Below are 72,089 nucleotides of genomic sequence, written 5' to 3' on the forward strand. Positions count from 1 at the left end.
ACTTTTGTCTTCTTTTCCTAGGTTGAACTCACTCTTGAAAAAAATTAATCTTGGTAAAGAGCATGTTCGTGCTAAGCCAAGTTCTATCTTCTGGAGCTAACAAAGATCATCATGGTGTAGTTCTTCTACCAATGGAAAGGGCCGTGCAGATATCATTAATGTTTAATGTTCTATTTCTTCTATAAATTTTTCTAATAAAAAATATGATATTTAGGAAAAATGGAAAACTTTTTTTTTTTTTTGGTAGAAAAATGGAAAACAATTTAATGTCACAGCAACTCTCTATATCTATTTTCTGATCCAAAAAAAAAAAAAAAAACTCTCTATATCTATCAAGTTGCTATTATAAGGCTAGCTATGATTTTTCGCATCATTTAAAAACGATGCCCGGAACGAACGTACAAGTTGACCCTTCAAAGTCCAAAGTAGTAAGAAAACCACGGATTTCTTGATCAGACGAGGGGTTCTTACTGAGTCGCTGACAACAAAAAGATATCTCTATTAGGAGTTGAGATTCTTTACCTGGCCGGGCAGAAGAAGATTCTATTCCCTTCATACCCTCCACCAAACCAAACCAAACCAAACCAAACCAAACCAAACCTTCAAAGGGATCTCCTAAACATGTAATATGTAGTGGAGGCGTATATGAGAGAGACACAATTCTCCACCTGTCCTGATGGGAGATACAGTGATTCAACACATTACGTCTTTACACCAAAAGAAAAGAAAAAAATGAAACATCAGTACCCATTCAACATTCAACATCCAACCACAACAGACATCTTTTCTCCAAAAATATATAACACAAACAAGGCATCTAAATGACACCAGGGGTGACCTGTTCCTCTTAAATGTCTAGTTATTCAAACCCAAATGATTGATGTAAGCCTCAAACCTCAGGTTGAAGGCAGATTGGACACGTTAAAGACTCTGCTCTTCGAAACTGAGTTGGATCCAAGATTAAGTGAACCCACAAGACCACATCTCCTATCCTAATCTTGACTTTCACCAAGTGTAGCATCAAATGCCACCATCCTTCCCCAAGTAAAAACCCTATCTATCAGAGACAATCCTTCAATCATCCAACAATAAAAATTGTCAGTCGATCTTATGTATTCTTCAAAATAAACTCCAGAACAGAACAAACTGAAAATGGTGAGGAAGCTGATAACAGACTCACCCAACAATCTGAAGTCAAAACCATCTTTTAAAATCATCTTTCAGCTTGAAAATTTCTCAGATCATCATGTGCAATTGAGAGAAACCAGCTGCCGTTCATCTCTATCAAATGCCCAATGCAATAAATCTAAGTAAAAAATTGCCACTTCTATGCTCTCATACTTAGTAACCATTGATCTGACGCCTTCGCGTAGGCCCTGAATGTAAGTCTCGAGTATCAGTCAACCGAGAAAATGGTGTCTGGTTCCGGCCAGGCTGACTCATCTGGCCAGACAACTGGTCAGCTGCCTTACCATCAGAGATTGACCTAGAGAATGCTTGCGCAAGCTCCAAGGCTGTAGCTGCTTTCCCATAGCGTAAACCTGGAGCATCATCTGGAGCTGGTTTAGCCTGCTCGATAGGTTTGCGCCATGTCTCAGGCTCAGGCGTCGTTCCTGCTGCTTTTCAGTCTCTTTAATATTCCTCCGGTTCTCATTCCGCCAAGAACCCCTCTGCATCTCCGTTTTCTCATTACCTAGTTGGTGGTCCTTCCTCCCAGAATCCCTTCCAATTCTTTGATCAAGCATGAAATTCTCAACCCTGTCACCAGATCTGGCAGTGGGGACTGCAACCTCAGGCTTTGTTTCACTCTTGTTAAGTTCATGTTTAACCCTTCGTGCCAAAATATGAAGTTAGAGAAAAGCCAACTAAATATAGGGTCAATCTCTAGGATCAGTTAAATATTACGGGCATGAACATTTTGTCCGATACGCATGTTCAGAAAAAATCAACAACGCAAGAGACCACTACTACCTCGAAGGTTGTTGAGTAGTGTCAAAATTGCTAACAGCTACATCATCAATACCACGCTCCTTAAGAACCTAATACAGATGATACAAACATGAGATATGGGGGGAAAAAACCTAGCTTACAAAGAGAACATCACCAATAAAGTTAGCTAATAGATGGGGTAAATCATAGAATTCAGTTAATTCACACCACCCAAAAAAACGAAACCTTGAATAACAACCAAGATGCAGAATTTCATTTGAGAAAAACTAAAATAATTGTGTAGACTTGTATCCTTGACCATCTAATTATATGAGGTTAAAACAGCTTACAAATTCTCGCGGGCGAGCACCACCAAACAATGCCTTCCTGCATCAACAAAAAAGATGTATCAAGAAAGTAACCAATTGCACCCGTAGCTCACAGTTTTGACACTAACAAATAATAGTAAACCTATTCGAGGAGCTTGAGGTTTAAATTGCAACACATACAAATATGCATATTTATCAGGGTAGCCAGGTGACCAAAGCAACGGAGTGCCCATGTGACAAGGCATACACCAAGGCATAACACTCCCGTGTGTTATTTCCATTTAACATTATTTTGTTAGTTACAGCACCTTACTCAAAATCAAAATTAAGGCACATCAAGTCATTAAAAATCAACATACAACTAGAGAGCAGCTGAACTGAAGAAACAAGCTATTGCAAGTTGAAACAATCAAAACATACAGTGGATTCTTTTGGGTAGATTCATAATGTTCTCTGAATTGGTCACTGTCATGGTATACCTAGTCTCATATTTGGTTTCACCTGTCCTTAGAAGACATGATCATATACCTGAAATGAATTAAACTGCTCTTGATTTCGAGAAAGTACATGTTCACTACAAAGTTTGATAGCTTATATGATCTTATTCTCAGATGAGACTATTTGTATTAGGTAGAGAACACAAACAGGTCTCCAAGAAATCCAAAGCTGCTTAAATATGATTCCTATTGAAGGAGTTATGCTCCAGTCAAACCCTATCCAATGTGCTCAAATGCTGTAAGAATCTCTATGGAATGAAAATATTTTGTATCAGATATCAAAATAAATGAATAATTTACTATACTTCAGGAGTTTAGGGATGTATTTAGTGTTGAGAGAAAACCCAAAGCATGAAAGTTGAAAATTTCACCTACTGCCAAAAACGTAGTTTTTGTTGTTGAATTGGAAGGTTCACTTTCTGTCCTTTTCGAGTCCTACTTTTCAACTATTGTTATTGATTTCAAACACGGGGGTATTTTCTTATTATGAATAATAACTTAGGTAAATGGATTCATTTACTTCAAATACTTGAGGCAACCGACGACAAATTTGACAACTACGATAATACGACAATCATAGTTATCAAGGAGATGCCTATGAAGTAAGTCTTGGTGACCAACTGCTCTTTTTGGAAAGGAACTATGGTTGCGTAGGCAAGGCCTTGATGCCTTGTTATGTTTATGACCCGAATTCTTGTATCTGACTTCGACGATGGACCCGCACCGACGTATTTTGCTGGGCAACCCGAATGACCTATTTTTGGAGATTTGTGATAAAAGCGGAGGGCTTGGGCACAGAGCTGATCACTGATCTTGGTCTATGGAGGGGGCATGGGGGTGTAGCCCCGTGGTACGGTACAATCTGACCCGATGGATCAACCGGTTTACGCAACTGGAGTCTATATATGTACCTTCTATTATGAGATTATTGAGAGATTTTGATTTTTCAATTTCGGGTTTGGGAGAGAGTTCCTATAACGCCATTTTTGGCAACTAGTTGTGAAATCTCCATTGTTTCTTTCTACTACATAGTTCGCTCATGGACATAGCACACCGCATTGGGGTATAAACCACGTTAAATCTTTGAGTGTTTTCAGTTTATTTCTGTTTCAAATCGTGATTTTGTGGTGTTCATTTAACAAATTGGTATCAAAGCTCTTGGTTGTTTTCGATCTATACATCCAAGGTTTCTATATCAACGAAATACGGTATTGAACATCAATTTCAATTTATGGCAAGTTCAAATATTGGCGGTTCTTACTCAACAATAAAGGAGGCCATACTTGGGAAGACGAAGAAACCTCCAGCTATGTCTGAAGACGATTAGAATGATATGGATGATTGAGCCCTCACCACTATTTAGTTATGTCTATTGAATGAAGTCCTGCAAGAAGTTCTCTCAAAGAACACAACGGCAAAATTGTGGTCGACACTAGTAAGTTTGTCCCGCACAAAGTCCCTCACTAACAGCTTGAGGTTAAAGCAGCAGTTATGTACTTTGCATATGGGTGAAGGCACTTCTCTCAAATCTCATATTGCTACTTTTAACTCTATCGTTCTTGATCTCGCAAAAGATAGATGTTAAAATTTAAGATGAAGATTTAGCCCTATTATTGTTATGTTCATCGCCTCCGTCAAACAAACACTTTAGATACACTGTGATCAACAATAGAGAGACCATCTCAGTTGCGGATGTCAAAACGAATCTTCTGAGTAAACAGAAAATTGATGATGAATTGACAACAACCAAATATGAGGGTGTTGGTTAAATGGTTAGGGGCAAAACTATTGAGAGGAATTTAGACAATGACAAGAAGAAATCAAAATCAAAGAAAAAAAAGTTGACCTGTAATTACTACAAGAAAAACAGGGCATATCAAATCAAAGTGCTACAAGATTTAGAACAAGCAGAAAGTAAGTGGTTGTGCCAACCAACAAAAGAAGAAGAAAAAAAGCTCTGCAGAGGCCAGTGTTGTTGAAGATGGGAGTGATTCTAAGATGTAGTTGGTGTTTGATGACAGAATCAAATCACAAGATGAACAGATCCTTGATTTAGAGCTCAATTCCAAAATGACCAACAATTAAATTTAGGTATGGCTTTGTAGAATAAATTGTGATATAAAAAATAAAATCAAGAAAAAAATATTATGTACAAAATATTAAAAAAGCAGCTGCTTTAGCGTCTAAGTAGCAATAAGGCGACAAAGCGGTAGTGCCTGGGCAAAAAATAATAGCACGTCAATTAAGCGGTTCAAAACAAGGTGGTTGAAAAACCGCCTTGCCGCCTAGGCCGACACTTTGACAACCATGCCCTACCCTAAAGCTATGGCGGCTGCAGCTGGAGTTGCTATGTGTGAGCGACTTTCAATGATCCTGACATGCTACCACCTAACATTAGAGAAGTAGGACTAGAAGGAGGCCTAGGACGGAGTTGGAGACCCATTAGCTTTGATGGTCTATGATCAGCTAGCATGCGGCCTTACTAATAATTTCCTTGCTTGGTTTTTTGCTTGCTTTGCAATACGAGCCTCATACAAAGCCGTGCCCCTTTAATATAATGAGAAGAGGAGGGGCCGCCCTCTTTTCTGCTTATGCGATTGGGGACAAAGGACGAAAAGCTTGTGCCAATTCAAGTTGATGGAGTAGACTGGGTAGGTTGGCTAAATACCTATTGGGTTAGCTGAATGCTATTTCATGGAAAAAAGCAGCAGTTATTCCAGTGGCTTCCTTCAAAAAGGTTTCAAATAATCATTTGAAGGATTATATCGTCACATCATAAAGCAAAATAGCCCCAAAAATTATTGCACCTTTACCATGGTTGAATCCCACAAACAAACCAAAGGGTCTATATTCTCTGTTGGTGCACCACAAAACTCATAATCAATTAGCACCTATGGATCATCCAAAATATATTTGTTATCCTCTCTTCATTATCCAACTGTATAGAATACGTAAAAGTTGGGTTGAGCCTTGTATGTTCTTCAAAATAAAGTAACAGACTTCCAGCTTTGCCTTGAGCTAAATCACACTAACAGTTGGTTTGAAAATAACATTGAAGATCTTTTTTGGTGTATCTAAGGTTTTCTCTACCAATGGCCTGCATACTGAACAAATTAAATGCTAACTTGCTCCAATTCCAAACATCTCAAGCCAAATCAATTTCGGTAGCTTAGTTACCAGAAATTGAACATTGAGACCGCATCAAATGTACAATGTTTCTGTGTGAATAAGATGGCTGTGATGTTCAACGAAAGCACAAAATTCATAATGTCTCTACCAATAGCCTGCATACCCAACAAATTAAACGCTAACTTGCTCCAATCCCAAACATCTCAGCCAAATCAATTTCAGTAGCTTAGCTACCAGAAACCAGAAATTGAACACCAAGACCGCATCAAATGTACAGTGTCTTCTGTGTGCATAAGATGGTTGTGATCAACAAAAGCACGACATTCATACTGTCCGTCACCCAATTTGATATGTTTATTCTTGTTTGATAGCCAATTCTAGTATCTAAACAATGTTCCATTACCACCTTAACTTTTTTATCCAACCGAAATCCTTCTTTATTACATACAAATCGCCTCTACACGATGATACTCTTATCTTCCTTACTCCTATATACAAATGCTTGTCTTGAAAACCAATAGTTTACCCATATAGGTTATAAAATCATGAGTTTTATCATCTGACCTAAATGTCATATTAATTCGGGGCTTATATTTATGTTGATCATCATCCATATCCAACCAACTGTAAGTCTGTAACAACCCACTACAAAGATTCATTTAAAATGCTACACAATTTTTTTTACTATAAAGATGTTTGTATCATTCCTATAGAGTCAAAGAATGTGTTTGTATCATTCCTATAGAGTCAAAGAAGGTGTTTATATCATTTCTATATAGTTAAGAAGGTGCGTGTATCATTTCTTTAGTAGAATCATCAAAAGAACTGGGAATTCCCAATTAAAAACTAATGTACAACTCCAACAAATGCTTTTCTTTTGCAAGAGGAAGCATGGGATGCATATAAGTTACAGCATTTAGTACAATTTTTTCAAGTGCCTAAGTAATCATGTAGTTTGGTACAAATTCTTTATATGTTACAGTATTTTGTATGTTCTTGTTAAATACCAACACAATAACATCTTTGTAGTCTATATAGATGTATTTATCACCTAACACTATACCATTTTCTTTTCAAAAATCTGGAAAAGAAAGAGCAACCATAACGAGGTACTATCACCCAAAAACATACTACTGTCATTTGCAAAGCTAAACCAAACTTTTTCTCTTAAACTGGAAATGAAAAGACAATCGTGAATTGTATTTGTTGCCTAAAATCATTCCAATATCTCTTGTAAAGCTGGAAAGGGAGGGTAGTTACAAATATAGCAACCTATCTACACTATGTAATTCTAAAGCATATAATTAAAAAAGAAAAAAGAAAAAAAAAATCAAATCAAAGAAGCATTAGAACGTAAATAATCACTTAACAATCACCTTCTAGTTGCAAAAAACAAAAAAGAGGTTGATTAAAAGAGAATATGTAAGATGAAAAAGGGAAGAACCTGCAATGTTGAAGAGTTGCAGCAGTTAGGGTGAAGAATCGTGGAGTTGAAGGGATTCTTTACCTAATGGAGTTTCTCACTAAGCAATGCTAGGGTTCACACCAAGCCTTCACGAAGATCCACGAGATAGGGTTCCAGCAGCAAAGCAGCTTTCATTCTCTCCATTATTGTTTTTATTTTTTTTTTTCTCCTTGCCGTCCACAAGTGAACGATCAACTAGTTTCATTTCAAATGAACTTTGGTTGGTTTTGTTCAAGATAAGCCAGTTACAGTTTGGTTTGGATCAAGTTAAGAGGGTTCATTTCACTTAAGATATCTCAATCTACACGTTTCATTTGAGCAGCTGAGATAACTTGGACCCTAATTGGCGCAATCCTAGCCACATGCACCAGGCGCACCCCCACGTAGGACACATCAGCCTAGTAAGATTCAATCATTACCCAAATCAACTGAGATCAGCACTAGCAGAATCCAAGGAACAGGTTCAAGATCAGGTCAAGATATATCAATGAGAGGTTTTAATAGGGTCAGACTGGAGTTTTGGTCAGTATGGCAGTGACCTAAAATTTCAGGGTAAAAAAGGAAAAAGACAGAATATGAGAGGGATGATCAATTTTAAAGGGGTGGTGGCCTTTGCCCAAAACAGAGTTGGAGTTTGGTTTACATCTATTTTTGCAGTACAATAAGAAGAGTGACACTAACAATAAAGAAAAGAGGCACCACAGAGAACCAGACCTAAGAATGCATAACATGAACCAACATGCTTGACCAAGGCTTACACAAAGTACTCTAATAGGCAAACTGTTACATTCTTTATATTTATCACTTGTTTTCAATGGCTATAATATCAATAAGCAAAACCACCAGTTTCTCCTACATAACTGAATATATTAACCAAACCTAACTGGGAAACTAAATATCAGATCTCTTGCGTAAGTCAACTTCCTTGATAAAATTAAATTGCAAGTTTTCAAAATAAACCCATTATCTTGTTAATGCATCAGTTATACTGTGAATGGACTTTGTCTACTCAATCAGAAATATGCGATCCAGACCACAGTTATGAAAAGAATGGTACCCTTGGAACTCAGGTTTCTAAATTCCAAGGTTCCCCATTCAGGCTTCTGGTCTCTCAGTATCCCCTGCAATTCAATCATCCTACTGGTGAACTTCCTTTTCTCCCTCTTTGGATCCATTCATATTTAGATGGTTCAGGGTACAATCTATAGGACAACCTGCCCCACCTCCAAACATTCATGAAGAGAAGACCTTCAATTGCCACCACACCTTGCTATTATGTTAACAAAGTCTAGATACACAGAATAAATACCAATGACGAAAAAGCAATAGATTTTCAATCACACTAGGAACATACAAAGGTCAATGACTTTGAGAATTGGGTTGATGGATTCCAAATTCAGTGAACTCACAGTGTATTGGAGTCTGGGATGATTACAGTAGAACATACCACCACTGTTTTGACCAACCACCCAAAAGCATTATGAAATGCAATCAGAGCCTGAATTAGACCATGCAGGACCCAAAAACTAGAACTTTTAGACAGTTTTGTTTTCCACCCTTGGTTCCAGACTGGCTTTGTGTCAGAAAAATCGGTAAATTACGTCCACCCAACCTAGGTGTAACAGAAATCAGATAATCAAGTGAACAAGAATGGTGGCAGTGGCATTCACTAGCCATGTGGCCATCTGGGTGTGGGAAATGTAAAGCTAATATCAAGGACAACTTAACCCCATCTAAATCCCAAATCAAAAAAAATCAGGATTAAAACAGAATTTGAAGCCTATGTTATGCAAATCCAAGTATCCACATATGCTAGGACAGGATCAAATAGGGCCCCCAGCAGTTAAATTAGTAATTTCAGTGTAATTGGATCGTAATACAGAGAGGCACAACGATAACTTAAGTCAGTTTATGAGCAATAAATTAGGTCCACAGTTAGGGTGCTGTTAAGTTGTTAGGATAGATGCCAGTTAAGCAGTTAAGTGTGCTATTAAAGTCAAATTTGGTAACTAAGAAGTCGTTGGAAGTAGGTAGGATAGTTACACTATAGTTAAGATAATTGTACTCTTTGTAATCAATTAGGCTTCAAGCCTATATGAACCTTGATTGAGGAAAGCATTACACAGTATTAACCAGAATCTGCTGCGCTTTGGATTTTGACTCAGCTTGCTGCTAGAAAGATCAAATCCTGGGAGAAGTTTCAAGGTGCAAAGATGATGACCTGCCTCCTACTCATGGGAGGAGTAACTCTTGAGATATTACCGAGATACAGTGAGATATCTCTCTTTTTCTATTTAGCATGACAAGAAGATGTGTGGGCTGAAAAGATGTGCTTCATACAGAGGGTCCCAAACCTCGACTCTCAAGTTGTAACTTTGATGATTGGGGTGATCATTTGAATTTTGTAACCTGAACTATGAACATGTGCAATATATTAAACTTGTTTAAAATTTGAACTTTGAGCATTAATGTATGAGTATATGACGTGTACAATAGGCCATCTTAAGGTTTCGCTTTCGGTATGGCTGTTTCCCACTTGAGATCCGAAGTGGAAGTCACATTTACACCATTCTTTCATAAACCCGAGGACATCCATGTGTCCAGAAGGGCTGAAATAGGCTTGTCAGAAGGTTTCAACCCCAAGTAACCCGTAATATCCCTCAGGTTGGAACCTCAAGTTGAGGAAAAATTCCGCCAACTTAGCAAGATCTCAAACCAATTCTCTTTTTTGAGTGGGTGAGATAGGCCTCGAGATCAAGATCGAGATCTTGAACCATGCTCCTACTGTGGAATCAGCCTACATTCAGCATCCATTATCCGGGCAACATCCCAGCCCCCTTCTTTCCCCTTAAATATTCCATTTTTTCTGAAACCAGAAACCCACCATTGAGCCCTACATTCAACCAGCCCCCCCCCCCCCCCCCCCAAAAAAAAAAAAAAAAAGCTGAGGAAAACCCTCAAACTTCATACACATTCATATTCCCCTTCCACTAACCTGATCTTCAATCTAAATCACACCTGAATCTGAAAATTAACTCTGATTCTTGAATTTCTGTAAATCAAGAAACAGAATGACTTCTAACAAGCCATTCAATTTAGCGAAAACTGGTTAAGTATTTTCCTTACTATAATCCCTACACTCAGTCCTAGTTGCAGCCATAGAACAAAATTGCTTCCCATTTTGGGAACCTCAAAACAAAAAACTAGGGGACCGAAAAAATTCCCAAGTTTCGATTGAAACTGTCGAAATTTTGTCGAAACTTGTTTCAACTCAGCTAGATCAACTGGTTCATGAGAGAAAAAAAAAAATTCCCAAATTTCGTGGGAAACATGGGAAATTTCATGAAAACTTGGAAAATTTCGTGGAAACCAAAGACTTTTTCCTACATGTTTTGTAGTTTTCCCATATTTTCAATTTTTTTGTTTCTTTCATATTTCCTCAAATACCCCCTCCATTAGGACTTCCCTATCCAAATTGCATATTCCCTCATACTGGTTATCTTAGGCATATTGATGACCAGACTTATAAAGTTACGAGTTGTCGATTACATTGACAACCATAGGTATAAAATGTCATGGGATGTCTATGTTTGTTGGTTGGAAGAGGGGATGTTATAGGCATAGTACTACTCGACTTATAGGATGGATCCACCGACGCACTCCTCTTGGCACTGAGTTGTACTTTCCTTTTATTGTCAGTTACTTTGTATTTAATGTTTTGAAGTTAGAAATTATATATTAAATGTTATGTACTTAAGCAGTTAAGTTTATAGTGTACTTCTCGAACAATTCTACATTGATTTTTTGTACATTAAAATATGGTAGGATCTTGCTGCCATGAAAAACCGAGATCTCAATTGAGATATGCCATTTTTTAGACGTCAACTCGGTAGCCCATCTCGGTGGATTTTAGTGTCCCAGTTGGGCTAAAACTTGGTATTTAAGGCCTTGTTTGAAAACACACTAGTGGCCTTGGATTTGTGAGAAAACAGCCGCAAGTATGATTTCTAAGTCTACCCCCACGATATGAAACCGAAATGCTATAGGATTAGAGAATGCAAGGTTATATAACATGTAATATAAAACCATTAAGGAAAATAAATGAAAATCAAGTGTATCAAATACATCAAATAACTTAAATGTCATCAAGATAACATTCAAATGAGTATTACAATCTTGACTTTCGAGAATAGAATGATAAAAGTATACAACCGTTAGAAGTTCTATATAAGTCATTAACGCATAAGTTCATAAGACAAGTAGAGGATGATTGAGCTTCCTTTGATGTTGTAGACGTGCTAAGAGTAGTTGCAAGTGAAATTCTGGCTAAAATCCGCAAAAAATTGGGCAAAAATTAAGAGTTCCAACAAGATATGGTGAGATTTGGGGCGAGATATGGCGAGATATAGCGAGATATGGCGAGATCTCGGGCGAGATCCCATTTTGCAGATCTTGACCTTGATCTTGTCTCGGTTTATGAAAAAACCGAGATCTCGTCGAGATATCTCACGAGATCTCGGCGAGATATCTCACGAGATCTCGGCGAGATATCTCACGAGATCTCGCCGAGATATCTCACGAGATCTCGGCGAGATATCTCACGAGATCTTGGCGAGATCTCCCACCATGCATTAAATGACATATTTACATTGACTTTTTTAGCAAAATATAGCCAATGTGTTCTTTATACTCTAATTAGCTTAAATGCAGAGTCCCACCCTAAAATACTCCCTAAAACCCGTCGAAACTTCATGTTGAAACTTGCACAAAAAAGTCCCGAATCTCCTCGAAATTTCCCAGCTTCCCACCTAGGTTTTTCCCATTTTCACCTAGTCGAAACTTGAGTTTCCCTCAAATTCTTTTCTATGGTTGCAGCCTAATCTGAAACCTAAAACCTATCCGAACACATCTCAAGAAATCATTCCATATTCCCCCATTCAAAAAGTTTACCCTTCCACCTGAAATCCCAACCCTAAATTTTTTAAAACCCAAACTAAACCTCCCATTTGAGATCACCTAGCTTAATTGCATTAAGCATCCCCTACCATAGTCACAACCATGGTTCAAAATCTCGTATCGGTACATCTTGACCTTGGCGAGACGAAACATGGTCCAAAACAAGAGTCGATCAATTGATTGAATCTTGACAAAATCTCAAGAAATATTCAGAGATTTCAGTGAAATCTCACCAACCTCAGAAATTTCAGCGAGATTTTTAAAAATTTCAAGGGGTTGTATAGTATAAATTTTAATTAGTAATTCTTAAGTTATAATTGAGACTTGACTACTTCTCAACATTTGTTCTTGCATTTATATTAAAGTTTCAATATTTTCTTGTATATATATTCATGTTTAGATTTGTGAAAATACATGATCCAGTTTCGCACACAAGAGGCAAGAGAGCATACCCAAAGCAAAGCTTCAATACATCAATCATTAAAATCTTCACTATTGTGAGCCGTTACCAGCCAATTACATACTTACAGAGTAAATCACAACCAAAATGGAAACTCCAATTACTAAGGCTATCTTTGATATCATTTTTTTTCCTTTTGATTTTACCAATTTTCCAAAAATTAATGGCAATTTTTTTTTTGGGGGGGGGGGAATACGAAATCATTCAGCAACAATTAGAGATGATAAGAGCAAGGAAGAAATTTCGACCGAAACAGGAATTTCGAACTTGCAAAAGGCCGAAATTTCGATGTTTCGGTCGAAATTTCGATCGAAACTGGACACTTTTTATGAAAATTGGAACTTCAATTTCGGGCCTCATATGGACTCAAAATGATTTGGATTCTTGTATACTACCTATTTCAAGCATAATAAACACAATGGAACTAGTATTTTGTAAAAAACAAAACTATTGAAAATTTATCATTCAAGTATACTAACAAATGACCGGTTCTGACAAGTGCAAACTGTATTGCATACATGCATAGAATCAACAACATACATGAATTGTTTGGTAGAATGGTTACATATACAACAAGTCAACAAAATAAAATGACCGACTAGATCAAGTGATGGTGTCTCAAATATATTAAGCTAAAGCCTATATATCATATATACATAAATAAAAATACATAATTTTAGAAAATAATTATTAAAATAAAAAAATGAAAAAATGGTAGCAAATAATAAAAAGATAAATTTAACAAAACACAATTATAGATAATAGTCCTAGGCTAAACATATATTAATTTCAAGGCAATACAAGATCATTTACGGCATGAACAAAACAAAAATTAAAAAAGGGGAAGTTTGGAACTGTTGGGTGTGGCTCATGCTTCACATTCTATTGTTGCTGGAGTTTCCTTTGTAGCTGTTGTGGCTTAGGAGATGTTTGGAGGCAAAAAATGAGCAAAAGTGGTGTTTGAAGGCAAAGGAGTAGTGAAAATTGGGTGAAAAGGGATAGAAATCAACAAAAACTAAGGAAAAACATGTTGGAATGCTGATATGTCGAAATTTTGGTCGAAATGGTTGAAATTTCGGTCGAAATGGTCGAAATCTCCGAAATTTCGGTCGAAATTTGACACTTTTTCGAAATAATTGAAATTTCGTTTCGTTTTTTAAAAATGCAGACATTTCGACAATTTCGGTCGAATTTTCTTCTATGGATAAGAGTATGAAATGTGAAATCATTTGGTAATAACCCTAAGTAATTATTACAATACTTTGACACAATAGGGAAGGTATTCTCCCTTCCCTCATCTTCCGTATTAATTCCTTTGCAAAAGCCTAGCAGAGAAATCTGTTCCAGATCTGGTTCTCAGAATTCAAGCCATCAGAGGTTTCTTGCAGCAATTCCTGCAAAGCTAGTCCTGAAAAGAATCAAACATCTTACCCCCCACCAGGAAAAAAAAGCATCCAGAGTAGCATTCTGATGTTAGAATGGGCAGTCAAGAGTGCCATTTATTTCACCCAATAAATGAGAACTCAAACAGAAGCTGTCTTCTTTTGTTATACGATGATAGTCTAGACAGGGACACCCACCCACGGCCATGTCCACCAGTCAGTTTCTTCACTAAAGTTGAGTGAAATCCTAAACCAAATGATTTCAAAAGTAGAGATTCAGAAGAGGGGAATAGCTTTATGCATGATCCCCGTCCACTCATCAAAGCCACGGATTAAAAACCTCACTTGATTGCTATAAATGGCAATTGCTTGGTGATCCTACACTTGTGCTTATGGTACCATTCCTTTCCCTGAGTTTGACAGAACTCACCATTCCAACCACAACCATGTTCATGGGAAGATGGTAACAAGTGTAATATGGGGGACGAATCAGAAGAGGGTATATAAGAAATTATAAAAGAGTAGACATTTGCCGCTCGATACCCATATTATATCCATTAGAAACATGTGGGTTGTAAACACAGTGCAATAACAAGTAAAAATGATCTTCACCAAAAAATCAAAAGCAGGTTTCAACATATTTTTTATTTTTGCATTTTCTTTTCAGCCTTCTATAAATAGAAATAGGTTCCGTAAACAGTACCAAGTACAACCAAAAACGTTTTTTGGGGTAAAAAGCAAAAACAAGAATCATACTAAAGCCAGCCAGAAAGAGAAACCAGACTTTTGTGAGTTATTTAGCTTATATTCTCAGCAATAACAAAATAAAAGGTTACTAAAATTAAAAATGAGAAACTATTCGACATTATAATTCAGACCACATGCATAATAAAATAGGAACAAAACTTTAGAAACTATGAATAACATGAAATATAGTAACTAAATAAGATCTCATATCTTCTACAAGGCCTTCTCATAATCTGGTCTTGGGCCCCACAAGATCTTGTAGTATCATTAAGACAAAGACCTCTTAATTGAATGGTTTTAGCTGTTGACCCAAAAAAAAAAAAAAAAAAGACAAAGGGCTGTGACAAGAAAAAGACCTCTTCTGGGCCCATCTAGAAGACCCGCTAGACTGGATTGACTTGGTCCAGTTAGTCCATCTGACGCTGGTTCGGTTCACCCAAGTTCCAAATCTTGGGTATGGGAGTGGGTGAGCGGCGGGAAAAGGGAAATTTGTCTAAGGTAGCAAGGGACATACAATGTTAGCTGGCTTTTAACAAAAAGAAAGAAAAGTGTCATGTCCACTCATGTTTGTTGTGCAAAGTTTCCAGTCCAGACACAAAGGAGAACCTCCTTTTACAGAAGGAGAAAGACAAAGAAAACAAATACAAGAGACCCTAAAAAGCAACAAATCATCAACCAAATATCAAATGAGAAGAAGGGCAGAGCAATGGTGGTAATTCCCCAAGGCCCCACTGCTGAGAAGCATCACATGAACAAGAAAACCCAGATTGCAGAGAAGCATCGCATGAACAAGAAGGTAAGAAAGAGAGGTGACTCGACATATCCAAGTAGCAAAAGATGGTAAGAAAATACTTATTGTGAGCACACTGAAGATCAACCAGGTTTCCAATGAATGATAAACCTCAGGGCAATCAATTTTGAGTTTGGATTAATAAAAATAAAAAATAAAAACCTAAAAGAAAAAGACGGTATGATATATGTTTTCATCAGAAAATAATAATGTTGCAATCTCTCTACTCATTTCTCATTACCTCTTTAATGGACTACCATTTTCTTTATTATTGGTAGTAATTGAGACTTGAGAGGAGAGGCGTAGACAGCATGTGGAACCACTAATCCGTTAAGAAGGATGGGCATTTTAGCCATTTACTGAGTACTAATACGATATATACATGCTATACTGACTACAATCTGTTGGTCCAATGTTCAAACCACCGTGCCCTCAACGCAACTTCTAACTCATGAAAAACCTGCCCCAGTGGAATGACATTCATAAAATCCTTTCCCTCTCTTCTCCCTAGTATTTTTAATTGTTCAGCTATTCCACATTCCAGTTGGACTTTATGATGTAACTTATGGATTCTACACAACAACAAGCCTTGTCTGAACAGGAAAAAAATACACAAGCCTTGTCCCAACTAAATGGCATCGGCTATTTATCTCCCTATAATCGAAACGAAAAACAAAAAGTTGGAGTTCAACAAGTATATCAGAACTCATATCATTGACTTATTCATTCAAATGTATATTTCTTCGGATTTTGTATCCAATTTTATCTAAGGGCCTGTTTGGTTACATGAATCTAGAGATTTCAAATCTCTGGATTCATGAATCTGAGAATTATACCTGTTTGGTTGTAAAAATCTCTAGATTCATGAAATCTACAGATTCACGTTTTTAGTGTAAAAAGGTGAATCTGTAGATTTATGGGTAAGGGGTGAAATCCAGAGATTTCAAAAAAGCTATACAATTGTACATTCACAAAAATCATATCGATCAAATAAATTTTTAGGAAGAATTCACAGATTTCATTCCATAACCAAACACTTAATTTTATAAATTATAACTCCATAAATTTGAAGTCTATAGATTTGAAATCTCTAGATATTTGAAATCTCCAGACTCATGTAACCAAACAGGCCCTAAACTCATTTCATTCTAGCAAATAAGAGACTACAAACAGGAAAAATAGACATATATGGACATTTTTTATTGCAAAATTGAATAAAATGGGAAAGAAACTGCACGACAAGTTAACCAACCTCTCTCTTTCAACACTTTCTTCAGCTTGTTCTAGAGGCTGTGACCGGGGTTTTAAATTCAATTTGGGGCGATCAACTGTCTGGTTCCCCATTTCAGCACCAGCTGACCCTGGTTTTGGAGGATATACAGATGATTCATTGACATTTTCCACATGAACAGACTGGTATCCCTAGAATGAATAAATCAGCATGCTTACATTACAGTCATCTCAGAAGAGAATGCAGGAAAGCCTAAATAATTCATCCAAAAATACAAAAAACAAAAAATACCTGCTGCTTAAATTCCACAACTGGGGTTTCTGAACTCTCCAAAGGCTTTGACCTAGGAAGGAGCTTCAGCTTAGGCCTCTCAGACACTTCCAGAGGCACTGATACTTGAGCCGTGGACCCAGCAATTTTACCTTCAGTAGAAGCAGGCCGAACAGCATTGGGATGGATCAACAAACTATCTTTTACTTCTGGAGATATTGGTGACCTCGCCCTGTCTTTTGCCTCCAGATTCAAGGGAGATCTCACCCTCTCATAATCTGGTAATTCCCTCTCACTACCACGAGCACCATCATCAGAAATGCGAGCCCTTTCAGTATAACCTCCACGCGTTGCAAAGCAGTCACCCCTTTCACCGACTGGGGCGACACCGCTATGTGCATTGTAATCTTTCAAGTGAAAACCACCCTCCGCATCAGCGTATCTAATTACTTCAATATCAGGAGAAGGATGGGTCACATGCTTAGTTTGCCATCTTCCCGATGATACCTTCTCAAGGGCACTAGCTTGCGCAATCCTAGAGACAACGCCAGGACCAGACAAGTCAGCAGAAGGTACCGGCTCACACACACCAACAACCTCCTTCCTTGTCGCCCATGCATTTGGATGGGAACTAGCAGACGCCTGACCGTCGGTAACAGAAGCTTGGGTATGTGGGTTCATTCCCACGGAAACTGTTCCAGTTGATCTCCCTTGGAAGGAACTGGGAGCCAAACCTGATGAGTGAGAAACAGAGGTTGAAATATGTCCAGTGAGCTTCCCTACGGAGATAGAATCCAGTTTCTGTTCTGGACGATTAGGCGGAACACGGAGGCTTTCATCACTGACGGACCTACGCGGGACAGACGGGCCATCCAATGGCTTGCGTTCATCCTCATCGAAGTTCCGGCCGATGTGTGGAGGGTGCGACAAGAGAGAAGCTTTCTCGTCAAAAGTACGAGTCGCACCAGAAGATCCTGGTCGCGGACGATAATCGGATCTTCCCATATGATTTCCCCATGAGTTCGGCATCGGACGTTCGTAACCAGGACGATCGGTAGGTCTCAAAGTGCTGGAAAAAGGATATAAATTTAGAAGTAGAATAGCAATAAGAGATCTATCATGTACTGATGAACTAGAACAAAATGAATTTAATTTAAAAACAAGCAATGAAATATGAATCCCCTAAGTCGATACTATAATGCAACTGAAAGGAATTCACCGGAAGGAGAGAACAACAAAAATGATATGCTCTTCGAAACAAAATTTTGTAACAGAAAGAACAAAAGAAATACATTTTTTTTTTCTCCTTTTTTCTCTTTAAACTTTTGATCGATGCTTTTAAAGAAGATAAACAATGAAAGTAATACATTGAAGAACATACACTCCGGGAGCAGAAGGTAGCGGAAGATCAGAGGGAATGGAACCGCCATGAAAGTCTTTCAGCGTCATGGTGGAGCCGCCGAAAGCTTTCTTCTTCGACATCCTTCACTTCCGCCTCGCTCCTCTCGGCCTCTTCCCTCTTCGCTTCTTTCTTTTTTCAAGCGACGATCAGTGATGCCCTGAGTAATGCGTAATGCGCGCGAGAGAGAGAGTGCTCAAGAAGGAAGAGAGAAGATAAAGTACAGATTGGGTTCCCCTGCGTTAAAAGCAACCCGGTTTGGCAAAAAAAGCAATCCGTGAATGGTTCAGAGTTTATTTTAGTAAAAGTTCGAGACGTGCTGGTTTGCCTACTTCCCTGCCCGTGCATCTATTTTTCATTTTTTTTTTTAAATTAATATATGAGGTTCATATATTCTTTTATACATATAATTTAAATATATAATAAAGATTGGAACTCTTAAGTCTAATACTATGAAGCTATTATATTTCTTCTACTTCTAAATTAGCCATTATATTCAGCAAACCCATGGAATTCGACCACGCCTCTTCTGAAGTCACCTCAACTCACATGCAGAACTATGAGATCAGCATGCACTGCACCTCAAGCCCTCGACCATGATTTCATAAAACAAAGCTTATCTCCAGGGTTTCATGTAATGATTTTTCTTTTAAAGAAAGTTCACCAGTTTATTCATAAACTAGAAAGAAAATACAGACACAAACATCAAATAAAATAAAAAATACAAAAGATAAATGCATGAAATCATAAAGTTCGATTCAAACCATGGAGTGGAAATTAGCCAAGCTGGTGTACATGCAATAAACAGGATAATCCAAGCTAAGGGATGGGTCGAGCCCAATAAGCCCTTAGAAAACTGGTTGTAACAACCACAAAACCGGTAAAACACAACGGATATGATAGACATATCCACCACCAACGCTCGCGGAGATACACCACAAAGGCAGATACCGACACAGACACGCTACAAGGGCGGAGATACAACACACCTCATAGGCGGAGACAAAACACACCTCAAGGGCGGAAACTCGTTTGTTGTGGAGAAACATGTCTCAAGGGCGGAAACAAAGCACGCCACAAGGGCGGAAACTCGATTGTTGTAGCAAAGAGCATTGAATCTCGATTATGAGCTGCCATCTCTGAAAGATGCAAACATGGATACCACCAGCAGCAGTAGGCGACTAAAATCTGGCATAAAAACACTAGATCTGCAGAATACACGCATAATACACGACCAAAGCTCTCATCAACCACCATCTTTTTTTTCTTCTTTTTTTCGGAAGCTTCTAGCGATTAGATAGAGATAAAATAAACAGAGAAAAGAAACACAGGAAGTGGAGGAGAGGAAGAAAAAACAGAGAGGGAGAAGATGCGGAAAGCCTCTGGCAAAGAGAGGTAGAAAGAGAAGGAGAGAGGTGGAGAGCCTCTGGTGGAGAAAGGCAGAGAGAGGCGGAGAGCTCTCTGCCTCCTAAAATGGCAGCTAGGGTTTCGGCGACCAAGCTTTCTCGCTAGGGTTTTTTCTCAAGATCAGAGAGAACTTAGTCTACATTTAATTTGCATGTAAGGATTCATTCATGCAGTGTATGTGAAGCTTTTTTTTTGATGAGAGATATCTTTATTATTATTACCAAAAAAACAAACAACTACAACTTTTACCACTAGAATTCGTAGATCCTTTTGCCATGATTCTTGGGTCCCTGGTTTGCACAACAGTGCATCCAATTAAATTTTTGACCATTTATTGCAAAAATTATTTTATTTCTATTTTCTTTTATTATGATGTTGCACACATACTAGAAAATATTGGAATTTCTTATGAAAATTAAAAAAAAAATTCAAAGCACAAAATTATTTTTTGGAGACTATTAAATGGAGGAAAAGAGGTTAAATCCATTATTTCTAAATAGTTGAATGCATATACTAATTATGTCTTTTGTAATACATGTGATGAGAATATATGGCATGTATTTTTTGGTTGTGTTTGGGTTAAATATATTTGGTTTGCAAGTCCCATTGAATTATGTAATGATTTATTTGCAGCAGGCTCAATAAAAAGTGCCCAAATTTATTCCTTCTACAAATGCGATAAATCATTTTTATGCAGGTGATTTAATGCTTTTAAGATCACTTGTTTTATGGTATGGCAATCATATTTTAATCTCATCAAAGCCTCTTTACCTTCTCAAATTTTGAAGTTGGTTGCTTACTAGATTTCTCAGGTTGATAAAGAATCAGGTCTTCAATTTATTTATTTTTTTATTTTTTTGGAATGAGATTCATCTGGGCCAGCTTGTGTGCACTACGACTACATCCTCAAGGCGCTTTTTTATATAATTAATATAGACGGGGCTTCGTCCCTGGCCCCAAGGGGAATCAGGTCTTCAATTTTATAACCCTATGCAGTCAAAGAGCTTTTAACGTTAAACACCCTCATTACCTTATTTTTATTGGACTAAATTTCCTAAACATCTTTAGGGCCTGTTTGGTTACATGAATCTAGAGATTTCAAATCTCAGGATTCATGAATCCGAGAATTATACCTGTTTGGTTGTAAAAATTCTAGATTCATGAAATCTAGAGATTCACCTTTTTACACTAAAAACGTGAATCTGTAGATTTATGGGTAAGGGGTGAAATCCAGAGATTTCAAAAAAGCTATACATTTGCACATTCACAAAAATCACGTCGATCAAATAGTTTTTTAGGATGAATCTACAGATTTCATTCCACAACCAAACGTCTAATTTTATAAATTATAATTCCATAGATTTGAAATCTCTATATATTTAAAATCTCTAGACTCATGTAACCAAACAGGCCCTTAATCATTGCAAGGATACTTGAAGAAGCACGGTGAACAAACAGATGGATTTTTTTTTTTTTTTTTTTTTTTTTTGCCTTATTAATTGGGGAACCTATTGTTCAAGTCATAAGGGTTTGACGAATCGCACCCAACAAATAGACTCCTCACCTTTGCTTTATATCACGGACTACAACTAGTTGAAGCTTTACATCTTACTATTGAACCGTAATATTGGATTTCGTGGATTGGGACCAACTGTTACCAACTCCTATCAAGGCATGGCCATATCCTCACTTCCACTTTTGCTAACTACATCTAAATACTTGACCTAAATCAATTTTTTTTTTTTTGGGTAAATAGATGTTTCATTAGAAAGCAAAAGAACTACCAAGAAAACTACCCAGTTGGCAAAACTACACAACTAGGGATCAAATAATGGCCAAACTTGTCTCACACGGAATGGACAAAACCTTCCTAGCTAAGGAATCTGTCAAACCAAGTGGCATCCGACAAACATGGAAAAAATTACAAGAAACACAAGTGGAGGATAGTTGTAATGAATCCTCCAAAATACCCTCAACCTCGACAAGAAGATTTCCACTCAGAGTACTCAGAAAAAAAGCCACAAATGTTTATCGATAAAGACACAAAGATGACGATAACCTCGATCAATAACATCCTTCAAGCTTGACTTATCGCAAGTGCTTCACCAAAGATCACATCGTGGAATGGTAGAGGTATAGAAATTGCCATAAAGATCTCCTTTGTTGGAGAGATTAGAGCATAACTAATGCCCCCTGTATTACCATCACAAGTTAAGCTTGCATCACAAAACAACAAAAAATCTTGATTCCCAACAAGAGGGGAAAAATTGGACAGCATAGTAGGCAATAAGTGCAAATTAGCCTGAGACACCACATGGGCCTGCAAACGAGAACACGTGCCCTGCCGAATGGAAGATGATGAAATTGTATGCTTCCAAAATCTGAGAATGCTCAGTGACATTAGTAATAACCACTAAAGGAGACATATTTCTATGAGCATGTGCCAAATGACATCGAGCCAACCAGATGATATGGAGAGATTATGATCAGACCGGGTTCATACCTGGTCCGACCCTTGACCCCGGTCGAGACGGAGAGATCCGACTTGCTCCCGAGCGAACCGGATCCGGAAGATGGCTTGCTGAAGAAGAAAGCTTATTCGGCTGCAAGCGTGCCCTAATCCTACTTATGGATTAGGGTAATCACCCTAATGATGGCAGACTCGAATTGACGGCTGCGGATAATCATTATCGAAGGGATAATCATCGCATAACCTAAAGGTTTTCTCAGGAGTTCTCTACTAGCCCAAACTAGTAGAAGTCGATTGCTCAACGGATCTAATTGATAAGATCCAACGACTACCCGAAGAAGGCTCAAGTGCATCAACGAAAGAGATTTGAAGGTACACTCTATATAAACCTCACTACCATACAAGGTGGGGGGATCGAAAAAAAGGATACTATCTGAGACTCAGGTTCAGATACATACTGATAGACCTAAACTATCAGCGATCTGCTATCTAGAGCACCCTTCCCAGTTCTTCATTCCTTAAGCTCTACGCTTCTAGCAGAGTCGTTTGTGATTAAGTTCATCAACTGACTTAGCCTTCGGAGGTGGACAGCGGTCTGGCCACATCTGACGCTTTCGTTTTGCAGGACATCACGAGGAGATCTAAGGGCTGAACAGATTTTGGACGCATCAATTGGCGCCGTCTGTGGGAAACAACTTGAAAAGCCATGGTGACTAGATCAGCAGCCGCTGCACAACGCAATTCCGGTGTTCAGATCCCTGGAGTGAATAATCCAAATATTTCCCAAGAAAGCCAAAATCCTATCGAGGTAGATGGTGGCCGGGGAGGACGTAATCCTCCTCCCGATACAATCCAAGATCAATTGGATCGGGTAAAGATTCAACTCTTGGAGGTGATCCAAGCACTCCACATGCTCACCAGACGAGTGGTTTTACCACAAGAGCACGATCGGCGCGATTCAGGGAGATGTGCATTGCCACGTGACCAGAGATTGGCTGAAGACCGGAATATCGATCAGAATTTCCGTGAAGGAGACCGAGGACTTAGGAGGATCGATGATCAACTGAGGCGAGACGATCGGTTCGACAGACCGCAAGAGAGTACAACTGATTCAAACACAAGGTTGGATACAGGGGTAAGAACTCACTCACCCACCGTCGAAGAACCGTTCGTGATGATCGAGCGATTCGCGACGAGAGGAATGCTCGGGAAGGACGGGCTGTTCGTGATGATAGAGTAGCACGGGATGATCGTGTTAATCGAGGTCGTGATCATATTGCTGAAGATCACCAGACCCAGATTGGTCAGGAATTGGCCAACATCAATGAGAAATTAGGACAGTTGGCTAAGGGAAGAATAACTGAGGATATTTACTCAGTCATTCGGAAGACTCCCTTTGCCGAGCCAATTGCGGGATATCATTTTCCCCGTAACTTCCGTTTGCCTACCTTTTCAACATTCGATGGCTCCGGAGATCCAACAGCTCACATCGGCTATTACCAACAGACCATGGCAATTTCAGGTAATTTTGATGAAATTTTATGCAGGGTTTTTGGTTCATCACTTACTGGAGCAAGACAAAAGTGGTTTTCGAACCTCCCCTCCGGAAGGATAGTAAACTTTGACGAATTGGCGCGCCAATTCATAGGGCAATTTCAGAGTGGAATACAGGTCAAGAAAACGGAAGAAACCTTGTTTATTGTCAAACAAGGAAAGAGCGAATCAATCGAGAGAGTTTCGAAAAGATTCAACAAAGTGACGATGGAGATAGAAAATTTGGATGAACAAGTAGCCAAAACAGCTCTATTCACGGGACTCACTAATCGGAAACTCTTGGAGTTATTACTACGGGATATGCCTGCGACTTATGCTGAGTTGGTACAGAGATGCGAAGTAGGCTGAAGTCATGGAGATTCTAGATGCGCGCCAAGGAGATAATAAAGTCTCCAATAAGGAACAGAAGGCTCCCCGAGCAAAAGCGAAGCCAAAGAAAAATGTTCGTGATCGGGTTGGAAAATCTCAGCCTTGGTGCCAAAGGTCCCCCGGTAAAAGTGAGTACACTCCATTGAATGCTCCTCGGGCTGATATTTTGAATATCCTCAAAAGAAAAAATATTTTAAAGTGGCCGCCTAAAATTCTTTTGAAACCCGGAGAGCAAAGCAGGATCGAGAAAAGTATTGCCGATTCCACAAAGACTATGGTCATTATACTAATGACTGTCATCATCCCAAGGCGGATATTGAGAGATTGATATCTCGGGGACATCTGTCCAGTTTCGTTAGCAGAAGAAGGGAGGAGCCACGTGAGCCACGTGCGACTGCTCCTAAAAGGGATCGTTCGGTTAGTTCGGAACGATCAAGGGAGGCCCCGAAGTCTAAGAAAGGCAAGGAGGTGATTGAAGCTACTTGGTCACCGATCCTTACCATCTTCGGGGGACCAGAGCCCGAATCACTCCGGAGTCCGAAAACAAAATCCAAATTTGTTGGAACCGGAGAGAGGCAGAAGCGGAAGAAGATAGAATGGTGAAGATTCTATCACCTTTAGCGAGGAAGACGAAAGAGATGTTTGTTTACCTCATGATGATGCTATAGTCATCAAGGTAGAGATTGCACGACGGGAAGTGCATAGAGTTTTGATTGATACAGGGTCTGCAAGTGACCTAATTTCCTACGAAGTGTATCAAAAATTGAAGGTGGATCAGGACTTGATGAAACCTTCATCCACACATCTATATGGTTTTGCGGGGTCATCTACAGGTGGTGGAAGGATCGGTCCAGTTGGATTTATCCATTGGAAGTTTTCCTAAGGAAACAACTGTCCGAATCAATTTTTTGGTGGTTCGGGAACTGCCACTTATAATATGATCCTCGGACGACCATCTTTATCCAAGATAGGTGCTATTGTTTCGACAAAGCACCCGAAGATAAAATTCCCGATCGATATGGGAATTGGTCAAGTTTCCTCTCGACCGGAAGATCTCTCGGCAGTGTTATGTTGCCTATTTAAAAGACAAGGAGGGCCCAAGGAAGGTAATCGCCCTCCCCATAGAAGTTCGAGACGATCGGGAAGAGACAGAGATGCAAAGACCCGAACCGGTGGAGAAGCTGGAACAAATCCAGGTGTGTACCGAGGATGAGAAAAAGATTACTTATATCGGGTCCCGAACAGTTGGAAGAATTTAAAGATGAGTTGAAGCTTTTTCTTCAACGGAATAAAGATGTATTTGCATGGTCTCACGAGGACATGCCCGGAATCGATCGGGCCATTACAGAGCACAAACTCTGGATAGACCCTAAGGCGAAACCAAGGATACAGTAAAAGAAGAAATTTCTCCATTGAAAAGTATGAAGCCGTTCGAAGCGAAGTTGAAAAACTTAAGAATTCTGGTTTCATAGAACCAATTGAGTGCCCAACTTGGTTGGCCAACGTGGTAATGGTAAAAAAGGCAAATGGGAAGTGGAGGATGTGTATAGACTACACAGATCTTAACAGAGCTTGCCCAAAAGATTGCTACCCGTTGCCTCGGATTGACCTCTTAATAGATACGATCTGTAGGATATGAAACTTTAAGTTTCATGGATGCCTACTCGTGGTATAATCAGATCCTTATGAATAAGGAGGATGAGAAGTATACGGCTTTCATGACTGATCGTGAGAGCTATTATTACAAGGTCATGCCTTTTGGCCCCGAAGAATGCAGGAGCAACATATCGAGGGCCGTCAACAAGATTTTCAAAGAGCTGATAGGAAAGAATGTTGAAGCTTATGTTGACGACATGCTAGTGAAAAGCTTTACAAAAGCAAATCATATTGCAGATTTGACCGAGGTATTTTGAGTATTGCGGAAATATCAAATGAAGCTAAACCCAGAAAAATGTGCCTTTGGAGTCTCCTCGGGCAAATTTTTGGGCTTCATGGTATCACAGAGGGGAATTGAGGCTAATCCTGCCAAAATACAAGCTCGATTGATATGGAGGCTCCCAAAACCGTTCGGGATGTACAAGTGGTTTAACAGGGAGAGTTGTTGCTTTAAATCGATTTATCTCCAAGTCCGGAGAAAAATGTTTGTCTTTCTTCAAGGCACTTAAAGACCCGAAGGGCAGTAAGGAAGCAAAGTGGACTGAAGAGTGCCGAAAGCTTTCGAGGAATTAAAAGAAGCACTTGGACAACCACCGATCCTGTCCCGCACAGAGAAGGGGGAAATATTACAGCTATATCTAGCGACGTCCCTTTCGGCGGTCGGTCCAAGACTTGTTCGGGAAAAAGATTAAAAACAAGTGGCCGATTTACTATGTAAGCCACGTGTTGCTAGATGCGGAGACAAGATATTCACAGATTGAGAAGCAGGCTCGGCTCTCATGATGGCCGCCGAGAAGCTAAGGCCATATTTTCGAGCTCATCCAATTGAGGTATTTACAACTTTTCCTCTTAGTAAAGTTCTTAACAAACCCGATTTGTCCGGAAGGATGGTGTCCTGGTCGGTTGAACTCAGCGAGTTCCAAGTGAGCTTTAAGCCCCAAAATTGCAATCAAGGCTCGGGCATTAGCCGACTTTGTAGTAGAAACTACCGCATCGGTGGAACCTACCATTGAGGATCCCATTATACCAACCACTTGGGAGGTATATGTGGATGGTTCGAGTAATAAAGATGGAGCAGAGCTGGAGTTCTATTAAAAAGTCCAGCAGGATTTATTATTCGATATGCTTTGAGATTCGCATTTGACGCAAGTAATAACGAAGCGAGAATATGAGGCTCGATAGCGGGACTTCGGTTGTCAAAAGCATTATCTATTGCAGATGTTACTATTTATAGTGACTCTCAACTTATAGTCAACCAAGTCCAGGGGGAGTATGGTATTAAAGAACCACGCTTGCAGAAATATCAAGAGATAGTGCAGGCATTTCAAAACCAATTTCGAATTTGAAGATATCTCGAGATATCGAGGAATGAAAATTCAGTGGCGAGATGAGCTATCCCGACTAGCCAATGCCAAGGAAAAGAATCTAGACCCTTCGGTCTACATTGAAGAGATAACTTTTCCAAGTTATCATGAGAAAGAAATTTCTTATATTGAAGCGAACGTCTGCTGGATGGATCCGATAATCGAGTATCTAAGGGATGACAAATTACCCGAGGATCCAGAGAGGCAAGGTTGATCAAGATTCGATCAGCTAGATTTGTCATTCAGAATGGGAGACTATACAAAAGATCTTATGCTGGACCCCTTATGAGATGTATAGGCCCCGAAGGAGCAAAATCAACTTTGGCTGAGGTTCATGAAGGAATTTGTGGAGCTCACATGGGTGGACGAGCCCTGGCTCACAAAATTTCGAGACTTGGGTTATATTGGCCTAAGATCCAAGAGGCTGCTATGGAGTACGTTCGTCGATGTGGTAACTGTCAAATTCATGCTACGAAGATCGAAGCGCCGGCGGAAACTATGACTTCAATTCTAAATCCCATTCCCTTTGCAATGTGGGGAATTGATATCATGGGCAAATTCACCAAGGAATCAAGCGGACGGGAATATCCGATAGTAGCAATTGATTACTTCACAAAATGGGTAGAAGCACGTGCACCGGCGGCAATTAGCGAGAAAAAAGGGGAGAAATTTGTGCTTGAATCAATCATATATCGCTTTGGGATTCCAAAGATTATTGTCACTGACCATGGTACTCAGTTCGACTGTCCACAATTTGAGCAATTCTGTGGAACATATATGATCGAGCATCGTATGTCCTCAGTGGCATACCCCCAAAGCAATGGACAGGTAGAGGTTACTAACCGAACGCTATTGGAAGGAATAAAGAGAAGACTCGAACCGACAAAGCTTCTTGGGTCGAAGAACTTCATAATGTACTTGTGGGCTTATAGAACTACGGTTCGAACACCCACAGGAGAAACTCCATTCAGGTTGGCATATGGATCCGAAGCATTGGCACCAGTGGAGATAATGGCGGGGACATTACGGGATCGTGAGTTCGAGGAAAAAGCAAATGAACAAGGGCTGCTTGATAGTCTTGATTTGATGGATGAAGTTCGGGCAAAGGCAATAGCACGAACTCAACATTATCAAAGAAGGATAGCGTCTCATTATAATACTTGAGTGAAGAATCGTCGGTACTTAGCCGGAGATTTGGTGTTGAGAAACACCCTAACTTCCGACCCGCGTCACCAAAGAAAATTAGACCCTTCCTGGGAAGGACCTTATATAGTTGTGAAACCGGTCGGTTCAAGAGCTTACAGAGCTAAAGAACATCAACACCCAGAAAGAGTTGGATCGTTCGTGGAATGCTAGGCATCTCAAAAAGTTTTATCCTTGAGGATGATTTCAATTTTGATTTGCGATGTAATCATTTTCAACTCAATCAATGCAATTTTTGGCTTTCAACAAACTATCTTTTGATTGGGGGGCATCATACACCACATTCAAGAACAAGATCCAACTATAAGGCATCGGATGAAAATTCGTGTGGGTCCTTCAACACTTATGGATATTTTTGGACTTTCTTAAGTCGAGGAATCGGATGAAAATCCGAGTGAGTTCCTTTTGCAAGGCGTCGGTTTAAAACCCAAGTGAGTTCCTTCAAGACTTATTGAATTTTTGAATTATCCTTAAGTAAAGGCATCGGTTTAAAACCCGACTGAGTTCCTTCTCAGACTTATTGTATTTCTCCGGAAATACTTAAGTAAAGGCATCGGTTTAAAACCCGAGTGAGTTCCTTCTCAGACTTATTGTATTTCTCCGGAAATCCTTAAGTAAAGGCATCGGTTTAAAACCCGAGTGAGTTCCTTCTCGGACTTATTGTATTTCTCCGGAAATCCTTAAGTAAAGGCATTGTTTCAAACAACTAAGACCTAATGCAACAGGGATTCAAGTGGCTAGCAAGGTTCAAGATAAAGTTAATTTCTTATTTCTTCAAAAGACCCAAAGAGGCCAATATCAAAACAATTACAAGAGCTGGATACAATCTTCGGTCAAAAAAGAAAGTCATCATAGGTGACTGTTGAGAAGTTATACAAGATCAACGCGACTTTGCTAGAACAAACATATGAGTCAACCACTGGTGGGGATTCAAGGAAAAGAAGAGAAGAAATGAGGATTACAAAAATATTTCGGTATGCATAAAATCCTCTGCAATTTCATACTCTTTGTCCAGGAGAAGCATGGTCCTCGACCAAACTCGCATTCAGGACAAGCTCGTCATAATTGACTTCTTCCAAGGGAGAATAAACAGGAGAATCTTCCAGATAATGCATAATATCTGGATCGGAAGGTGGAGGATCAATCTTATCCTTGGTCCAGTCGGGAGGAGGAATACCCGGGTCAGTAAATACTTCAGGATGGCAAACAACACCGTAGGGAGTCGTATCAAAATGAGGATCCTTCCTTAATATTGATTCCCATACTTCGTTCTCACCATCCCGGTACGCCTGCAAGTTATAAGCATTCAGCATATCAACAAAAGGCTTCTTGTGCAAATACTTGAAGACGCAGGCTCTGCGAACATCGGTTGGAAGGGATTCGGGCAAAGGAACGACAGCTTGCCTTTCGGGTAACGTTTCAGATCCTTTGGCTCCGACTTTCCAACTGTTCGCTCCGATCGCCGGATCTTCTCCCCGGCATCATCCAAGTCCGACCTAGACGACCAATCATCGAATTTTTTTTCTCCCGCCACCTCCCAAGCTAGATTACGAAGGCGAGCAATCTCAACATCTTTAGCTTCAGAGATTTCCCGAAGCCTAGAAACTTCATTGCTCAATCTATCGAGCCTAATAGCTGCTTCCACTTGGTTGTGGAAGTTACCAAGCAAGACTCCTGCAAACAACTTCCGAGTTAACGAGGAGCGAGAAAAGTAATTTTTCAGAATCGAGAGGATAATGAAGAAAGACTTACATCACCAAGTGACTTCGTAAAGACTTCATCTGGAAGTTTGGAAAGAACTGCGCTCTCGAAGTCATTCGAGCAGCAGTACATCATTCCAATGCTCTGTCAAACTTGTTTGACACTAATTCAGGCGAAGGATGAGAAGGATGAGCTACACCAAGAGAAGGATGAGCTGCATCACTTGTCACCCGACGGCGCTTCCTAGTGGCAAAATCCTCCAACTCGGAAGGAGAGGAGGAGGATGCCAAACAAGCACTAGAGTTGGAAATAGGAGCAGCACCTGCTGGGACCACACCTTCATCAGACGCCAACATAGTTGCCTCAGATGCCCGAAGAGTCTCTTTCGGGGGTGCACCAACAGTCTCACCAGCAGGGGCGTCGGCAGCACCATCGGCAACGGAGTGATCAAGATCTTCCTGGGAAAGACGAGCGATCACTTCGGGGAAAGGAGGCGCAGGGACGACATCAATAGAAACTATGGGAATCTGACTTGAAGATTCACCGGCAGTAGTCGCCTTATGCTTGGAGGATTCAATAGCTGAAACCACCGCACTGGCCCCAACCACCACCCTAGTTTATATTACTTCCAACAAACCCAAATAACTAAACCCCAAGTATAACTACTGTGCAGTTTACTCAGGGGGGAAGTGGGGAAAGAGATGAGTAATCAAGAAACTCACTTGTTCAAAAGTTGATAGAGCTATTGTTGGAGTACGAGGAATACGGAAGCAGGCCGAAGGACGAAAGGTCGCTTTAACACTTTAGCAAATCTAACTTGCAGAAGACATGATAGATGGAGAGTACCCACGAAGGCTTTAAATAGCCTCAGGTATTAAGACGACGGTTGAAGGCTAAGGACAACCGACAACCTAGATCGAAATGACGCTTCGAAATCCGCAAAAAGCAAGATCAACGGTCGGAGGGATGCCACATGGAAACATGTGGAAGCGAGCACCTGATGCAGAGATACCTCCAATCGTCGCACCGCCATTAAAATAATGGATGTATTTCCGATTCATTGGAAACAGTGAATGGTATACAAAGGCAAGGAAACGTTTGAACTTCGCAGAAGGGAAACGTGCAGACTTTGCAATAAATGAAGTAGTGGAGAAGATTAATGCATCTTCCCGAAACGCATCTTCACAATATTTCTACAAGATTATTATTCGGCGAGGAATGTAAAGTTAAGTGATGAGTTTTATCATTAATACTTTGATATTCAAGGCAAGATTTCGGCAGGAGACGGGGAAATATAAAGGCCAACATGAGAAAGAAATGTCTATTCATTAAGTAGAGGGTAAATCTGTACAAAAAGATAACTCCCTAAGCCTTTCTTCATTGTTGCCCGAGGGACCCTGGTCGGGAGGACTTTTCTCAAGATCATGGGAAGAGCCTTCCTCAAGAATGGCACCGGTTGAGTCCTCTACAGCAGCAACTTGAGACTCGGCTTGTGATTTCTCCTCTGGAAGTGCCGACTCGTCAGCCAGGTATGCCTCATACTGAGGGTCAGCTGGAAAAGGATCATCTTCTTCCTGAGCCCAGTCCAGGAGATCCATACCAACTTTCCCGAAGACCTCTTTGTGGCACACCTCACGAAAAGGAGCAGTGTCGAAGGCAGGGATTGATCCGAGGATTCGCTCCCCAAACGTCGTTCGCCCCCAAGCGATAAGCCTGAAGGTTGTAGATACCTAGCGGTTCGGAGAAAGGTACGCCTGTTCAGGTATTTCCGAACACACTCCTTCCGAAGCTCTGGCTTTATATGCTCGGGCTTGCTAGGGATCGCCAACTTCGGATGTTCTTCGAGCTCCCTACATTTGAATTCAAGCCTGTCACCAAACAACGTGGCAGCTGCTTTTTTCTTCCCGGCCTCGCGCTCGGCAGCAGCGGCACGAATCTTCGACGCTTCGAGGGCCTCCTTGAGGGAGATCACTTCTTCCTCATGCTTTTTCTCGTAGCTCCACGGCAGCTGCAGTCAGCTGGTCTATTTCAGAATTGGCTTTCGCCAAACTTTCTTCACAGGTTTGCAGCAAGGAGCTGGTGCAACCAACCCGGCTCAATGCTTCCATGTGTTGATAAAAGCTCAACACAGCATTCCTGGGAAGGCGGAAAATATCAGAAGAAGTCATAAGGAATTATTAAAAAATAATTAAGCAAGAAGACCGGTACCTTGTAGATTGACTAACAAGGGAGGTGTCATCCAGGGCTTCAAATTCTGGCGATCGAAGGAGCAAGATTGAGGGAGCTCCATTCGCAACTTTCTCGGGATCCCGAGTCACCCTGTCGGTCGGCTTCGGGGTCCACCGAGGGGTGAAGACCTCCTCACCATCCGTCGATGCTTTGGATTTTTTATTGGAGGGAGCATCAATTGTGTCATGCCTCCTCTTGGTTCGGGTGGAGGAAGAGACATTAGACCTCTCCACCATCGGTTTCTTCCCTTTACCCGAAGTATCGCCCACAGGCCTGATATTCCCGATACCCCTATAAGAGGGGTCGGGAGAGGGAATAGAAGCCTCTTGATCTACGGTCAAGGCTCCGGGCGATCGTTGCTCAGCTGTCACAACGGCCCCGCGGCCTTCACCCGTGGGCTTTCGTGGTTCATTCTTGGAGGCACCGCAAAGAAGAAGGACAAGAGTCGAATTAAAAACATATCACTTCAGTCAAATTAAAGGATGGTGGTTAGAAGCTCACAATGAGCCAAGCCCCAATATTGAAGGATGGAGTTATACTCCACTTCAAATCCATGTATCTCTTGATACCACGGAATGGATTTGATCTTCCCGATGGCCGCCTCGTCTTCTCCGGATAAGGGAAGGCCTCGGTTATTCTCGGAAGAAGAAGTACACCTCCTCCAGGTGGTTGGGAAGTTAAGATCCGATGGAGGCGCTCGACGGAAAAGTATCATTCGCGCCATCTTTTGTGGTTAGAAGGGCAAGTTCCTTTGACAAGGATGTTGCCCCTCCAATCAAGTTCAGCCTTGTTGCGTTTGGACAGAAAAACCCATCCAGGAGGATTGGAGATAGAAAGAACATGAAAATGTACAAAGAGAGAAAGAGATGGCGTAATGCCAAGTTCAAAACACAAACCCAAGAAGCCGACGATGAGATGCCGGCTATTGGGGAGGAGCATTCTGGGACAAATGTTCCAATGATTCGGAACTACGGAGAACAAAGGATTAAAAAAGGGAAAGCGAACCCCGCTTTCAAGTGCATCTATATACAGAGAAAATTCACCCGAAAGGGATGAATCAACCCTCTCATCGGGGTGGGGAGCCCTAACCTGATATGAGGAAGGAAGATCAAAATTTTGGACAGCTGAAAGAAGGGTTTCCTCATCGTAAATGGAGGGAACAGAGCTGTGTCCACCATCGGACCTGGAAGTTTGAGGCTGCCTAGAAGACTCGACAATCTTGGAAGATCCGGACTCGAGAAGGACAGGAGAAGTTTCGGTTTTTCTTTCAAAACCTTTTTGAGAAACTTCAGCGAACTCGCGCCGGAGGACGATTAGGGTTTTGTTATCACTATCCGACTGTTCGGGAGCAGGAGAAGCAAAAGCATCACCGCTATTACCAACACCTGGGTACTAGAGAAGCCCTATCGTCCGTCATTACTTGTTTCAATAAACTACAAAAAGAAAAAGACCAGTAAACTTACTAATTCAATAAGGCGGAAGCTTGAGAGAGGAGAAGGCGCGAAGCGTGACAACAAAGGTTCAAATTCCAGATAGGAAGAATGAAACCTATGAAGACAACGAATCGCTTTTAAAACTCCCGCACGAGTGTTCGGGAATTTGAATGATCGAGATTGATTCAAAATCAGCGATCAAGATTGAAAGACGTTTTGAAAGTTTGAACTCACGAATCCGAAATAGGCGTTCGAAAACCGTCGCTTGGATGACGTGAGCCACGACAGATCAACTGCAAGGAGATATGTGGCCTTACACTCACAACGCTCGAGGAAAAGTGACCACCGCATTAAATGTGATATGACATTCAATGAAGCACGCAGAGATTATCACCTGACGACGAACTCAGTTAAAAACCAAGCCCTCGGGATTGACCGAACGCTTGGTCTGGGGGCTCGTGATATGGAGAGATTATGATCAGACCGGGTTCATACCGGTCTGACCCTCGACCCCGATCGAGACGGAGAGATCCGACTCGCTCCCGAGCGAACCGGATCCGGAAGATGGCTTGCTGAAGAAGAAAGCTTATTCGGTCTGCAAGCGTGCCCTAATCCTACTTATGGATTAGGGTAATCACCCTAATGATTGCAGACTCGAATTGACGGCTGCGGATAATCATTATCGAAGGGATAATCATCGCATAACCTAAAGGTTTTCTCGAGAGTCCTCTACTAGCCCAAACTAGTAGAAGTCTATTGCTCAACGGATCTAACCGATAAGATCCAACGACTACCCGAAGAAGGCTCAAGTGCATCCAACGAAAGAGATTCGAAGGTACACTCTATATAAACCTCACTACCATACAAGGTGGGGGGATCGAGAAAAAGGATACTATCTCGAGACTCGGGTTCGGATACATACCGATAGACCTAAACTATCGGCGATCCGCTATCTAGATCACCCTTCCCGGTTCTTCATTCCTTAAGCTCTGCGCTTCTAGCAGAGCCGTTTGTGATTAAGTTCATCAACTCGACTTAGCCTTCGGAGGTGGACTCCCGACCCCGCCGGTCGGGCCACATCCGACGCTTTCGTTTTGCGAGGACATCACGAGGAGATCTAAGGGCTGAGCAGATTTTGGACACATCACCAGTCAAGGAATACACCTTTTGTGTTACCGTCGAAGACCACGTAAAATTTAGATTTTCCCCTTTTTGTTCTAAGCTGATCAAAGAGCGAGCTATCGCATTCAGAGCATTGGCCACAGAAGGCTGAAGATTCTTATTTCCAATGCTTATGTTAATGGATTGCCAGAGATTGTCGAGGGAAATCTTTTCTTCATCACTGATTCTGTATTCATTGTGATTTGCGAACTTCATGTTGGTCTTTTTAAAGAGAATATGAGGGCCAACTCTGATAGTCTCAGGTGGTGACTGTGTTCTTAGAGTTCTTGCAAATGCTCCATTATTTTGATTATGGGTTCCAGTGACGGGAGAATATGATGAGAAGGCATTTGTATTGCCTGTAATGCTAGAGGGTAAATGTCACATCCACCCAGCTGGTACCCCATCGGGCATACCCGGGTATGTGATCCACAGCCCCAAGGATCAAGTATCGAGCAACCATGCCTCCCACATACGCGATAACACAATCATGAACAATGATAATCAAGGTAAAAGCATATAATAAAGGAATCATGAATAAGATAAAACAGATAATCAAAGTGCGGAATAAAGATGATACCAAGTGTATAAAGATAATTCAAAAAGAGAGAGAGAGTGATCATAAGTCACTTCCTCAATGGCAGCGGAAAGTAGATCATTCAAGTTAAGGTTACAAAACCAACTTCTAAAGAGTATATCAAGAAAGTTAAATTACAAATCCGGTCTTAAGAAGAATTCAAAATGTAACACTAAACAAATGTTTCTTTGGTCACATATAGTATGTCCTCATAACTAAAAATATCGAAGTCCAAAGACACCTGCTCCCACACCAATGTCCGGCTAATCCTGATGTGAAGCATAATTCTCTTCGGTACCCTCACCAAGATCTTTGTAGTAGCCACTACCCTGAGGGTAGTATGACTCATCGTAGGGCACCTCGAAGGACGTGCCATCAGTCTCTTCAAAACCTGTGGAATAGTCTAAAAAAACAAATGCACAAAAAGGAATGAGTTCAAAAGAACTCAAGTGAAGGGCGATTAATCCATAATACATAAACCATATGATACAAGTCATAACATGATGTGAAATGATATGAGACAGATGATGCAAATATGATTCTAACTCTACATATGCTAGTCTCTAGGGTAGACATGCTTTAATTCATAGCACCATACATCCTTGGGTAGGTCTCAAATCACTCTTCCCTCAACCATCTCGGTATCTTGGGTTCTCCAGTGGGAATTGGGTCCTGCATCCCTCGGGACAATCCATGCCTGGGGTTTAGGTCACCACTCTCTCACATCACCATTGGTATAAGTATTGGCGCATGTCACGGTAAAGCCTAGCCCAATGCAAGTCATATACTCAGTCATATCATGTCAGATCCAGATACATCCATTCCTCGTCCCGGGTGATCCTTTCCGGTATCCTTCACACTAGAGTCACGAATATTACTCACCGGACTCATCAACCCCATTGGTCATCCACAATAGTAGACGGGAAGCTCTCACGTCCTCACGGATATGACTCATCGGTCTCGAGCGCCTGTTGCTTGTATATCAAGATATCACGCAAGTATACGTATCGCAATCAAGTAATAAATGATAAGTAAAGTATCGATCCCACGGAGAATTATATCCTTAACTTTCAATGTAAAAATAAAATTGATTTAAATGAAATTAACAAGGTTGATTGGTGTTTGTCTAACTAGTTAACCAAATGACAGGTAAAGAAAACTAAGGAACTAAAATGTAGATTTGAGCAATGGAAGAAACTTAATGAGTGACAAGTGTGTTAGGAATCAAGTTTCCCTTCCCTGAATTTTAAAACACAAATACTAAAGCAATACTACAACCCCAAGATAAATCAAGAACTTGGAATGAATGGCAATATGGTATTTTCCAATACACATAAGCTAGCATCCTAAATCAACATCAGCATATTCCTATGAAGAATTGAATTAAGAATGCAATTTAAACCCAATCCAATCAATGGTAATGTGAGGTAATTGGGTATTTCTACTCAACCTATTAATTAACACAACCTAATTAAAGATGATGCTAACTCACACAATTCAACAAACACTTAGACTTCATTAATTTTCCAATTAATGAAATCATAACATTCATTCAAGAAAGATGGTTCAAGAACTGAAATTAGTCAATATAACATGCTGAATTCATTAACAATAAAGTGGATTGCAATAAAACTAAAGAACACATGATTAGTTACATATCAAAATTCAGGTTTAGGTACTACTATCATCCCAACACAGCTAAGATTTAGCCCATAACAGAATTCAAATGCATAAAACCAAGTATAGTTGACATGAGACTAGAAAATAAGAAGATAGAGTTATAAAAACAAGAATAAACTAAGGCTTCAATGCTTCCACATGAGCTCCAGCTTTCTTCTTCAGCAAATCAGCAACTCCAGCAGCTCCTTGCTTCCACAAGAGCTCCAGCATTCGTTCTCTACCTCCTTCCTCTCAGCCCAGTCTCTATTCTCCCTTGGTCGAATGTCTCCTCTTCTCCTCCTTGCCTCTCTTCTCTTTCTTCCATAAATGTCTTCAATCATTAGGTTAGATTCTGGCCATAGGATTAGAACCTTCCTCCTGAGATCAAGGGCTGAAAACCATCATGTATTTACAAGAATTTAGTCCACTTAAGTTAGCCCTTTTTGGTCAATTCCATTTGAATTGGATTTGAGAATATTCTGCTCCGTTGTTGTAGCAATGCAGCAACAACTCTACAACAAAGTTAGAGGACATGTTCTTCTATTATGAATCTTCACCTACATGTTCAAGAGAAAGAGAAACAGTCAAATTCATCCATAAAAAGAAGGGAAATTCATGCAATGTGACAAAAATGAACTAAACAAAATGCAACATGTTGAGACTAAATAAAACAACACCTAATGAATACTATCACTAAAACAAAGACAAAATACTCCTAAATCAAGCCATCTCAAGTATAAAAGTTATAAATCTTAACTCTATTTCATAGAGTTATCACACCCCCAAACTTAAGACATTGCTTGACCTCGAGCAATAAAGACAAATGAAAACAACAACTAACTACTAATGAAAGCATGAGGAAATCAAAAGAAAAGAAAAGAAAATAACCTGGCTTAAGCATGCAATAGGATGAGTGTTAGACAGAAGTTGCCTCTCAATCTTTTTCTAAATTTTCAGATCCAACACATCCGGCCAATAACACTTAGATGTCATACTTTACTCATCGGGATGCTCTCAAGTGTGTGTGTGAAAGTTAAGGATCTTGCCCCAGATCACCCTAGTATAGCTGAATCATGGTCATCAAGTTTAGTTCATTGATCTAATATGTTGACCAAATGATTACCTCTCCACTAATTAGGAATCCATATCTTTTTACAACCCCAAGAACTTGTTTCATACACTTTTGAGCATTTGACCCCCAAACTTATTATTTATGAACTTTTTATTTTTTTTTATTTTTTTTTTATGTTGTCATCTTGCCTTTTTACGCGAATATCGCTCATTTGTGATGAAGATACCCGGTTACTCAACAAGATCACAAACAAGAGTGCCTTGCATGCTCATATTCCGGGCCACGGCCTCGTTGACGTAAAAATACACATGGGTTACATGCATATTCCCTGGTTACTAGGTAACCCAAATCAGCGGAGCATTATTCTTTTAGGGAAGGGAAGGGGTCAAACCTCAATCAATATTCACAATGCACAAAGTTCTTGGAAACAACCAAATGGGGATCCCTAATGTGTAAGTCTTGAGGTTCTCATTTAATCAATTCTAAAATCCTAAAAACTCTCACATTGATCCAGCTTTCCCCAGGTTCTCTAGAGCTTGAAACATCACTTGGTGCATCAATAGTATGGCATCACAAACATGAGTAAATGCAGACATCAGATCATTATAGCAAAATTGTGCTAAGATTTCCAACAAAACCAGAGTAAAAGGCACTGACATTCACATTACTTAACAATCATCCAAATTTCATGAAAAACCAGATTAATTACACAAAACATCTACCCAAAACAGCTACTCTAAAACTGGACAGCAACTTTAAACTATACAGTCACAAAAAAAAAAAAACTAAAGAAAATTAACTGTTAACTGGGGACATCCATATCATGAAGATAACATATGCAATTATTGGAACATTGCAAAACTTACCCCCAAACTAAAGATGAGCAGTGTCCTCACAGCGAAAGAAAGGAAAAAAAAAGTAAGGTAATAAAAGGAAAACACAGTAAAAGAAGAGAGAGAACAGAACTTCCCTAAACAAGCTAGGCCTCATCATCATCATCGAATGAATGGAACTCATCATCAGCAGCAGCTGCAGCAGCTTCAGCTTCATCCTCCTCATCTATATTAGGAATGTAGTTCCCATCTTGGCCCCAAGGATTAGCGAAGAGGTAGTTGGGAAAAGCTGGAAAAGATTGGAACCGGTTGCTATTCATCCTTAAGTTAGACTAAAGGGCGCGATCACGGGCAGCCACATAACGCATATAACCAAGGAAGAGGTCACGAGAGATTTGATGTTCCAACATCATTTGAAATTGGGTGGCTTCTACTTGACCGAGGCGCTGTTCCAATTGAGTGTAACTAGAGGATGGAGCACCAGAGGTAGAAGAAGTGCGAGGAATGGCTGATCTTTGCGCAGCAGGAGGTGGTGCACTTGGAAGGGGGAGCTGAACTAGGTGTAAGCATGCGAGTGATACTGAAGTGTGTAATGGCACCTTTGTTGAGTGTATGGACATCGAAGCCCGCACATTAACATGGTTAGCCAAACATAAAGCGAGTAATTAAACAAGGAAAAGCTAAACTACCACCCCGCCTAGCAAGACAAGCACAAATGGCCTCATGAATGCGATGACCCACATTAACCCGACGCCCTTCCAAAATAGAGTGGAGGAGCAAAGCTCTATCCACCGAAACAATCGACTATGCGTGGAGGGCATCAAGTGGGTCTGTAAAAAATGGTACCAAATTTTGGCTGCCGGTTGCAAGGTGTGGCGGGCAATAGTTAATGCACCTTGGGTGGAGGAGGACCACTCCGTGCCATGAGAACATAAAGTCCGGATAATGTTATGCATGGCGGTTGGATCTGCTGAAGCAAGATAGGCATTGTGCTCATCCTCCACATTGTCCAATGCATAATAGGCATTAATGGATGGTCCATCTATAGGTATGTGCATCCCCCTAACATAGACTTGATCCCGAGATGGGGCAAGTGAGATTGGCATAAAATTCGTAGACTAGGGAAGGGATGTAGGCACCAGGATGGGTGCAAAATTGTTCCCAATGATGCCTAGCTATAATGGATGGGATGAATGGAAAGGCTTGTGCTTCATTGGGTTTTAATTTGAACCCCTTCTCCGGAAGAAAGTTCTTGGTGGAGATGGATGTGAAGCGGTTCTCAGCTATGGGAGAGGCAAAATAAGAGGGACTCATTGAAGCACTAGAACTAGGGTCTGTTCTGCTCTTCTTCTTAGGGGCCATTTCGAATGGAGTGCACAAGGTTGGCCCCTAACAACCACTATTGAAGTCAAACAAACACTAAAACAGACCTTAGCTAACAAAAACACTACAACAACTAATCAAACAAATTGTAGAAAATAAAAAAAATAAAAATAACTAATCAAACAAACACTAAAACATACCTTATCTAACAAAAACAGAGACACCATAAAAGTAGAAAACAAGAACAAACAATTAACAAACAATGAACTATAACTAAGCAAACAAAAACAAACACTAACAAACAAATTCTATGTTGTTTTAGGTGCAAATGGCAAGCACAAAAACAGAGGATATGAGCATAGGGTAACGATGACCCGTAAATGTTGGATTGGTGTGTGCAAGTGATTGTAGCTCCAAAATAACACCTAAACAAATAAGAAAAGTTGTATATACCCTAACGAAAACATACACTAAGACAACATAAGAACAAACACATAACCGACAAACCACAAATTGAACATTCAACAAAAACACAAAGCAAATCGAAAGTTCAAAAATATAGAATGAAAGAAAAGAAATGGGGAGAACACTTAGCTGATGTGGTGTAGGGAAGATGGAAGGTCGAAATACCACAAAAACATGCCCGAAAACCCAAGACGGCACCGGTAGTCCTCTCGAGAAGTGATTCGAGGATGGAATGGGGGAAAAAGTTAGGGTTTTTTGTGAAAGATGGGCTATCGGTGAAGAAGAAGATTGCTTTGGTGGGTGAATGTAGGTAAATGGAGGTGTGAAAGTCTTTGAAAAACAGAAAATGGAAGAGAAGAGGAGGATGAGTTGCAGTGGAGGAGACGATGGAGCCGTGAGAGTCGACGAAGTGAGCCGAGTGTTTCGTTGATTTTGGTTTGAAATGAGAGGTTTTATGGGTTTGGGTTGGTATTGGTTTAGAAGGGTTTTAAAAAAAATGAAATTTTTGGTTCGTTAATCAGTATGGGTTCAGCATGGTCTCGATAGAAGTTTGAAGTGTATTTTTGATGGGTTGGTTGGGTTTGAGATGAAACCGGTCGGGTGAGTGGTTTAATCGTTGTTGTAGCTTTGCTGCAGCTTTGCTATAGCAACAAACACGGAATGTAAGTTTCAACAGAGAATGTAATGTGTTAACAGAACATGCAAGACTCGTAGCTGAGGATCAAAACTTTGTAGTAGCATTGTGGCAACATCGCTACTACAAAGATAGTGAAATTTGTTGGATATTGAAACATGCTCTGTTTCAAGCAGTTTGATTTAATGATAAGTTTGGCAAAACACCCAATCATTCTCTTTTTGTTCCCCACACTCCCTGCACATCAAAATATACATGTTAGCAAATTATCTATCATTCATTTTTTTTTATTTTTTATTTTTTTATTTTTTTATATTTTTTATTCAACACTTAATGAACTAATAGCACACAATTAAACTAAAAATAATGAAATCTAAGTGACCTCCCTTCTTTTTAAGCCTCTTGAAGGTTGATTGAAGATTTGTCCCGCTCCAATGGTGCTCCCCAATAATGCTTGATTCTCTGCCCATTGACTAGAAATTTCCGTTAGAGATGCCCTCTTGCAACTCCACCGCTCCATGTGGAAATACTGTCATTATTGTAAAAGGACCCGACCATCTTGATTTCAGCTTTCCCGGAAATAATTTGAGTCCGGAGTTGAACAACAGAACTTGCCGACTCGGTTCAAATACCCTCTCGCAAGATTTTCTTGTCATGCCATTTCTTCACTTTCTCCTTGTAGAGTTTGGCATTCTCATATGCTTGGAGCCCGAATTCATCAAGTTGATGGAGTTGTAGCATTCTCTTCTCACCAGCCAAAGTAGAGTCAAAATTGAATTTCTTAATTGCCCAAGATGCCTTATGCTCTAGTTCCAATGGTAGATGGCAAGCCTTTCCAAACACAAGTTGATATGGTGACATTCCAAAAGGTGTTTTGTAGGCAGTCCGGTAGGCCCAAAGGGAGTCATCTAACCTTATGGACCAATCCTTCCTTGTTGGGCATACTGTTTTCTCCAAAATCAACTTGATTTGTCTATTAGAAACTTCAGCTTGTCCATTTGTTTGGGGGTGATAGCTTGAGGCAACTTTGTGACGAACTCCATATTTAGACAATAGAGCTCCAAGATATTTGTTGCAAAAATGTGAACCTTCATCACCGATTATGGCTCTTGGAGTACCAAATCTAGTGAAGATATTCTTTCTCATGAAGTCAATAACCACCTTTGCATCATTAGTTGAACAAGCAGCAGCCTCCACCCACTTGGATACATAGTCCACTCGCTACTAAAATGTAAAGATTTCCATATGAAGGAATAAAAGGCCCCATGAAATCAATTCCCCAAACATCAAACAATTCTACTTCCAAGATATTGGTTAAGGGCATTTCATTCCTTTTTGAGATGTTTCCCACTCTTTGACATCTATCACATTTTTGAATGAATTGATAGGCATCCTTGAACATACTTGGCCAATAAAACCCCGATTGCAAGACCTTTGCTGCTGTCCTATCTCCTTGATAATGTCCACCATATGGGGAGTCATGGCATTGCCTCAACACATCCTCTACTTCTACCTCAGGGATACAACGCCTCAATATTTGATCTCGCACATAGCTTGAATAAGAATGGTTCATCCCGGAAATACCTTTTAACCTCATGTAAAAATTTCTTCCTTTGTTGAGTGGGCATCATAGGGGGTAGAAGTCCCCTTGGCTAAATAATTAGCAAAATCAAAGATACCAAGATGTTGAGAGGGAAACAACAAAGAGTTGTTCATCGGGGAAGACTTCTTTAATTTCAAATTCAGCTGCTTGGTTTGGATTTTCCAACCTAGACAGATGGTCAGCCACTTGATTCTCAGTCCCCTTCCTATCTTTTATCTCCAAATTGAACTCTTAAAGCAATAAGATCCATCTAATCAGCCTTGGTTTAGCATCCTTCTTGTGTATCAAATATTTGATGGCTGAATGATCTCGTGAACACAATGACCTTTGCCCCCCACTAGATAAGCTCTAAATTTGTCAAATGCAAACACAACTGCCAAGAGCTCTTTTTCGGTGACAAGTGTAATTCAGTTGTGCTCCCGATAGGGTCCGACTAGCATAATAGATTGAATGGAATACTTTATTCTTACGCTGTCCCAAAACCGCTTCCTACAGCCCCAATCACTAGCATCACACATGACCTCAAAGGGAATAGACCAATCCGGTGCCACAATGATGGGTGTAGAGATTAGCTTCTTCTTCAACTCTAAAAATGCTGTCATACATGCTTCACTAAAGCTGAACTGGCTTTCTTTTTCAAGCAGGCTACACAATGGTTTAGATATTTGTGAAAAATCTTTTATGAACCTTCTATAAAACCCAAGCATGTCCAAGAAAGCTTCTAATCCCTTTCACACTTGATGGTGGTGGTAATTTTTCTATAATGGCAACCTTGGCTTTATCCACTTCTAGACCCCGTTTGGAAACCTTGTGTCCAAGAACAATCCCTTCTCTAACCATAAAATGGCATTTTTCCCAGCTTGAGGACTAAATTGGTTTCTTCACATCTCCGTAGAACTTTTGCCAAGTGAGTGAGACATTCATCATAAGTTTCTCCAAAAACTGAAAAATCATCCATAAACACCTCTACAAATTGTTCCACCATATCAGTGAAAATGGCCATCATACATCTTTGGAAAGTGGCTGGGGCATTACAAAGACCAAAAGGCATTCTTCTAAAGGCAAAGGTACCATATGGGCAAGTGAAAGTGGTCTTATGTTGATCTTCAGGAGCAATGGCTATTTGATTGTACCCTGAGTATCCATCTAAGAAGCAATAATACTCTTTTCCAGCCAATCTATCAAGCATTTGATCAATGAAGGGTAGAGGGAAATGATCTTTCCTTGTAGCCTTGTTGAGCTTCCTATAGTCCATACATATTCTCCACCCACTCACTATCCTTGTAGGTATCAACTCCTTATTATCATTCTCCACAACTGTCATTCCTCCTTTCTTGGGGACACATTGTACTGGACTCACCCACTTGCTGTCTGAAATTGGATACACCACCCCAAAGATCTAACCATTTAATGATTTCCTTTTTGACCACTTCCTTCATAATTGGATTCAGCCTCCTTTGATGCTCCACAGAATTATTACAGCAGTCTTCCAAAGAGAATTTTGTGCATGCAAATTGATGGGCTGATTCCCTTGATATCCGATATGGTCCATCCTAATGCTTTGCTGTATTTCTTCAAAGCACTTTAATTAACATATCTTCTTGCTCGTTGTTAGCACCGCTGAAATGATAACTCGGAAGTGTCTTTCCTTCACCCAAATAGGCATACCTAAGGTGTCCCGGAAGAGGCTTCAATTCTAACATAGGAGGCTCTTCAATTGATGGCTTAGGAGATTGAGTTGCATGCTCAGATAATACAAGAGGATCAAATCCACTCTTTCTTAATGTCTCACTGGTCTTGCATCTAACCATTTAATGTAGCTACCGCTTCATCACCCACTTGTGAAATTTCAGATGTTAATGAAAGTTCTAATGGATCTTTACTACCCTTTGTCTCAACTTCTTCTAAAAACCAGCTCCTCTATGATATCTACCATTGAGCATTGCTCTATCTCATCTGGAGATTTCATTGCCTGGAGAACATTGAAAGTGACTTGCTCTCCATTTACCCTCATAGTTAATTCTCCTTTATGCACATCAATCAAAGTCTTTCCAAAGGGCCAAGAAGGGTCTTCCAAGAATGATGGGCACATCTCTATCAGCTTCAAAATCAAGAACAATGAAATCAGCAGGGAAGATGAACTTATCAACTCTTACCAAGACATCTTCAATTTTTCCTTCAGATGAGCTAAGGATCTATCACCACCTGAAGTGTTACCGTAGTTGGCCTTGCTTCTCCCACACCAAGCTTCTTGAAGATTGACATTGGCATAAGGTTAATGCTAGCTCCAAGGTCACAAAGGGCTCTCCCAATATAATTTTCTCCAATAGCACAAGGAATGGTGAAACTCCCAGGATCCTTTAATTTTTGAGGAAGCTTGTTCAGCAAGAAGGCACTACTCTCTTGTGTCATGGCTACTGTTTCAAACTCTCCAAATCTTTTTTTTTTAGAAAGGATGTCTTTCATGAATTTCACATAATTTGGCATTTGTTCAAGTGCTTCTACCAATGGTATATTGATGTGGAGCTCCTTCAAAACATCCAAGAATTTCTTGAACCGATGGTTTTGTTGCTGCCTTTGAAATCTTTGAGGAAAGGGGGGTGGTTTATAAGGCACTTTTTCTCGGAGAACCCTGTTGCAATGGAGCCGTAGCTGGTGGTTCAACACTTTGGTTTTCAAAATCAGATTGGTCCTTTTGAACAGCCACCGGATCTTCCTTTTCCCTTTCTTCTTGGACAGATTAGTTTCCTTCGGTTGACTGGACTTAACATGAGGTGGCTCTATATATTTCCCACTCCGTAATGAAATAACCTTGCAATGCTCTTTGCCTTCCCGCCTAGGATTTTCAAGTATCACTTGGCAAGTGATCCTTGAGGTCTGTTGCTTAAAGCATTAGCTAGCTGCCCAACTTGATTCTCCAAATTTCTCAATGAAGTCTGCTTGGCTCGAATAATTGCATCATTCTTTGCCATGTATTCTTTCAATAGGAGCTCAATTGATGAAGAAGGTTCTATAGGCTGAATCTTCACTTGTCTGTTGAGCACTTGGAAGCCGATAAGGTCTAGTTGGGGTAGATGATGGGCCTACATTCTGTCATTGACCATTCCAAGAGAAGTTAGGGTGCTGCCTCCAACCAGGATTATAAGTGTTGGAATATGGGTTATTAGCTTTGCTGAAATTACCAACATAGTAGGCTGATTCTGGGTTAGATGGACAACTATCAAAGACATGCTCCCCACCACAATATGTACAAGAGACTGCTAGATTTTGTTGTGGTTGTACAAAGTTGCAGCCAAGTTTACAGATTTTAACACACTAGTGAGAGATGAAACTTGTGCGTTAAGGCCGCCACCGCATCCAACTCATAAATTCCAGCCACCCTCTTACTTGCAAAGCAGCCTCTTTCAGCTGGCCATTGGTAGTTGTTGTTGGCCATCCTTTCCAAAATTTCATAAGCCTCATTGTAAGACTTTGCCAATATAGCCCCATTGGCTGATGCATCCATTATGGATCAAGTTTGTCCACTTAAACCATTGTAGAAAGTCTCCATCTGAATCCAATGAGGAATGCCATGATGAGGACATTTACGCAAGAGCTCCTTAAACCTCTCACATGCCTCATATAAAGACTCACTATCCAACCGTTGAAAACCAGTTATGTCATTTTCGAGCTTGGCATTCTTTGTTGGAGGGAAGTACTTCATCAAGAACTTCTCTACCAAGTCATTCTATGTAGCTACCGATTGGGGAGGTAAGGAGTTCAACCACGCTCTTGCTCTATCCCGCAATGAATAAGGGAATAGCTTCAATCTCAAAGCCTCTTCAGCTTGCTCCGGGTATCTTGAAAGAGTCACTTACTTCCATGAAGAGTCTAAGATGGAGATGAGGATCTTCTCGTTGGAAGCCCACCGAATTGTCCCACAGTTTGAAGCATTTGGAACATCACCGGCTTAAGTTCAAAATGTAAGGCTTGAATATCTGGCCGTACTATGCTTGGATTCAGCTCATGCAACATGGGGACAAGCATATGCTCGATGGCTCTATCTCTATCATCACCCTCACCTGCCATATTATTCTCATTATTATTCAATCCATTTCTCATCGCTTCAGCCATTGTTGGAACTGCTGCTAGGCCTCGTTGCTCCCTTCTTCTAGCTCAAAATGTCCTTTCTATTTCGATGTCAAAGGGTGCCAACTCTTGATCAGCAAAAGCGTGTTCATACAAGGGTAAAAGCACCCGAGAATAAAAGGAAACTAATATCAAAGTAAAGAAATTTCAGTAGATAAAACAAAAACTTACTTCTACACTAATTATCAAAGACAAAATTCCCCAGGCAACGGCGCCAAAAACTTGTTGCTTGTATCTCAAGATATCACGCAAGTATAATGATCGCAATCAAGTAATAAATGATAAGTAAAGTATCGATCCCACGGAGAATTATATCCTTAACTTTCAATGTAAAAATAAAATTGATTTAAATGAAATTAACAAGGTTGATTGGTGTTTGTCTAACTAGTTAACCAAATGACAGGTAAAGAAAACTAAGGAACTAAAATGTAGATTTGAGCAATGGAAGAAACTTAATGAGTGACAAGTGTGTTAGGAATCAAGTTTCCCTTCCCCCTGAATTTTAAAACACAAATACTAAAGCAATACTACAACCCCAAGATAAATCAAGACTTGGAATGAATGGCAATATGGTATTTTCCAATACACATAAGCTAGCATCCTAAATCAACATCAGCATATTCCTATGAAGAATTGAATTAAGAATGCAATTTAAACCCAATCCAATCAATGGTAATGTGAGGTAATTGGGTATTTCTACTCAACCTATTAATTAACACAACCTAATTAAAGATGATGCTAACTCACACAATTCAACAAACACTTAGACTTCATTAATTTTCCAATTAATGAAATCATAACATTCATTCAAGAAAGATGGTTCAAGAACTGAAATTAGTCAATATAACATGCTGAATTCATTAACAATAAAGTGGATTGCAATAAAACTAAAGAACACATGATTAGTTACATATTGTTGTTCCATTGGCCTAAAATGAAGGTGTTGTCATTGTTGGCAACTTAAGTGGGTTTTGATATGGTACAGCAACACACAAAAAGGTTCCAAGAGAAAGAATCCAATTCAAATAAAGAAAACTCAAGAATCCCGTTTTTGAGGGTCTCTGTCCAGTTTTGATCAACCTCTTCATCGGATGGTCATCCAGTGTCCGATTGAGCCGATTTTGGAGGATGGAGGGGAGCTTCACGACTTCTTGATCTTCAAATCCAACGGTGGGATTATTCATTGGAGATCTAGAAGTTAGTCCGATTTGTACGTTAAAACACTCCTTGTTTAAGTCGGATAGGAACCTCGGAGTTTGATTCAAACTCCGAGTTAAATTAATCTATAAAGGGAGAGCAAACTCCAGCAAAAGAGAGAACGTTTTGAGGAGCTTGGGAATAGCGTGGAGGTCGAACCAGAAGACGTTGGTTGGCTATGGAGATCTGAAGCATGGGAATAAGAAGTCTTTTGTTTTCTTGAACAAGAAAGAAAGTGAAAGAGAAGAAAAGAGAAGCGGCAAAGAAGAAAAGAAGGGAACATGGTTGTATGGCTTTTTTAAAGAGAGAAAACTGAAAAAGATTGAAAAGAGAAAGAAAAAAAAAAGAGTTGGAGAAAAAGAGAAACAAGTATTGTTACCATGCATCTTACACAAGTTGAGGTAACCCGTATTCACAAGTGATTGTCTATTATTTTTGAGGTTATGTTTAGTGATGAAGAATCTAGCTCATGAATGTAATTTGGGGAACTTGAATTATTGGTTTACATTGTGACCTAGCAAGTTGGAGCTTGTCTAGGGGGTTGGGGTTGGGGTTGGTGCCCTTGTCTCAATTGCATTTTAGACTATAGCAGGGATTGGTGTTCCCTGGGCTGTAGCGTTGTATCAAAATAATGTGACCTAGCAAGTTGGAGCTTGTCTAGGGGGTTGGGGTTGGTGCCCTTGTCCGAATTGCATTTTAGACTATAACAGGGATTGGTGTTCCTGGACTGTTGTAGCAGTCAAAATATCTAAGAGTGTATTGAGTAATATACGAAACCCTATGTTTGGTATTATTCCGTGGATGTAGGCAATTTGGTGAACCACGTAAACTCGGTGCATTGCGTTTTTGTTTATTTTTCTTTGTTGCACATATTGGAGTGCCTTGATTGCAGAGTGGTGGTACACATGTCCGGTAGACCCAAGCCACATTGTGATGAATTTTTGAAGACACTGATCTCACCCCCCCCCGGTGTCAACTGGGAATAACACATATCAAAATTCAGGTTTAGGTACTACTATCATCCCAACACAGCTAAGATTTAGCCCATAACAGAATTCAAATGCATAAAACCAAGTATAGTTGACATGAGACTAGAAAATAAGAAGATAGAGTTATAAAAACAAGAATAAACTAAGGCTTCAATGCTTCCACATGAGCTCCAGACTTTCTTCTTCAAAGCAAATCAGCAACTCCAAGAGCTCCTTGCTTCCACAAGAGCTCCAAGCATTCGTTCTCTACCTCCTTCCTCTCAGCCAGTCTCTATTCTCCCTTGGTCGAATGTCTCCTCTTCTCCTCCTTGCCTCTCTTCTCTTTCTTCCATAAATGTCTTCAATCATTAGGTTAGATTCTGGCCATAGGATTAGAACCTTCCTCCGAGATCAAGGGCTGAAAACCATCATGTATTTACAAGAATTTAGTCCACTTAAGTTAGCCCTTTTTGGTCAATTCCATTTGAATTGGATTTGAGAATATTCTGCTCCGTTGTTGTAGCAATGCAGCAACAACTCTACAACAAAGTTAGAGGACATGTTCTTCTATTATGAATCTTCACCTACATGTTCAAGAGAAAGAGAAACAGTCAAATTCATCCATAAAAAGAAGGGAAATTCATGCAATGTGACAAAAATGAACTAAACAAAATGCAACATGTTGAGACTAAATAAAACAACACCTAATGAATACTATCACTAAAACAAAGACAAAATACTCCTAAATCAAGCCATCTCAAGTATAAAAGTTATAAATCTTAACTCTATTTCATAGAGTTATCAGCGCCCGTGAGCCCAAGTCTAGCTATTTGCAACCCTACCAATAATGGCCCCTTTCAGGTATCCGTAATATGATTTATGTCCTCTCACAGGTTGGTTACCGGTCTTAAGCGCCCATCAAAACATACCACTACCACGGGTCATTCGGTCTCAATACTTTTCCGATTCGGTCCGGTACGACAGTGGACATTCTAGCCATACATCTTGACAAGTCCTATGTATGTCATCCAATAATTCGGGAAAGCGTTGATGGACACCTTCGGAGAACATCCCATACTATTCCCTTCGATGTCCAAGGACAGAAATGTCAATAAGACATTCCTCAATCCCCAATCATACTTAAGCAATCACATACTCAATTTCATCACATCATACATGATTGACATATCATCATATAAAAAGAGATCCAATGTAACACGATTGATCACATATGTCATTATCAAAATAAGTAAGCATGGTAACTCAAAATGATATATAGCATGGTACTACTGTTACTAAAGGTATACAACAGTCATATGATGTCTGACATATTACTAGGAAAGTAAATCTACCACATTTCAAACATAGCGGCAAGATTCACATAATTCATGTAATTATGACCATAATTGTCCTTACCTTAATTGGATCGAAAATAATAGCAAGTATCACTTAGAATAGTCCACAACTTAGTGCTTGAACCCTAGACAACATATATGCAACATTAGAGAAGGAAACAATCAAGTCGGAGATCAAACGGAGCAAAAACGAGCAAATATAGAGTTGTTGTCCTCATCTGGTCGACTGGCTGGTTGACTGACTCAGTTGACCAAGCAATCGACCAAGATAAACAGTAATGGGCTGAATAGTGAATTTGGCCCAGAAACCGATCTTCCGGAGCTCGAATCGATCTGAAACTTGGAGGGAATGATGGTAACAGTAAAAGGACACTATACAAAAAGTATTAACATGATCTAATGGTCCAATTAGGAATACCCAAATTAAAACCCTATGCTCTATATGCTAAACATCAAGAATTGAATTGGAAATTGTTGCAATGGCAAGGATGATGGGGAATTAGCTAAGGAAGTGATAAGAACTAGATTAAAATCATAAACCAATAGTAATTCAGACCTAGCATACATCTACGCATCAGTTTAGATCAAAGAATAAGTTGAAATGAAAGGAATCAAGGAAATGCAATGCTAGTCATTGTAATGGAAGCATAGCATTGCAAGAATGGGAGGAAAACAATGGAAATGAAAGGGGAAACACATGACCAAGTGTTTGCAAGGTTACAACACTTTAGCCATGGTCTCAATAGCAAGAAAGAGTAGAGAAATGAGTAGAATAGAGGATGAGAGAGAGAAATCATACATTGAGGAAGCAATGGAGATGGACTACAATGATTGAGACCAAGAATCTTCACCAACTTCAAGGAAGGGCTTTGGGAAGGTCACTCCTCGTTCTCTAGAGCCCCAATGATTAGAATAGGGTTCTATTCACGAGGTCCCAATAAGTAGGCTTAAAATAATCAAGAATTTTGTGATTTTCGCATTTATTAATCTGCTGGTCGAGTGGCTAGTCGACTGGTCAGACCAAGCCTGAACAATAACTTCAGACAGGGAATTGGAAGGTCAGACAGATCTCAAGAAAAGTGTTTAGAAATTCGTCCTCCTGCATGGTCAAGCAACAAATTTAGCTAATTCATTTTGTTTAGAATATAAGAGTCTTTTAACTAAGATATTTCATATCTCTTATTAGACATTATGGCTTGGTTATCAATTCTCCAAAGTCTTCTGGGATAACATCTATGGGTTCATCAGGACCTATTTCAACAAATTTTCTTCTTAAATAATCTAATTCATCCTCCCTTTGTTTTATTTTATTTTCTAGTCTATCTATGTATCTTAACTATCTTAATCTATCCTGTGCACTCATTTTGTGTCCTTTAAAATTTGGTTCTTTCTAGATAACAAATCAATTGTTTTATTGTCATTTCCTTTTATGTGTTCAATTTTAATCTGATATCCCTTGTTATAAAAATGTGTTCTAAGTATGACTCATCTTCTATGTTAGATTTTTCTTTCATTATAATTTTTATATGCTTTTATTATAGGTTCACAATTTGTTTTATTGTAAATGGTCTATTTGTAAGAAATATTTCCATTGATTCTAGTCATTTGATTAGAACTTCAATTTCATATTCTACAGATGTTAGGATTTTAACAGAAAATTTTCCTGAATTATATCTATATATTTGTTCTGTGGATTTTGGGTGATATTCATATGGTTTTATTTTGAGGACAACTCCCCATCCTTCCTCACATCCATTGGTTTCTAAAATCCTATAGTCTTTGTTAGTGGGTAATCTTAATGGTGGTATGTTTTTAAATAATTTTTAATTTTTTGGATAATTTTTATATCTTGGTTATTCCATCTATGTTCTCCATTGGGGGAAGTCTTTTGGTATAATAGTTCTAGTATTTTTTCGAGGTTAGGAATAAAAGGTCTAGGCTGATTTGCTAATCCTAAAAATGATCTTATTTGGGCGATACTTGTTAACTTGTCTGGAAATTCTAAAATTTTAGTAGCAATATAGGGTTGTAATTTTATTGTTCCTTATCCTAATTCCATTCCTAAGAATTTTATATTTGTTTTTCCTATTTCCATTTTCTTTTTGGAAATAACTATTCCATGATTCATAAATTCTGAAAATGTTATTTGTAAATGGCTAATCTGTTATTGGGGTGTTTTACTGTAGACTAATATGTCATCAATATAGACTATAGCAAAATTTCTATGTTTAACAAATATTTCATCCATACGTTTCTGGAAGATAGAATGAGCATTCTTAAGTCCAAAAGGCATTACCAATCATTCATAATGTCATTCAGTTGTGGTGAATACAGTCCATTCAATAGATTCTAGATGCATTTTAATTTGATGGAATCCAGATTTACAATCAAATTTACTAAATATTTTACAATCTTGTATATAACTAAGAAGATAATCTTTATCAGGAATTTTATAAGCATTTTTATATGTGTTGTCATTTAATCTCTTATAATTTATAACCATTCTAGTTCTTCTTCTAATTTGTTCAGAATGTTTGTTGACTATAAATGATGCACTAGAATGTTTAGAATTGGATTTTCTTATTAATTTGTATTTTATGAGTTCAGCCATATGCATTTTAAATTCATCACTATCTTTAGCAGTGTATTTAGCTTGTCCCGTGTCTATTCTATGTCCAGGGTTTATTATTTCTAACTTACACAAGGGCTTGTCTATCTCCCAACGTTTTAATGGATTTTCATTACTTATTATATCTATTTTCTCTAAATTTCTTATGACTTGCTGAATATCTTTATTATTCTCTATGCTATAATATAAAGTTTCTCCTGTTATGATGTTCTCGAAACCTTGTGGGTTTATTTGACAGAAATCTTTGGGGTATGTTTCCAGTTGATATTTAAGAGAAGTTTCTGGAGAAGTTTCTAAGAGTTGTGAAGGTGGTAACCCACATTGATTCTTTGTACATGAACAAATTTTTTGTTGAAGCTGATGTTTCAAATTTGTTGTATTTTTTGTTGGATTTATTTTCTTGATACCAGGATTGGGGAGGTGAATGAAGAATCACATAAGAAGTGAAACCCCACTCACATGGCTAGTTTTTTGAGCAACTGGTGGTGTGCGTGAAAATTTTTACAAAAATTTACAAAAAAGTAATTAAAGAAAGAAAGATAAAGAATACACAAATGCTAATTTACGTGTGAAACTATATGCGTGCGATGCAAAAAGGTATAGAGGGACATAAGAGATGGTAGAGGCACGACTGTAGGCATGCCATCTCAAATCCTTCCTTTATGAAATTAAGGTAAAAAATAAAACAGGCCATTGATCTCACATTCTTACCGCGCGTGAAGACTCGTGCCCATGTTCGGATTGCTCCTACGTAGCTGAGTGCTATTGAAGCCACAGAGATCATTTATGATATAGTAATTGCCCTTGTGATCATGTGTTATATTCTTCTCATCAAATTGATAGATGAGGGTGCTACTTAGTATTTTGAGCCTCTTGAGAACATAGACTTTTGCTGATATACAATCTTTTCTTAAACTCTGATAATTGATTTGACTGGACTAATTTGTGATAATGATTACAATTTCAAATTATGGATAACTGTAATAATATTTTAATACTTGATTAATACTTGTCACTTTAATTTTTTCTTGCTCTTTGATTAAACTATTTCGTGTTGTGTTATGGATTTGGCCGTGAACCTAGATCTTGTAGTATATCACTCCCATGAGTATTCGGGTATGATCGGCTCCAACTGGGTGGGGTGTTACAGGATGAGAGATTTCAAAATTTGAATTTGAAATGTGATTATCGACGGTAACTATGGTGAGATTGGATTGAGAGGGGGAAGGGTGGTTGTGTCACACCCCACCCTACAGGTATCGGAGTTCATGGCCAATTCATAATCATTCAATACACAATAGCGTATTTAAAGGAGCAAACAATTAAAAATAATAAATATAAGTTATTATAGTCATCCAAAGTTAATCTCAAAGTATTATTAGAGTTAAATATATAAATTCATTGTTAAAACAAGTCTTAAAGTTATCAAAAGGCTTGGAAAGGTAAGCCCTCAACCTCTCTAATCATCATGATGCAATCCTAGTCAAACTATACTATAACACAATTGAACACCGTTTAAATGGTCCAAGCATGGACACGTGACGCCATGGGTCTCAATCTCCTCACTCGCTGGTGGATCATAAAACTCTGGTAGCACCAACTACTCCGAGAAGACGGTGTCCTCATAACCTGTGTAAGAGTAACAAAATAATATTTCTATACGGGATGAGTTCCAATGAACTCAGTGAAGGCAACAATATCGTATACCAAGCATTTAACTCATGTATGTATTATAAAAAATGCAAATGAAATTGAAAGATGTATCATAAGCATGAATATGCTCTTATGTGTCTAACTATGCTAGTCTCTATAGGTGGACAGGCTTTAAGACATAGCACCAATCTCCTTTCAGAAATCTCACACAGACCCCAACAACTCCTACCAAACTGGGCATCACAAATGTTGCTCTTAGACTCTATGTCTAGTATGACAAATGTTGAGTCTTAGTATCTACCTAGTCCTTTTGTTTTCTCCAAGAAATTCAGAGAAAAAAAAATTCTTTATAGTTGCCTTGTATTACTAAGCCTCCATGCATGTTTCATGTGGAGGAAGACTAACACAAGGCCATTTTAGTAACCAAATCCAGCTACCTTTTTTTTTTTTTGAAAAAAATAAAAATAAAAGTCTCATTTACCTACTCTGAAATTTCATATATATTTTCTTCTTCATCCACTGTAGTATCTCAATTTTACCATTTACCTACTGTGAAAATTCTACACATTTGTTTACCAATAAAAAAAAAAAAAATTCTACACATTTAACTTCTTTATCCCTTACCCAAAAAAATAAAAATAAAAAACTTCTTTATCCACTCTAGGTTCTCAATTTTAATTTTTTGATTCTTTATAAGTTCATTCTTTAACCGAAAAACATTCCTAAGATCCAAAACCATAGTGGTATGGTCCTAACCCACCTCCTTTTACATTTCACACAAATTGAAAATCAAGAAAAGCCAAAACCCCACCCACCTATGTGGCGGCGGTGTCCCCCGCCGCCAGGGCTCTCCATTGCAACACATAATATTGAACCTTCTTTGCCCACAGTGTTCACAACTGCCTAACGGCAAATAACTGTATACAAGTAAGGTGTGACTTGGACGAGAGAGAGAGAGAAGAGAGACAAGAGAGAATGAGGAGAACTCACTAACTTCCAAATCCCAATATGTTGGAAAAGAGCAAAGCTGAGGCTTCTCACGCTTTGAACGCTCCTTTTTTTCTGCGTTTTGGTCTTCGACAGCTCCAAGCGCCAAATCGCTTTTCGTCACCAAAATCCCTAATAATCTTATTCATTAATCAGAACTCTGAACTCTGAATTACCGTTTTTCCTGTATCATAAAATAATAATAAAACATATCTCTGAAGATGAACAAATCTTCTCCGCAATTGGTTGAAAGGACTGAAAACCCACAATCCAAGTTCCAACAACAACTCATGGTATGAGAAAAAACACCCAAGATCCGGGCAGCGCTGATGACCGACTTCCAGAACCTCTCTCGGAAGATATTTAAAATTTTGATTTAGGTTTTATTTTATTATACCTGACCGCTGACCCACCGTTGATCACGATTGATCTATACGATTCGCTGATACGAGGGTAAACCCGGTAAAGAACGGAAGAGAAGGGAAAATTAATAAAGGAAGCGAAGAGGGAAAAAAAAGTGTAAAAAAAGGGGAAAACAGAACCACGAAAGCATTTGTTTTTCAGAGAAAAGAAAGAGACGAAGGAGAATAGACAGAGGAGAGCGAGATAACATAGAGGACGAGCTTCATCTTCTTCTTTTTGTTCTGCTTCTTCTTTTCTAGCTGTTCTGTGGCGTATTCAGATCTATTCACACGCGAGTCAGTAGCTGTTCTTCGTTCACGTCGAAGCTCCTAAATTCTCTTATTGGATCCGTTGCTTTAGTTGTTTTAGTTTCTTTGTAAGTCTTCTCGCTTGTATTCGATTTTGATTGTTTGTCATATTGGATTCGAAGCTCGCAGGTGTGAATTTGGTTCTCTCTATTTTCCTCTTCCTCGTGATTTGCGGATTACGGCTTCTCTTATTTTCTTTTTCTTCTTTCTAAACCCTACATTGCATTCAGGATTAGATTTTAAGTGCTTATTTGGTTGCTGGATTGTTTTTGGTGAAAATTAGGTTTTTCGAGTTAGTTGCCCGGATTGATCCAGCTGAAGAAACCGCAGTATGAGCATCGATAGCCCCAGGGGACAGGAGAATTAGGGTTCTTTTCTGTAGTTCTTGGATTTCCATGGGTGATGGCGGAGTTGCTTGCGTGTCTTCGCAGCATATTATGGAAAGATTTCCAATTTCAGATACGTTTTGCGGAGGCAGTGGTGGTTTCAATTCTAAGTCTCTTCAACTTGCAGAATCTCATCTTCAGCGAAAACATGAAAAGAAAATGGAATTAGAGAAGGAGGCATTCAGTTCAGGGAAGGGGCGGAAGTTCGAGTCGGGTGAAGAAGAACTAAGTTCAGAGATAGCGAAGAACGAAGAAGTTGAGAAGGGCGAGTTTGTTTTAGAAAATCTGCCAAAGGAAGATGTGGAGGAGGGAGAGGTTGCTTCTTTCCAGGGGCTGAGAGTTGACGTTGAGAATGGTGAATTTGTTCCCGAGAAGTCTCATAGAAGTAAAATTGAAAATGGGGAGTCTGTCCCTGATAAGTGGAGAAAAGGTGGTGAGATGGACAAGGGAGAGTCTGTTCCAGAGAAGTGGCCAAAAGGAGAAGTTGTAAGGGAAGAATTTGTTACCGGAAGGGCATGTACAGAATTAGAGAAGGGGGAGTTCATTCCTGAAAGGTGGAGGAGAGGTGACGTGCACAAGTCAGACTTGGGGAGAGGACGAAAAGGAGAAGTTGAGAATGGAGAATTTATCGTTGAAAAATGGCGGAAAAGTGAAGTGGTGAAAGAATATGGTTCAGGGAAAGGGAGAAAATCGGAAGTGGAGAAGGAAGACGCGGCCAAAGACAGGGGATGGAAATACGACCGAGATCGAACACCACCTTCTGTGAAGTTCTCTGATGAGGATGCTTATCAAAAAAGAGAACTTACTAGGAGTGGGAGTGAACGTAGAAAAAGGTTTTCTAGTTCCATGTGGGAGAGTGATCATGAAAGGGACACAAAAAACAGTTCGAGGACTGCAGGGGAGGAACTGGGTTCAGGTAGGCATGAATACAGTGGTGACAAGAGTCATGGAAGAGAGCACCCATCTGGAACATATCTGAAACGTCAGTGTACAGAATCAGAGGGTAGCAGCCGCAAACACCATGGGGAAGAATATCCAGGTTCTAAAAGCAGAAAAACCACTGATGATAGTAACCGAGCTGGCTATGATAAGCATTCTTCACGAAGCTTCCAGGGGAGCTCTTACAGAAACTCTTCATCATCAAGGGTGATATCCTCCAGCAGGTTCTCTTCTAGACAAAATGATTCTTCTTTGTCATCTAAACGAGTGCATGACAGGCACTGGCGCAGTCCAGCCCGCATTGAGCGGTCCCCACATAACCGGGCCCGGCACCATCACTGTGATCGGAGTCCAACCCGCTCTGAGCGATCCCCACATGATCGGAACCGTCACCATGATCACAGGAAACGAAGCCCTATTCAAGTAGAGAGGTCCCCGCATGACCGATCACGACACCATGATCGGAGGGATGATCGCCGAGATCGGACACCGGATTACCAGGAGAGGTCACCATCTGATAGGAGTAGGGCCTGTGATTACCGGGAGTCAAGTCGGAAGAGTGGGGGAAGTGAAAGACATGGTAGGTATGCAAACCAGAGGAATGAAGAGAAAATTGGCCAGAGGAAGTCAGCTGAAAGGGATCCTCACAAACATTCATCAACCTCTCAACCCCCTACTGGCAGCACTTTAAATTGTAGTAGTAGCGTTTCTGCTGTTAAAGATATCAATCATCACTGTCACAAAGAAGAAGAGACTCAAAATCAGAGCTTGAAGTCTGAAGAACCTTCTCAGGTTAATGAAGTTCCTAAACCTGAAGAGCTGCTCTCTATGGAAGAGGATATGGATATCAGTGACACACCACCTCATGTTCCCATTATGTCAGATTCAAATATGGGAAAATGGTTTTATCTCGATCATTTTGGCATTGAGCAAGGCCCTTCAAAATTATGTGACATTAAGAAGCTTGTGGAGGAAGGGTTTATGCTCTCAGATCATCTGATAAAGCATTCAGACAGTGACCGGTGGGTAGCTGTTGAAAATGCTGTTTCCCCATTGGTGCCTGTGAACTTTCCATCAGTTGTTTCTGATGCCATTACTCAGTTGGCAAGTCCGCCTGAGGCCTCTGGGAATCTATTGGCAGATATTACTGATGCTGGGCAGTTGGTTGATCAGGGAGGCCAGGAACTTTCTGCCTCTTTACTGCATCCATCATCCCACCTGCATGAAGTTTCAACTCCTTTGAAGCCTTTGGAGGATCTCCACATTGATGAAAGGGTTGGAGCCTTGTTAAGTGGTTACACTGTTACCCCTGGGAGAGAACTTGAGATTGTCGGGGGTATGTTTTTCCTTATTTCTTCATTTTATGTTTCTCTGGGTTTCCTTCATTTTCTTCATTTTGATATTTACTTTTTTGGGATACTTGAATTCTCATTCATCATCTTCATTTAAGATTGGTTGTTTGGTTTTTGCTGTTTACTGGAAATCTATGTTATTGCAGATGCTTTACAGATAACGTTTGAGCATGTGGACTGGGAAAACTGGTGTAGGTCTGAAGGTAATTTCCCATTTACACTGCAAACACTCATAGTGAAGTTGCTGTATCCTTCTTGGAATGGACATCCATTTCTTACCTACTCAATGAAGTATTATGAATCAGTATAAATCTAGATGTTGGTTATTTGTACTTGGGAGTAGGTATGATGCAAGGTTATATAGATCTTGTTTTTGCCTTCCATAAGTTTTTCATGTTTCTGAGGGCCAGAGACGGCGAAGGGGTGTTGGTTGTTTTAGTCAGTAACCTGCACTCTTGCATTTCTGGAATCTTCAATTGAATTAACTGAGAAGAAAGAGTATACCAGTGCAGCCTTACCTCGCTTCATGGAGAGGTTGTTTCAAGTTTTTAACCTGCTACCTGGTTGTTGCAATACCATGACTGACCAACGAAAACCATTTATTTGGTTGTTGGACCATGTGAACATATGGTTACAAAGAGCCTTGTGGATAATGTGGAAAGCCACTGAGAAAGGAAACATGAGTTTTCTATGCTCACATTATAACATTTTCCTGTAGCAAATTATTTTCCCCCCCAGTGTGAGAGTCGGTGAGGAAGGAAGCATGAGTTTTCCTTGGCCACATTTAACATTTTTTTTTGGGTAGAAAATGTTACTATTTCCAAGCCCTGTTTTTGGGTAAAGTCTCCAATTTCTATTTTGGTAATGTAATATAAATAGGATGTGGTAAAATGATGTTACAGCAATAGTACTGTATGTTTGTATGTGTCATCTTGTAAAGCTCATAAACCATCAAAGTTTAGCTCATTTTTGGGTCTGGGGTTTGGGTGGTGTTTCTTTCTCTAAGTCACTGGGTTTCCTATGCTGCTATGCATGCTGTGAGTGTTGCTTCCAATCTGCTTTGTGATGATTTACTTTGATTCAGCTAAGTTTACAGACTGGAGGACATAAATTGATATATGTCTCAGTTTTTTTTTTAGAATAATTTCATCCCTCCCCCCCCCCCCCCGGGTGGATTTTCTTCTAAATACTAATATATAAATGAAGGCAAAAGGTCATGAAGTATCTGGTGTGAGAAGCTTATCCATCATGCATGTGCCACTTCCTGACAATCTTGATCTTATGATGGTGAGGTTTGTTGCTTTACAGGATTTACAAGATATCAACCTTCAACAGTGTATTACATGCAACCAAGAGATGCCAATTTTGACAGTTCTCTTGATGCCATGTCAAAAGAAGAAACAGAATCTAGGTCAACTGATGCCTTGGCCAGTGCTGACCAGATTGACTGGTTTTCCAGCCGATGGTCTTGCAAAGGTGGTGACTGGATGAGGAATGATGAAGCTTCTTTTGATAGGTTATGCTTTAAGAAATCTATCCTTAATGATGGTTATCCACTATGCCAGATGTCAAAGTCCCACTATGAGGATCCTCGCTGGCAGAGGAAAGATGAGTTGTACTATCCTTCCAGGAGCAGAAGGCTTGACCTACCACCTTGGGCTTTTTCCTTGACAGAAGAAGAGAAGAATGAGTACAACGTTACCAGTAGAACAGGCCAAATCAAGCCACTTGTGGGAAGGGTAGTGAAGGGAACCATGTTATCAGTTGTCAGGATAAATGCTTGTGTGGTAAAAAACCATGGTTCATTTATTTCTGAGCCTCGTGTGAGAATTAGAAGAGGCGAGCATCATTCGTCAAGGTCCCATCAGTTTGTATCTGGAAGCAGTGATGGCAAGAACAACTCAACAGAAGGCCCTTCTCGATTCAGAAAACACAGGGAGCGAGATTTAGAGGGTTTGCATAAAAGTTTAACACCCATCAACACCCCAAAAGATCATGTCTGCACGGTAGATGAATTGCAGTTGCATTTGGGTGGTTGGTACTATCTTGATGGTGCTGGCCATGAACGTGGTCCATTCTCATTTTCTAAGCTACGAGATTTGGTTGACAAAGGTACTATTCCCAAGTACACTAGTGCCTTCAGGAAGGATGATAACGTATGGGTTCCAGTTGTCACTGCTGCACAGGCTTCTGAAGCTGCTCCAGTAACCGATTCTTCTGCTGCTCAGTTGCAGGTTGCTGCACAGGGTGGGGATCACATAGCTTCCAGTTCATTTCACAGGTTGCATCCTCAATTCATTGGTTATACATGTGGGAAACTGCATGAGCTGGTGATGAAATTGTACAAGAGCCGGGAATTTGCTGCAGCTATAAATGAAGTCTTGGATCCATGGATCAATGCTAAGCAACCAAAGAAGGAACTAGACAAACAATCTTTTACTTCAGCTGTCATGAAAAGTTCTTTCCCACAGAACTTAATGATGCACAGGTTCCAAAAATCAGGTAGGAGGAACCTTCTTGAGTTCTGTTTTTTGAATTTTTTTCAACTTATTTTATTTTGTTATAAGAATGCTGATTTTAGATAGAAGATGAGTCGTTCCTTCTTCCTGGGTTGTCTTTGGCTCACATGCTTTTCATGTGACTTGGATCCTCCACTTGAAAACCCCACCTTGCGTGTAACCTATGCAAAATGCAATATAATCGGTTGAACATATGGTTGGGGGGTTGGACTGGGAACAAGTGAGTTTTCATCACAGAATTGAGAATGTTACATGGCAAGTACATATAGCTTTAGTGGTTTGTCCACCATACGGGCTACTCTTTGACCTTAAGCTTTCTTCTTTGGAACATAATTTTTACCACGGGTAGTAGTTCAGGACAGGGGACAGGAGCCTTATTATTCAGGTGCTTTCTTTAGTATTATTTTTATTAATATTATTATTATTCTTTTTACTATCACTACATCTACTACTGTTATTATTGTTATTATTTTTTGGGTGCTGGGTCTCGTGATGTCATCTACCTTCAGTACGGTCAATCATGTTGTTGATCTGTTTTGCTGGGTATTTTATCTCCTTGTTTTTTATCCATAACAGAAGATGAAGCATCATTGCGTGCTGGCAAAAGAGCTCGGATGGTGGTGGTCAATGAAAGTGAAGAAGATGACGAAGTGGATGAAGGTCTGGTCAAATGGAAGGATGGCTGCTCCTTTGAGGATTTATGTGGTGATGCTGTTTACGATGAAGGAAATGATTCAGGTCCTAAAGTCGAAAATGAGAACTGGGGACTGCTTGATCGTAGTATACTGGCTCGAGTTTTCCATTTTCTGGGAGCTGACTTGAAGTCTTTAGCGTTCTCTGCGGTTACTTGTAAGCGCTGGAATGCTGCAGCCAGGTTTTACAGGGATATTACTAGACAAGTCGACTTCTCCTCTTCTGGCTCCAAGTGCACTGACTCAATGTTCTTGAACATTATGGTAAGCTCTCTTCCTGTTTGCTAATTCCGGTCATCAAGATTCATGCTTTTCTCTGTGTTAATGTACATCTTGATTTGACATCCAGGATGCTTATAAGAAAGAAAAGATAACATCAATCATCCTGGTTGGCTGCATCAATATAACTGCTGGTGCCCTTGAGGAAATTCTGCATTTGTTCCCTTGTATATCTTCTATAGATATCAGGGGCTGCAGCCAGTTCAAGGAATTGACCAAGAAATTTCAGAATGTGAACTGGATAAAAAGCCCTCTTTCTGGCGACACTAAGAATTTTGAAGAGACTGGTTCAAAGATAAGGAGCCTCAGACAGATAACTGGGAAAAATTTCCCAGTTTCTAAAGGTTTCAAGGGCTCTAGTAGTCATATGGATGATTCCACTGAACCTGGAAATTCTCTTGATCATGATATCTCTGTAAATAGGAAAGAGTCAGTTGGTCCATCATGCCGGCAAAGCTCTTACGGACGTAGAAAACTGCGTGATGTCACAAAACCTTCATCACTCCTATCAAGGGATGCCCAGATAAGGTGGTTGCTTCGCAAGAAATCTGAAAATGGCTATAAGAGAATGGAAGAATTCCTTGCTTTGAGTCTTAGGGACATAATGAAGGAGAACACATTTGAGTTCTTTGTACCTAAGGTATTGTCACTTGATTTGGTATCTTTAGAAACTTTAGTGTTATTACATCATTTGAATTTTCTTGGTTCGTATAATCACCACTTTCTTTTCAATCTCATTGATCAGGTTGCTGAAATTGAAAATAGGATGAAGAATGGCTATTACATTGGTCATGGTTTGAACTCTGTCAAGGAAGATATCAGTCGAATGTGTCGTGATGCAATAAAGTAAGCTTTCTTGCTTGACTTTTGCTTCCTAAATCTAGAAAACATGCAGTAATATCTCTTTTCATTATGCACCCCTATGAGATTGGAAATTTTTTAGAAAGATGTCAATCAGTATATTTATGAAAAATGAGTCCTTCAGTATCTCTCGATATGTGGCACAGTATTTTTCTTTTTCATTTTCCCACACATCCAGGAATATGAGTCAGTAAATATGATTTTATTGCCTCCTGTATTCTATTATTTAACCATATTTCTGTTGATTCTATTAGTTATTTTTGTCTTTGATTTGGCTATTATCTATGGGTGCAGTAAACCTTTTCTTAATGTCATATAATATTCTGCATCAATGCAGAGCCCAAAATCGAGATGGTGATGGTGATATGAATGAACTTTCTTGCTACATTTTTGCTTCTTATGTCTACAAAACATGCAGTGACACCTCTTTCCATGATGCAGTGATGCACCACTATGAAACCGCACAAAATTTTGAGAAAGACGTCTGTTGACATATTTATGAAAAATAAGTCCTTCAGCATCTTTTAATATGGCATGGTGAATTTTTTTGGTTTTCCCATACTTCTAGGAGCATGAGTTGGTAAAGATGATTTTATTGCCTCCTGTTAACTATGGTTAACCATGTTGCTGATGATTCTATTGGTTATTGCTGACTTTAGTTCAGCTATTATTTATGGGTGCAGTAAATCTTTTGTTTAAGTAATATAATATTTTGCATTGATGCAGAGCCCGAAGTCGAGGTGATGCTGGTGATATGAATCATATTATTATGTTATTCATCCGACTTGCCACAAGTTTGGATGAGAATTCTAAGTCCCTTCATGAAAGAGATGAAATAATGAAGAAAATAAAGGATAATTCACCTGTAGGGTTTTGCTCAGCAACCACCAAGTATGGAAAGAAACTCAATAAAATGGTGAATGAAAGGAAGCTTATGCGTAATGGTGCATCCTATGTCAATGGTGGTATAGGTAATGGAGAGTCTGCATCTGATCGGGAAATAAGACGACGGTTATCCAAGTTGAATAAGAGAGACTTAGATTCAGGAAGTGAGACTTCTGATGACCTTGATCAGTCTTCTGAAGATTCAAGCGGTGATGTCAATGGTTCTTCCTCGGGTACAGAAAGTGATCTAGGTTTCCAATCTGAAGGAGGAACTGGTGATTTAACTGTAGACAGATACTTAGGGGCAGATGAGGCTTTATATTCTATGACTGATGACCGTGAATGGGGTGCTAGGATGACAAAAGCAAGCCTTGTTCCTCCGGTTACTAGGAAGTATGAAGTCATTGATCGATATGTCATTGTGGCAGATGAGGAGGAAGTACAACGGAAGATGCGAGTTTCTCTACCTGAGGACTATCCTGAGAAGCTTGAGGCACAAAAAAATAGCACTGAATCAGATATGGAAATCCCTGAAGTAAAAGACTACAAACCCAGAAAACAACTTGGAAACGAGGTCCTAGAACAGGAAGTCTATGGCATAGATCCTTATACTCATAATCTTATCCTAGACTCCGTGCCTGAAGATGTGGATTGGTCACTTCTGGAAAAGTGTATGTTTGTTGAAGATGTGCTTCTGCGAGTTCTGAATAAGCAAGTCAGAGCCTTCACTGGTACTGCAAATACCCCGATGAAATATCCCTTGCAGCCTGTTGTTGAAGAGATCCTAAAGACTACTGCTCGGGAAGGTGGTGATAAACGCATTATGAAAGTGTGTCAATGCATCTTAAAGTCCATGGAAAAGCGTCCTGAAGACAATTATGTTGCTTACAGAAAGGTATATCTTTACTCCGATTCCAGTATGAGCACCTGTACCATGATTTGTCTTGGTTCAAGTAATTCTGATTATTTTTTGTTTTACTAAATGTCTGTTTGCATGCGACTATCAGGGGCTTGGAGTAGTTTGCAATAAAGAAGAAGGTTTTAGTGATGATGATTTTGTTGTGGAGTTTCTAGGAGAGGTAAGATATTACAGCTGCTGGCAAGCTATGCTAAACAAATAAAGCTCTTTACATATTTGACTTCATTTTTCTTCAGTAAGGAAAATCTCTAAACACTTCAAATGCACACACAACACCCCCTCCCAAAAAAAAAAAAAAAAAAAGGGAAAAAGAAAAAAAAGAAGAAGAAAGAAATAGATAATTCTTGAACTTCTTTTTTTCTTCCCTACTCATCCATTTGTTTTAATAAGTGTCCCGACCTCAGCTTATGATTTTTAAATGCATTTTCAATCAATTAGCCAGCATAATGCCCAATTAGGTTTCCTTTTTTCATTTTCTAAAGAACTGACATGGTTGATGTTAGTTACTTCCATGATCTTATATTGTGGTAGATTCAAATTGTTGCTGTCTGTGTCCACATATTTCATGTATTATCCATTGCTGAATGGGTTTTATTCTCCAAACCTTCTCCTTTCCCCCAGAGTGATAAAATCTTTTGTTCTTTGAAAGTTTAAGTGTGTCTGATATGTAGTATTGTAGTGATTGTCGTGTTTCAATTTCCATTCTAGAGGACTTCATGTTCCATTTATTCTTGGTGGGTTTTACTTATTATTTTGAATTCCAGATTTTCAGAGCTATCATTCTTTAATCTTCGTCATATCTCGTGATTTCCTTGCTTCCTATGTCATCATTTGGGTTGGAGTAAGAAATTTTTTGTTAAATTACCTAGTAAATCATATGTTCTTAAACTCAAACTTTCTGTCGTGTCTTAGGTTTATCCTGCTTGGAAATGGTTTGAGAAGCAAGATGGGATTCGATCCCTTCAAAAGAACAGTAAAGATCCAGCTCCAGAGTTCTATAACATATATCTAGAGAGGCCAAAGGTTCTACTTATCTGTAAAATTTTCTCCATATGCTGTATATGACCTGATCTTTTTTTATTTTTATTTTATTTTATTTCGTTCTTATTTGATACTCAACTCAATGGGTTCATTTGGCAGGGAGACTCTGATGGTTATGATTTAGTTGTTGTTGATGCCATGCACAAGGCCAATTATGCAAGCCGTATCTGTCACTCGTGCAGACCTAATTGTGAAGCGAAGTAAGTTCTGCTTGTTTCATTTTTTGGATTTCCCTGGTTGTATCTCGAGTTGCGACTGGTTTTCCAGAAGGAAACTCGATCAAAATTTCATTCCCATTCTGATCAGCCTATTGAGTGATGGAGTGAACTCTTATTTCGCCATTTCTTCCTAAAGGCTTAATCTCTGACTTGATTCAATTTCTGAGTTGATCTAACAGGTTAATTTCACATATGAAATCAGTAATCCTTCATCATTTCTTAATTCTAATTCCATTTGTAATTTACCTTTTTTTTTTTTTACCATCAGTCCTATCGCTACTAGGACTTTGCACTATTTGCTGATCTGGCCATCTGATTATGTTCAGACTTTCAGCAGCCTTCTGTATGCTGTTTTTCAAATTCTATCTCAGTTTCAACCCAACTCCACCATGAGGATTTTGAGGGAGTGGTGATTAGTGTGAGATCTGTGGGAGGTCAAGGCGTGGAATTCCCAACTATGATGGGCTGCATTATGGATCCTAGGCCCTTATTATTTGCATTTTTCATGGAGAATCTAACCAAGAACATCCATGATGAGGGTTCCTGGCATATGCTCTTTGCCGATGATAATTTTTTGGTGGGTGAGACAGAAGCAGGGATTAATGTAAAGTTGGATATATGGAGATCAGCCTTTGGAAAAATATTTACGGTTAGTGGAAGGAAGATGGAGTATATGAAGTCTAATTTAAGTCACATTATGATGGATACTGACATAGTGCAAATTGAGGAACGAGGGATACTGCAAAGTGACTCTTTTAGATCTCGGAGGTCAGTCTTATATAAAGAAGGTGACATAGAAGAGGATATGTCATAGAGAATGAAGTGGAATGCTTAAAGAGGAGAGGGGTGTGATGTAGATTTATCATCAAATTGGGCTTATTTCCTTTAGAACAAGTCTAAGGTTAGGAAGTCTTGGGGTTTTTATCTCGTGGAGTTGTGGGTTACTTTGTAGCAGGCCATTCTTACAGGCACAACCCCAAAATATGGGTAATTAGGTTGAGCACAAAAATAACTTTTATTTACTTTTTTTTTGAAGCCTTCTAGTTGCATTGACTGAACCAGTGCTTCAATCTAAGTCATGATTTAATTGATTCAAATAAAGGAAGGATAGAGCTGGCCCTCCAAGTATTCCTCCGTCCCCTCTCCCTAGCCCTTGCTGTTGACTCCTGCCTTGGCCTTGGGTCAATCGCAAACCCAAACTCCATTCCATCTCTACTCCATTCACTTCTCCTCCCAAGGCTTGGTGAGGGCTTCATTGATCAATAGCTCATGAACTCTTTATGCTGCCCACTCCAATCCCAGGAATGATTAGATAAAATTATCTCCTGCAAGAAAATGCAAATTGTGCAGTCAAACAGTATGTGAGCCATAAGCCCTTCCTCCTGCTTCAACTTGACAGGGGTCATTACTAAGATTCCGTATATCAAGGCTAGGTAGAGAACTCAGGATAAATGAAATACTTGAAAAGGATCACTACCCTTTCTCTAGGAATTGATGCTAAAAAGTAGAATGTAATTAGGACTTTTGTAATAGGTTAAGGCACAGTTGTCAAGGCGACAAGGTGAGGCTAGGAGATAGAGGGCAATGGAAGCCAAGGTGACAAGGCAAGACCAGGTTGCCTTGACCCAAAATGGACCTAGGCAGCCCCCTAGGCAGATGCTTTGACAACCATGGGTTAAGGACTAGGTTAAGCCTTCTGTTTTTAGTACAGAAGTCTATCCTTGAGCTTTCTTAAAAGGTTTTAGTAGGGTCTAATTGGACGTGAATTACTGGAATTGTTGAGCGAGCTGCTGCTTTCTTCTCCATTGCGTGAGACCTATAGTTTCGTAAGATCTGAACTGAAGTGGGATTGGTTGTACCAAACGAGTCCTTGATGGCACGAGGCATGGTTATGTTTGAATTAAAACTTCCCCTCCTGCTAAGTTGAAGAACACCTTGCAGATTCAAGGTTCAGATTGGAGTCCTCATCAGTTTCTGCCATTAACAAACTGCCGCCAAACTAATTCAGCGCAATAACGATTAATTGCATCACCCTGACGCCAAATTCTGTTCCTAACCTTCTAATTTCTCATACTCTAGCTTCCTTCATTGTTTTTTTTTGTCTTTTTTGGTTTTTGGAAATTCTAGCTTAATAAAACATACCCACTGTCCATATTCAACATTGGAATCTGATAAGAACCCAAATTGAATACGGAAATTAATAGCAAAACAAATAAATTAACAAGTTAAACTGGTTCGTCACCTCCTACACCAAATGGTGCCCTCAGCCATAGGCTGCCTTAACAGTCACATATGCATTCAATCCCCTTTCCTCACACCTATTCCATATTTAGAACCTGAAAACCGACAGTAATCCTCTCTATCTCTCTCTCTTCCATGTGGTACGATCCTAGGGCCCTACACTGCCGGCCCCTCGAAATTCACCTTGTCCTCAAGGTGAAGGAAAATCAGAAGTTTGGTCTTCACATGTTTACTGCCCAACCATGTCAATTCATTGTCATGGATCTTTTCAACACTGTTCCCAATTGACATAGTACACTGACCATCAATTAATTGGTGAACTTGGGCATGTTGACCATTTGTTCCTGAACCCTTGGAACATCTTCAATGCTTGAAGAACAAACGCAGGCCTTACGGGTATGCCAGGAATCTTTGACTAAGCATTTGAGGAAAAATCAACACTCCTATTCATAAGAGAAGGAACTAGCAAACCCACAATCATATCAGATGTCATAGCTCCATCTTGCATTTTTCTATAGTAAACCACTCCAAATCCCCCTAAACCAAGTATTTTCCAAAATTTCCTGGTGACATATTTGATTTCAAAATGGAGCTTCCGTGGCTTCCCCAAGTTATTTATGCTGGAACTAATTGTTGGAGTAAAGATTCGACAACCACACCCGATGGACCGTAGAACAGTTGGAACCTTAACCCCTCAACCTTGAAGAATTCGAATTGGTAAATCTTGCTCCCAATTGCAATTGATTTCAGTTTTGGTTCAATTTGTTCAACTACGAGTTTGTCTAAACCTCGAACTCAAGCCAAGATGTGTGACCCAATGTCTGCAAGTTGTTGTTCACAGCCACTCCATCGACATGATAGTTGCACCCAGAATAAAAGAAATCTTCAGACCCTCGGATTCGTCTTCGACCTCTAGTTGTAGCTTTGATGACGTTACATTCGATGCAACTGTCCTTGCCACCTTGAGCAGCTTCCAGTTGCTCTGGATGTTTGTTGTCGGTGATCGATGGAAGGTTTTCCAGCTTCTGATCTTCACCTCCTCCTGTGCAGTTTGGGGTGTTGGCTTAGCTATTGACATGAAGCAAGAAGAGAGGGAGGTAGTGTTCTCCCATAAATGCCCCTGGCCAATACCTCTTTATAACAACACTTTCTCTTTCTGGACCCTGCCTATTTGTTTTCCTAGCCTAAAAGTTGGGATGGGTCTTTTAACCCTCTCTAGAGCTCAATGACGGTGCCCTTTTTCATGGGCCAGATCCAGCTTCGTAAGGTGTCTTTCAGTTGGGCCTCTTAAGGCTAGTACTCCTGTTTTAAGTTGCTGGGCCAAATACTTTAAGCAGTTTAGTACTGGCCAGGCACACATGCTTGGCTTTGTTTGCCGGGACAATTGTGTGAGAAGAACTGGGGGTCCAATAGCCACCCGGTCCATCCCTCCCCGTCGCTTCCTTCTCTTCTCCTGTGAGGCTTCCTGCTGCAACCCAAACCCTAAAACTTCTCCCCATTCTTGCTGTTGCCATTCCTACAACTACCATTGCGCCTCAGTTGAGGGTGAACTGCCTACCATTGTCCCACTCCATCATTATTGCCCTCATCCACGTTGGCTTTGCCGAAGCTTGTGCCACCCGACCTATCTCTCCCCTATACTAGCATTGCTCCACCATCTCTCCAATTCCATCTACTTTGTCCTCTTTCTTCTTCCAATATTACCACCCTGAGACTCAAAACCATCTCTCTTCCTCTCTCTCATAACTGATAAAAAATCACAGGAAACGGCTTCAAGCTTAACCTCCTTTGTCACCTTTGGCACTGGCAAATCCATCTTGTTGGCCTCTCTATCACTGATATCCATTTTCAGTGCTTCCTCAAAGTTTGCCTAGTTAAACACTGGCCATTTCTTCCGGTAAAGCCACTCCAGAGCTTCTCCTTCCAGGTGTTGGAGAGCCACTCCCAATCTTTGCTCCTCAGTTTGGTGTTCCTAACAGAAGAGCATAACTTCTAGGAGCCATCGTTGCACTTCCCCTTTGCCAGAAAACATGGATAATTTGGTCTCCATCTCTTCCCGTGGATTGAAACATGCTCTGATACCAAGTTGATAAGAACCTGCGAATCCAGTCTGAAAACTACTAGTTTTTAATTATTGGAATGAGAAACAAGAACAATAAACAATGATAAACTGGTTACAATGGCACTAGCCCCCTCCCCCCTCCCCACACACACACCAAATGGTGCCCTCAGCCATAGGCTGCCATAACAGTTGCAAGTACATTCCATCCCCTTCCCTTACACCTATCCCATATTTATAGCCCTATAGTCGATAGTAATCCTCTTGTCTCTCTCCCCTCCATGTGACATGATCGTAGGGCCCTTACATAATCCATCCTAACTCGACCCAAATCCTTCATATATCATTCCCACACTCGACTTCCTTTGCTGCTCGAGAATTCAATTAAAACCCTGACATCCATTGATATTCAAGTTTCAAGTTCACAGTAGCTGCTGCTTTGAAAATCTGCAGCTGCCTTCTAGAATACCACAAACAAAGTGTTTTTTGTGAGAACTATGCCTTGGCAAATCTTACTGTTTAAATCTGCTGAAATTTCTTGCATCTTCTCCTAATCCCAAGTGAGGGTTGATCCAAGTTTCGTACCTATCTGCCCAGCTGATCACCTGAAACTACCTTTTTACCCCTCAGTCCTTTTTCTACTAGGAATCCTCCATATTTAACAACGTGATTTAGTTGTATTGTCCAACATATATTGTCCTCCACATCAACTTGACACAACCCCCACCATTAACCCTAATACCAACCTTTGGTGTGCCCTCACTAAAGCACAAC

The 72,089-nt window shown here is 39.8% G+C and overlaps 3 protein-coding genes and 1 non-coding gene across 5 annotated transcripts in view; 2 read left to right on the forward strand and 2 right to left on the reverse strand.

The window, feature by feature from the left end:
• Positions 1 to 399: 399 nt before the first annotated feature.
• On the reverse strand, positions 400 to 18,804 carry LOC149028861 (uncharacterized). Its single transcript, XM_089139238.1, has 6 exons — positions 18,567 to 18,804; positions 17,207 to 18,254; positions 16,937 to 17,106; positions 2,280 to 2,316; positions 1,972 to 2,039; positions 400 to 1,830 (listed from the first exon to the last, which is right to left on the reverse strand). The coding sequence occupies exons 1-6, from the start codon at positions 18,665 to 18,667 to the stop codon at positions 1,440 to 1,442; spliced, it is 1,815 nt and encodes a 604-aa protein (XP_088995364.1). The 5' UTR covers positions 18,668 to 18,804; the 3' UTR covers positions 400 to 1,439.
• Positions 18,805 to 39,418: 20,614 nt separating this feature from the next.
• LOC149028862 (uncharacterized) lies at positions 39,419 to 45,709 on the reverse strand. Its single transcript, XM_089166928.1, has 4 exons — positions 45,515 to 45,709; positions 45,210 to 45,398; positions 42,327 to 42,915; positions 39,419 to 39,561 (listed from the first exon to the last, which is right to left on the reverse strand). The coding sequence occupies exons 1-4, from the start codon at positions 45,707 to 45,709 to the stop codon at positions 39,419 to 39,421; spliced, it is 1,116 nt and encodes a 371-aa protein (XP_089023054.1).
• A 1,154-nt stretch (positions 45,710 to 46,863) lies between these two features.
• LOC149028863 (small nucleolar RNA R71) lies at positions 46,864 to 46,970 on the forward strand. Its single transcript, XR_016171277.1, has one exon. It is a non-coding gene; the product is annotated as a small nucleolar RNA R71 (small nucleolar RNA).
• A 9,802-nt stretch (positions 46,971 to 56,772) lies between these two features.
• Positions 56,773 to 72,089, forward strand: part of LOC149028864 (histone-lysine N-methyltransferase ATXR3-like) — a 17,605-nt gene continuing 2,288 nt past the window's right edge. The window contains exons 1-11 of one of the 2 annotated variants that reach the window (XM_089139246.1): positions 56,773 to 56,992; positions 57,208 to 59,585; positions 59,748 to 59,804; positions 60,910 to 62,103; positions 62,697 to 63,076; positions 63,162 to 63,731; positions 63,837 to 63,937; positions 64,679 to 65,732; positions 65,845 to 65,916; positions 66,669 to 66,779; positions 66,897 to 66,997. In XM_089139246.1, the coding sequence (XP_088995372.1) occupies positions 57,320 to 59,585; positions 59,748 to 59,804; positions 60,910 to 62,103; positions 62,697 to 63,076; positions 63,162 to 63,731; positions 63,837 to 63,937; positions 64,679 to 65,732; positions 65,845 to 65,916; positions 66,669 to 66,779; positions 66,897 to 66,997 (5,906 nt within the window). In that variant the 5' untranslated portion in view covers positions 56,773 to 56,992; positions 57,208 to 57,319. Of the gene's footprint in view, positions 56,993 to 57,207; positions 59,586 to 59,747; positions 59,805 to 60,909; positions 62,104 to 62,696; positions 63,077 to 63,161; positions 63,732 to 63,836; positions 63,938 to 64,678; positions 65,733 to 65,844; positions 65,917 to 66,668; positions 66,793 to 66,896; positions 66,998 to 72,089 lie in introns of those variants that run through there. The other variant, XM_089139251.1, reaches the window with a different exon arrangement.

The sequence above is a fragment of the Hakea prostrata genome, chromosome 1, assembly GCF_041222555.1.
Source record: "Hakea prostrata isolate BN-2017 chromosome 1, UWA_Hpros_2, whole genome shotgun sequence".
Classification (NCBI taxonomy): Eukaryota; Viridiplantae; Streptophyta; class Magnoliopsida; order Proteales; family Proteaceae; genus Hakea; species Hakea prostrata.

Excerpts from the sequence above, each read along its gene's own strand:
- LOC149028861 (XM_089139238.1), bottom strand. The coding sequence starts at position 18,667 with ATGTCGAAGAAGAAAGCTTTCGGCGGCTCCACCATGACGCTGAAAGAC. Across the intron at positions 17,107-17,206 it reads TTGTGGAATTTAAGCAGCAG|GGATACCAGTCTGTTCATGT; the intron begins GTATTTTTTGTT and ends TATTCATTCTAG. Across the intron at positions 2,040-2,279 it reads GTGCTCGCCCGCGAGAATTT|GTTCTTAAGGAGCGTGGTAT; the intron begins GTAAGCTGTTTT and ends CATCTGTATTAG.
- LOC149028862 (XM_089166928.1), bottom strand. The coding sequence starts at position 45,709 with ATGACACAAGAGAGTAGTGCCTTCTTGCTGAACAAGCTTCCTCAAAAA. Across the intron at positions 45,399-45,514 it reads GAGAAGCAAGGCCAACTACG|CTGATAGAGATGTGCCCATC; the intron begins GTAACACTTCAG and ends TTGATTTTGAAG. Across the intron at positions 39,562-42,326 it reads CAAGAAAATCTTGCGAGAGG|CTTTTCCCAACTACCTCTTC; the intron begins GTATTTGAACCG and ends AATCTTTTCCAG.